Source organism: Puma concolor, chromosome D4 (genome assembly GCF_028749965.1).
Source record: "Puma concolor isolate L17-30 chromosome D4, mPumCon1.1.hap2, whole genome shotgun sequence".
NCBI lineage: Eukaryota > Metazoa > Chordata > Mammalia > Carnivora > Felidae > Puma > Puma concolor.
Genome location: NC_141679.1, coordinates 48,898,095 through 48,970,183, shown reverse-complemented (window position 1 = coordinate 48,970,183; position 72,089 = coordinate 48,898,095). Strand labels below are relative to the sequence as shown.

General features: G+C 36.0%; 1 pseudogene; it reads left to right on the top strand.

Moving 5' to 3' along the window:
- Window positions 1-17,923: 17,923 nt before the first annotated feature.
- On the top strand, window positions 17,924-56,022 carry LOC112856608 (transcription factor BTF3-like; annotated as a pseudogene).
- The last annotated feature ends 16,067 nt before the right edge of the window (window positions 56,023-72,089 follow it).

Below are 72,089 nucleotides of genomic sequence, written 5' to 3'. Positions count from 1 at the left end.
AAAATCAAAATTAAAGGTGAAACCCAATCTTCTACTTGTGAAGAAATGCACAAACTCTGGATTCAGATACTCTCTGGATACAGATATATTGCCCACTTTTTCCCAATAGGAAACCTTTTCTCAGGCTTTGATGGGTGCATCAATCCCACAATGCTTCCTGAACTGTTTCCTAGAATGTTCTCTCCCTTCTCTCCCATTTCTAAATCGAACCCATTATATAATTACTAATTCTTCAACAATTTTGTCCACTTTCTTACCAAGAGTCACCTCTCTCTTCTCCAAAGCCCAATTACATTTCATGCCTATGACAACATTTGCCAATGCATGTACCATAAAAATCTGAGGGCAAATAGAATTCCATTGTCAAGTAAGTTTAGAAACCACTACAAACTTAAGCTTTCTATTAAGGATTCACATTACCACAGAATTTTGAGAAGCTCTTCAATTTAAGAAAACAAACAAAAAACCTGATTAACTTTGCCAAAGCCAACACTTGCCTAAATTATTTGGCCACAGAACGTTTTATTTAAATAGTACCTGGGGATTCTTCTTGGAACATACATGATACATATATCTATGCTTCTAGGGTATACATTCTGAGAACATGCCCATTATCTTCCATTTTATCAGATATTATAGTGCTCTGTGCATATTTTGAAGTTATAAAGGTTTTATTAAATCCTCATCTTTCTTACAAATTTTCTTCTCAAAGGCAAATATCACACCAAAAAAATTATAATTTCAGAGAGAAAATCCAGTGACTTATGTATTTACTCAAGTTGAATCTTTATACTGCAATTTATACTCTATTAAAAATATCTTTTACTAAAGAGAAGGTGAAGCTTATAATTTTTTAGGAATACCATCACCATGGTAATGTTAGGTTCTAAAAATTATTACTAAAGTGAACGGCCTATTTGGTAATCACTCACCAGGTCTGTATAAATCCATAAACTCAGAATCAATAATATATATATGCACATATACTCATAAGTTGGTAGAATCCCAATGTGAATGTGCTATTTACATTTTGGAATTCACTATATTATTTGGCTACATGGAATCTGTGTCAAATATTTCTTGATATATACAACTGGTGCACTGAATGTAGTAAACAGATATTGAAAATCTTTACCTTTGTATTTACATACAGAACTTTTTTAAGAAGCAATACTAGCAGAAATGGAATTCAATAATAGAAAGATATTGAGATACATATAAATATCAAGGATAAACATGATAACATTAAAGGTAATGGATAAGTTAAAATTAAATCATAAATAAGTTTTGAATCATATCTCTGAAGGTTGAGGTAATATCTGTAATTGTCTAAAACAAAGTCCTCCTCCATATTTCTTATTTCCAGTCTAGGCAGTGCATAAATATTGAAAATATGGTTATATTCAGTGTGAGTACTTGATGTCATTTTTCAAAGTTAACAACTATCAGGTATTATATGGCGTACTATCAAAACAAAGAAATTACTCGAACAGAAATAAAAAAAAAAACTATATTCTGCACATCCGAGCTTCTCTTCTAATCACTATATAATTCATAAATGTATAGCTACATTTTATAGCCTTATAGCCAAGTAAAGCTTCCATTATGGAGTGAAAAATATGTATTACATTAATATCTCTATGTGTCTACTTACCTACCTTTACCTATCACTGAGAAAAAAATCACCTGCATGTAATTTATTTAAACTTGATAGTCTGGAGCCAGGGAATAGGCCGAATGGATAAAGAAATACAGGATGACACTGTATATAGTAGTGGCTTTTAATTAATAGTTTCACATTACTAATGCCTGATTGTCCCCTACTTTTGAAAACATTTTTTTTAAATCTTTATTTTTGAGACAGAGAGAGAGAGAGACAGAGAGACAGAGCATGAGCGGGGGTGAGGCAGGGAGAGAGGGAGACCCAGAATCCGAAACAGGCTCCAGGCTCTGAGCTGTCAGCACAGAGCCCAACGCGGGGCTGAAACTCACGGACGACGAGATCATGACCTGAGCCAAAGTTGGACGCTTAACCAACTGAGCCACCCAGGGGCCCCATATCCCCTACTTTTGTATAACTCTTCACAGTCTCAAAAATATTTTCATGCACATTAACTATTTGATTAGTAACTAATTACCAAATTTAGTAACTAATTAGCTAAACCAAAGTAATCAACTAGGTAGAGCAGATTATCTTCTTTTAGCTCTTTAAGCAGTGAAGGAAAGAGTGTCAAGTGGCTGGCCCAAATGCACAGACGTACTCTCTGGTAGACCTTACCCAAGATTACTTAGTTAGTTCATGACAACCAAACTATGATCCATCTACATTCTGAAAAGGACATCATGAGAAATGGAACTAAAGTAATAGTAGCTAACATTCTGAAGCGCAATGATGAATGCTTTAGTCTTCTGACCCTCAGAGCAAACATACCGGGTAGATGTAAAAATTCCATTTTCCGGACATGAAAACTAAAGCTCAGGTGTAGGGACAACTGGTTGTCAAAACGACAGAAAAACTCTAATAAAATAAAAATAGATCCTCTAAGAAGCAAACAAATATCTGCCACATAAGACATTTATTGGGAGAAACACTTAGGAGTTAAAAGGGTAAAGGGATGGGGGAAGGTAGAGAGAGAGATCAGACTGTGATGCAGTTCTGATCCCTTAGAAGGACGAGTCCCAGTCTTCTGTTCAATTTTTTAAAAGTCTGGTCAGGTCAATGGAGTGAGCCAAAGTCACAAGACGGGACCACTATCTCCCAGGAATGGGCCAGTGTTATTATCCCTGCTGCACTAATTCATAAGTATGCCCTGCACAAACGCAGTAGATGCAGACTGCCATCACTCAATTACCCTCACTGAGGCAGGAGATATGAGTGACACACTGTCATGGTCAACCCATACCCTGACCTCACACCATGCACAGAAATAATTTCATGGTGGGTTAAAGAACAAATAATGAAGAGAAAAAACTAGGAAAGTTTTAACAGATAAATATAGAAAATGTCTTTCTAGCTTTGGTGTCACAAAGACTTTCTTGACACAAAATACTAACCGTACAGGAAAATACTGGTAAATTTGACTACGTTAAAATTAAGAATTTTTGTTCCTCAATAGGTTCAGTAAATGAGTGAAATAACATGCCACACACTGAGCTAAGGTATTAGCAACATGTATTACTAATAAGATCTAGTACCTAGAACCAATTAGAATAACAACTGCTAGGAGTCTTGAATAGGACTTTTTTTTTTTTTTTTTTTTTTTTCCATTCATAAAACTTTTATTCCACTTACATGAACTTAATACACGTGTTCTTAACAATTATGCTTGGATTGTTCATGAAAATTTCATAAGACATTAAACAAAGCTAGCCGTCATCTCAAGTTATTTCCCTGTTAACTATTTTTACAGCACATGCATGTTAGGCAAGTATCAAAAAAAAAAAAAAAATCACAAAAGCAAAAAAAACCAAAAACAGAAACCAAAAAAAAAAAAACACCCTAAAAAAAGTTAAATACATGGGATTTTTGTTTTGCTGCTGTGCTTGATATACATAAAGTAATGGATATCAAGCAATTCGTTTTACTGCATCTTTACTTGTACATTTGTTCTTAGATTGCCTAAAACATTTAAATACAAATAAAATGAGTGTAGCAAAAATAATGAAAGCAAACAGCAGGTAACTTTACAAATAATGGAATGTGAACCGTTTCTGCCCTTATCCAGAGTAAATTGGGTCACAACTAAAGGATCACTTCTGTAACTGTAGTCAAAGGTGTGCACATTTGAGAATGAGTACGCCACAGATACACATGGCTCAACATGTAATATCTACGGGACGCCCATTTCTACTACAGCCCTGTAAGTGCTCCAAACCTTAAAGTACCCACATATGGCCAATAGGCATATGATAAGACAAACTGCTCTAACAATTAGGGAAATGCAGATCAAAACCATAATGTGGTAAGATTACAAACCTACCAGATCGGTGAAAAATAATGACTGGTAATAAAAATGTTGAAAGGAAAGACATGCAAAGTCCCACAGCTAATGGGAGTATAAAGTGGTACAACTATTCAGGAAAGAGTCAGGCATTAATTAACTAATGAAGTTATAGATGCACACATCAAATTACCCAGTAAATGTACTCCTAGGTGTGTATCTACATTCCAAGAGATACATGTAGGAATGTACACAGTAGTTTTTTCCTTAGGAGACACACACTGGGGTGTAGGAGGGTAAAATTGCCCATAGACAGTAGAATGCATAAATAATACATGAGCTAATTTGATCAGTTACTATCGAGTGGTATACAACATATAGAAGAAATGAAATAAGCTGTATCCTTTTTTTAAAAAAAAAATTTTTTTTAACGTTTATTCATTTTTGAGAGAGACAGAGACAGAACGTGAGTGGGTTAGGGGCAGAGAGAGAGAGGGAGACACAGAATCTGAAGCAGGCTCCAGGCTCCGAGCTGTCAGCACAGAACTGAGCCGTCAGCACAGAGCCCGATGCAGGGCTTGAACTCATGAGCGGTGAGATCATGACCTGAGCTAAAGTCGGAGGCTCAACAGACTGAGCCACCCAGGCACCCCAAAATGTTTTTATTTATTTTTGAAGGAGAGACAGACAGAGCATGAGCGGGGGAGGAGCAGAGAGAGAGGGAGACATAGAATTTGAAGCAGGCTGCAGGCTCTGAGCTGTCAGCACAGAGCCCGATGTGGGGCTCAAATTCACGAACTGTGAGATCATGACCTGAGCTGAAGTCGGACACTTAACCGACTGAGCCACCCAGGCACCCCGAAATAAAGCTGTATCTTTAACACAGACCAGTCCCCAAAACATAATATTAAGGAGAAGAAACAAGTCACAGAACAAAAAGTGAACGTGATTTTCACTGAAGCAAAGGAAAACTACACTGTATTATTAAGGGATTCGTATATACAGGGTGGACCTAAAAGAGTATCAGTGGAATTAACACAAAAAATACATTACTTCTGAGGGACAAGGGTTTGGAAGAAGGGAGCCACAAAATAGAAAGAAGGACATGCAGAGTTTTTCTAAAAGGTTAATGAATACACTACAGGGTTAGGGTATTTTTTTTCCCCAAAATGTAAATATAAATTTTATAATCCTATTTGTATGTATATTCTCATAATTCATAGTCAATAAAAGAAAGTAAATCTCAGAAAAGATGAGGAAGTTGTTCAAGGTCACACAGTTGATAAAGAATGATAAAATTAAAATGATTATGTGACCAGATTCCAAAACATGTGCTCTTTCTTCACAAATTGTCAACGACTGAGTTTTCTCATCTAAGTAATTGTTGGCCTCTTCAACAGCAGTTTTTACTTACAAAGTATATCTCGATCATTTATAAAGGAATGCCCTTGTTCCATATAGTCCATCGATGTTATACCCGCAGTTGGAAACCACATCGCACAGACCCTCAGAAGGCAGCCATCGTACTTAAGGCTTCTGTCTCCATTTTCTCTTTTCCCAACTATAAATATACCCATGTCTCTTTCATCTTACACAAATTCTCAACTACTTATTCTCTGGCTTAGGCCAATTTGATCTCCTGTTTTTTGAAGACAAACATAAGAAATTAAGGGGCAGAGAGAAAGAGCGTGAGAGTCCTGCTTTCAACAGCTCCCTCCTCCTCTTACCTTTCAAGTAGCCCACTCATAATTAACCTTCAATAATTTTGCAAACATTTATGGAGCACTGAATTATGTACCAAATGCTTGAGATTAACTTTTTCATTAAACCCTCACAGAAACAGTTTCATTAAACCTTCAAACCTATTTTACAGATGGGAGCACAGAATTTAAGGCACAGAGGCTCACGAGGTGCCTCTGTCGGTAAATGGTGAGGCCGGGGTAGAAAACAGGCAATCTGCCTTCAGAAATGTTAAACTTAACTACTGCATCCTGCTTTCCCCTCAATAAATCTAAACATGTCATCTGTTCCCACAAGATTTTCCTCCAACTGCTTCCTCCAGGCTCCATCTCTCTGGGTTAGGATTTTTTTTTTCCTATAGGATCCCATACTACCCGGCGGATATACCTGTGCTTGGATAAGGAAGCGTAACGGTTAACAGCATGAGTCCAAGAGTCAGACTATCTACAGTAAAATCCTTTCTTTGCTGTTTCATATACTTGTGAAGTTTTGAGATAAACTTACTAAATCTCTGTAAAATGGGGGTAAACATATCTCCCTCAGGACTGTGGTGAGTTTTAAACAAAATACTAGTAAAGTACTTAAGATATTGTTTAAAAACCGGGGGAAATGCTCCGTGAAATTTTTTTTCTGTTATCTTTGTCATTCAGGAACACAACAGGCTTCCTACATGTCAACTGTTACCTTTATATAGGAAGAACAAACAGGAGCGCCTGGGTGGTTCAGTCGGTTAAGCATCCTAATGGTCTCATGCTCCCTGTGCCCCTCTCCTCTCTTCCCCTCCCCAACTTATGCACGTACGGTCTGTCTCTCTCTCTAAATAATTAAATAATTAATTACATTATTTGAAAAATAAATAGGGGTTCAGTAGGTTAAAAGTCTGACTTCGGCTCAGGTCATGATCTCACAGTTCACGGGTTCAAGCCCTGCATCGGGTTCTGTGCTGACAGCTCAGCACCTGAAGCCTGCTTCAGATTCTGGGTCTCTCTCTCTCTCTCTGGCCCTCCCCGGCTTGTACTCTGTCTCTCTGTCAAAAATTAACAAACATTAAAAAAATAAAGGAAGGGGGCGCCTGGGTGGCGCAGTCGGTTAAGCGTCCGACTTCAGCCAGGTCACGATCTCGCGGTCCGTGAGTTCGAGCCCCGCGTCAGGCTCTGGGCTGATGGCTCAGAGCCTGGAGCCTGTTTCCGAGTCTGTGTCTCCCTCTCTCTCTGCCCCTCCCCCGTTCATGCTTTGTCTCTCTCTGTCCCAAAAATAAATAAACGTTGAAAAAAAAATTAAAAAAAAATAAAATAAAATAAAGGAAGGAAGAACAAACAAATATGGGTTACTAGATGGGGAGTATTCCCTTCATTCAGAATTCAGTCTTTCTCTTGCCAGATCCTGGATGGGCGGAAAAAAGCAAGCATCCCTGCTCTCCTTGTCCCTTGGAGACCCCAAGAACTCACAATTCTATACCTGCTTTCTCTTCCAGGAGGACTGAGGCAGTAAAGTGAGTTAAAGGCAAGAGAATCAAAACTGCTGCTGGTTCTCCTGTGTGGTCTAGTCCTACACTCATTTATGAATATCTCTTTATCTTTACTAACTCCACCGTTGGGGCTGAGAAGATTCTGGCAAGTAATTCCCTGGAGGCTTCTTGAATGATCTGCTGCTCTTCAAGATTCTGGAAAGTCTACTTAAGCCCTTATTGCACTGAAATGATAAAATGGTATACGTATGGCAGGGCGAATCACTAATAAAGAGAAGTCCATAAGGACCATAACAATCAAGATGGCTTTGCTGATAAAATAATTAATGCAGTGTTAAATGAACAATCCTAATGATGGGGTTCTTGAGCTAACGGCTAAGAAAGAATTCTTGAGACATTCTTTGGTTCAAAAAGGTGATTTTACTAAAGCACAGGGACGGGACCCGTGGGCAGAAAGAGTTGCACCGGGGTTGTGAGGAGTGATTGATCATATACTTTTAAGCTAGTGGGGGTGAGAGCGTGTCTAAGGAATTTGAAAGCAAGGTTTTCAGGACCTTGAGGAGCTAGCTGCTGTTCAGATAAGGTTACTTTCAGTCTTTAATAAAACAAAAACATCAAGGAAGTAAGGCAGCCATGAGTTCCTTGAGGAAGGTCATGCTCTGAATGTTTCAGGTGTCTATCAAGGGGCTGCAGGCTGTATGGAGATTTAATTGAAGGTACGTTTCTCTTGCCTCTGTTTCCCTCATCACTAACACACCCCCGTAATGTAAGGATTCCAAGAACAAGTTATTCAGATTAATATCTAAATCAGTGAACTATCTGTCATTGGGAAATTCTTATTAAAATATTTATAAACTATGTAATAAATTCTTCCCTACTTTAGAGATTATTTTCCAAATTATAACGATTTAAGGGGTCTCTTAAATTCAAACTATTCTCTATCTTATCTTTTTATATTATCCAGTCTTGAATTTTGCTTAGAAAAGCAGAAACTTATTTCCAACATATTATGCCACCTCCTAAATGCAATTTCATTTATACTAACTTTTGAATAGAGTGAACTGAAGTTTAAAAACACTAAATATTGAAGTCAGATCTACTGAAATTTGCATGAATAACACCCTTCACAGAAATTTGGATATAGATGACAATAGGCCACAACCATGTTGTCAGAATGGTTTAATACATGGAACTATGATATTTGTTAGTTGTGGAGCCTTGAGAAAATAACTGAGTCTCAGTTTTATCATTTATAAAACAACCTTTATACTCTCTATAGATATATAGTGGTGAATCAGGGAATTTAATGTGTGAAGTCACTGCCCTATTTCTTCGCTCGCAAAGGCGTTTGATAGAAGCATATTTTAACTAAAATTCTTTACTGTTTTCTGCTTCCACCCTTTACCTGGATGGATTGCAGATCCATCCTTGAGTTCGAGCTTGACCACGTGACTCGTTGCAGCTGCCGGGATGTCACCACGCGTGGCCTACGCGAAGGTTTTAAATACGCATGTGCCGTTGGGCTTCCTGTCTCCATGAGAAAAGCCGTCATTGTCTACTCAGCCTGGGCTCCAACATGGAGTGAACCTGATCGTGATACTCAGTGAGGAGCTATAGCTTGAAGCAGATCTACCTACCCAAACCGCACTGGTGCGTTGCGGAGAAGAAATAATTACTGTTGTCAGTCACTGAGTTAATCCACTAAATGTTGGGATTCTGTCTTATGCAGCACTTATGTGGCAATAGATAAATGATACTATTGCTTCACAGTGTGGTATATGTAACTTAAAAATATCTAAGGAGCACTTGGGTGGCTCAGTCAGTTAAGCGTCTGATTTTGGCTCAGGTCATGATCTCGCCGTTCGTGAGTTCGAGCCCCACGTCGGGCTCGACGTGCTGTGTGCTGACAGCTCAGAGCCTGAAGCCTGCTTTGGATTCTGTGTCTCCTTCTCTCTCTGAACCCCTTCTCTTTGTGCTTTATCTCTGTTTCTGTCTCTCTCTGTCTCTCTCAAAAATAAATTTAAAAAAATCTTAATAATCTTTAATTTCTTCATCTTTTTTGAGAGATTAATATTATCTGTTTGTAGGTTTTTTGTGAGAATGAGTCAGTATTTGTATAGCATTTAGGATGCTTTACGTAAGTTAGCCCATAGAAGCGTTAAATAAATATAACCTCTTACACTTTTGTTGTTAATAGACCTCAATTCCTGGATTTTTTTAATGTTATGTGCTTCCATCAGTTAGTCTCCATGGCGTTCTTCTCTGAAAAATAATTCAGTACAGTATGTTTGTTTCCCTCTAATGTAAATGTCTTCCAGTTAGAGAATGTACCTCTTGATCGACATAGCAGCCTCCGACTTAACAAAGGTGTTGACAACATGTTTTAGGTATGCATGGAGAAAGAATGACTCAAACACATAGCCACCACAGGAAGTGTTATCTGAGAGGAAGGCAAAGGAAGCAGCTTATGACTGGCAACTTCACTATTAGAGAGTTGTTTCCCTATTGTACATAGAATTCATGCTTTTTTCTTTTCCCCCCATTTGTAAAATTATTTATAAAGTCCCTTTAAAACATAAATCAGTAAAAGTCATATATATCTGGAAGAATAGAAAGACATAGGATATAGCTACTATGATGGTTAAGAATATGTGCCAACTTTGTGCTTAGCCCACGGTTCCCAGTTTTTCAGTCAAGCATCAGTCTAGATGTTGCTGTAAAGGTACTTTTTTAAAAAATTTTTTGATGTGTATTTGTTTTTTAAGAGATGGAGTGACAGAGTGCGAGTGGGGAAGGGGCAGAGAGAGAGAGAGAGAGAGAGAGAGAGAGAGATACAGAATCCAAAGCAGGCTCCAGGCTCTGAGCTGTCAGCACAGAGCCTGATGCAGGGCTCGAACCCATCAGCGGTGAGATCATGACCTGAGCAGAAGTCAGATGCTTAACCAATTGAGCCACCCAGGCATGCCCAGATGTGACTGACATTTAAATGAGTACAATTCACATAAAGTCGATTGTCCTCCATAATGTTGGTGGGCCTTGTCTAATCAGTTGAAGGGTTTAAGAGCAAAACCAGAGATTTCTTAAAGAAGCATTAATTCTGCCTGAAGACTTCAATACTGCAACTCCAATTTCCAGTCTTCAGATCTTGGACTTTAGTCTGCAATACCGTCTCTTCCCTGAACTTCCAAACTGCTAGTCTGCTCTACACATTTTGGACTCACAAATCCCTACAATTGTGTGATTTGAGCCAATTCCTTAACATAAAATACCCCTGGCAGATAATTAGTAAGTAAATATCCTATTGGTTCTGTTCATCTGGAGAACCCTGACTAATACAGTAGCATAGAGAGAAATCATTCTCAGGGTAAAGAGGCAATGGACACTGTATAGGAAATGGAAAGAAATCTCAATTTTCAGGGGGATATCTCCATTCAGTAATTTGGTAACTCAGTAAATATACAGTGATCTATGCAATATTATATAACGGAGATTAAGCAGAGTAAGTCATGCTCTCCAGGAGTTCATCATCTAGGGACAAAGTCAAACTGCTAATCACCCAAAGGAAAGCAATTAGGTGACAGGAATTATTGTAGTGCAGAGAAGCAGGGTAGGGGATCTGAGACATGTGTTGCAAAAAGAAGTCGAGGTGCAAATGTACCAAAAGTCAGAATTATTAGACACAGTAACAGAAGTATGACAATTGAAAGAATGAATATAACCAAAGTCTTGGAGATAAGAAACTGCACATTTTAGTCTGGAACTTTAGGCACTGCGGGTCTGCGGCTCTAGCAATGGCTGCCATAGCTGTAGAGAAAAGAAGGCAGATAAGGTCTCAGTTACAGAATAAAGACCTTCTGCATTTTGAACAATGTTTATCTTTTAGTTTTGCCTTTCATCTATGTTTCCTTGAAACCTAGCATACATCCTCGTGTCTGTGCTCGATAAATATTTCACCGTAAATAGTTGAAATGAATGAAGGAATAAAACAGATCTTAGTGGATTTGGGGGTGAATCCTCAAATGACAGAGACCAATAAAAGGGTGTGTATTGAATCAAAAGCATTTGTTAAGTATTCAAAATAGTCCAAGTCCCGAATAAAATATTTTGTGAGAGGTTGGCAGTTTGGTTGGAGTTGGAGAACACACATTAGTTGCATAACATATTTAGCTATAGATTTTTGTGTTTTTTACCTACATAGGGAATATTGGTTAGTTCTCTGTACAATGTGGGTATAGTCAGGCTTGGCTTTTTTGGTGTAATGAGAGTTCTCTGAGATACATCACTTTTACATGTTATTATGGATAGAATTAGGCCAGGTTAAACTTAGTGGGCAATTTCAGTCAAAAATCTGGTGCCCCTGGTAGACAAACATGACAAAACATACTCCATATAGAAGGGCTGATAAAGCCTCTTTCTATATGGGTATGGTCTGTATTTCACACACATCAGCATATTGATTTGCCTTCCAGAGTGTTTTATACTCCTCCTTGCCTGAACACCCTTGTCTAGACACATGTTCCCATGCCCACTCTTGAAACTTTATGCGTTATAAGGTCTGTGTAGGTTTGTTTTATAAGGTCTGGGTAGGTTATTTAATGCTTTAAAATATATAAATAAATATACTCCCGGACAAGCCAAACTTAAACATCATTCAGCATTATCATATTCCATGAACCTATTTTTATAATGTAACTTGCATGCAGAGAATGGACTGGTATTATAAAATAAACGAAATCCAGAATGTGATTTAATTCCTATCCCATCCGTATATTTCCTTTTTTTATTCTCCCTCTAACATGGTTAAGCAAGCACCTGTAGATTTACCAGTTCATTTTATCTCATAAACAGATGGAGAAATTGAGGTACAGAGTAGCCAAATCACTTCCTAATGTCAAACAGGTGTGTCTCTTCTGAGAAAGATGGGTGAAGCATATATATATGCTCCACTCACTATATATATATATATATATATATATATATATATATATATATACATATATATATATGTATATATATATGTGTGTATATATATATATATATAGAGAGAGAGAGAGAGAGAGAGATATCAAATATATTATAGGCATATATATATATATAATACATTATAGGCATATAACACAGGCCTAGCAGTTAGAGTCTATAATATCAACTAATTAACTGATGAACTATATCCTGTGCCTTAAAATCTAAGATTGCACAAGTTGCAGAAAGATTATTTCAGAACACAATAAGGGAAACTCCGAACATGAGATTTCAGAAATTTTTCTAGATTAGTACAGGGTGTACCATAAAAGGTGATAGCAATAATTCAGATACTTAAAAATAATTTTAAAACAAGATATGAGGAATCCACAAAAATAAAGAAGAGTACCCATGACTTATTTAACCACATTTACTAAAAAACAATACAAGTTCACATATAAAATTCAATGGCACTTCTATACCTTGGTTAAAAAATAAAATTGGAAAATATTTTTTTATATCAAAAATACATGAAATTCTCGAAGATAAATTTAACACAACATCCGTAAGTATACACTGAAAACTACAAAAAGAGAAATAAAAGTTCCTCTAAGTAACTGAGATGTGCGATGTATTTGAATTAGAAAACTCAATATTGTTGCTATTTTCTCTCCCAAATTTTCTACATTTTCGGGGTAATTCCAATCAAATCCATAAAGTTATTTGGTAGAATTTGACAAGCTGGTGCTGAAATGAATATTAAAAATGCCAGGGACCTAAGACAGCCAAAACAGTCATGGGGAAAAAATAGAACAAAATAAAAGGAGCCTAACTACTGGATTTTAGATTTACAAAGCCACATTAATTCAGACAGAGTAAGGATAGACATGTGCATCAGTGGAATAAAATAGAGAGCATAGAAATAAATTCACATGTACGTGGTAAATTAATTTTAACAAGGTAACAATATATTCCAATGGGAAAATGGAACTAAAAACATATATTTGGGAAAAAATAATCATTTTGCATACAAAAAAAATTAACTCAAAATGAATCATAGAAGAAAATTGGAGAGGCCAAGACTTCCTAGACAGGACAAAAAAAAAAAAAAAAAAAAGACGTACAGAAATTATAAACTAAACTTTAGACTTTATCAAAATGAAAACTTTATGCTTTTCAAAGATTTTCTGTAGAAAATGAATCACAGAGACTACAAGAAAATTATTATATATATAATATACATATTTATACTTATACTAAATATGTAAAATATATAAAGAGAATACATAAAATGAACTGCTACAATTCAAAAATAAGACAATTTAAAAATGAGTAAATAATGTGAACACATTTGAAAAGAGCATCTACAGGGGCACCTGGATGGTTCAGTTGGTTATGTGTCGTCTGAATTCAGCTCAGGTCATGATCTCCCGTTTCGTGGGTTTGAGCCCCGCTTAGGGCTCTGTGCAGACAGCTAAGAGCCTGGAGCCTGCCTCGGATTCTGGGTTTCTCTGTCTCTCTCTCTCTGCCCCTCCCCTGCTCTCGCTCTGTCTCTCTCTTTCTCTCTCTCAAAAGTAAACATACATTAAAAAAATTTTTTTAAAGAGGATCTACAAAGGCCAAGAAATACATAAAAAGTAGTCATTATCATTAATTACCATGAAAATGCAAATTAAACCAAAGTGGCATATCTTACATATCCAATAGAATGACTAAAGTTAAAAATAATTTTAGTATCAAATATTGGTGAAGAGAAGCTGGAATCCTATCTCAATGATGAGAACATAAAATATGTATAACAACTTTTTAACACATAGTGACACATTATTATAAAGCTCAACATTGACTTATCAGAAGACTAGTCCATTTCACTCCTAGGTATTTACACAAGAGAAATCAAAAGCTGTGTTCAGAAAAAGACTTATACATGAGTGGTCATAACAGCTTTATTTATAATAGCCCCAAATTGGACACAGTCCAACTCTTCTTAACAACTGGAAATAAACAAATTGTGCTAATACGGACAATGGGATACTATGAAGGAACATAAAAAATACATAAATCAACTACAAAATCACATAACAAAACAGATGAATCTCAAAATAATTATGCCTAGTGACATATGTCAGACACAGTAGAGTGTATCTTGAAAGTCTTGAATGGCTTTCTTTTCTTTCTTTCTTTCTTTCTTTCTTTCTTTCTTTCTTTCTTTCTTTCTTTCTTTCTTTTTCTTTCTTTCTTTGTGAAAGAGAGAAAGAACATGAATGAGTAGGAGAGGGGCAGAGGGAGAGGGAGAAAGAGAATCTTAAGCAGGCTGCATGCCCTGCATGGAGCCCAATGCGAGTCTAGATCTCATGACCATGAGATCATGACCTGAGCAGAAATCAAGTCAACAATTAACTCACTAAGCCACCCAGGAGCCCCATGAATGTATTTCTTTATATAAAAATCAAGAACAGGTGATACTAACCCAAGTGACAGAAAGAGGATCTGTTAGCGTTGGGAGAATTCACCACAAAACTGTGAGGGAATATTTGGGGTGATTAAAAATTTGAAAACCTGGTATATTTAATAATACATAAAGTGTATCTCAATAAATATTAGTGATTAAAAAATAACATGCTAATTTCTATTATTCTTGCTTTGTATAAAATGGTTTCCTCCCCAAAGGAGCAATGGTCTGAGGGAAGATAAAATAATCAAATACACTTGTGTAGATATTTCAGAAACTATCAAGAGGTGGTGTTTCAACTTTTCCCAGTTGTTGTCAGAGACTAAAACAGAAGCATCCTAGAGTATTTTAAAAAGGAAATAGATGTTTAGCCACTGGTTAATTATTATTAATTATTAATTTTAGGAGGATGGCAATCAATCAGTGGCTCCGACCATCTATGTATTTTCAGCACATGGAAGAAGTCAGGTTTAGAGCATCACAAAGTGACCATGTTTAATGGAGCCAGGCAAAGTGTTATTATATTTCCATGTATTAATATAAATGGGCCTATTAAATAACGATTATTTTATTTCCCATGATTATAAGTCAGCAGGTATTTGACATATTCAAAGGGAAGATTTCAACTCTATAGTTTCATCCATGAAAACATGGATGCCTTGAGGAAAACCCATAAGTGTGATATTCTGTTATTTCTATGCAGAGAAAAAGAGGCCAGAAATGAGACTGATGTCAAGTGTAAGGATTACCATAAACAATGGTGAAAAGACTTTTTTGATATTCTGAGCAATGAATCAAGAGAAATAATTAAACTTCAACAGATGAATCACTCAATATTTTAAATTCCGTAATAGAAGAGTTTGTGAAAAAATTAGAAAACTTTTCAGAATTTTAATAAATCCTGTTCTCACATCCTTAAAAGTAGACACTTAAGAAATTAAAATATTATGAATCATAAACTTCAATGGGTCAACCTAATGAAGTAAATTAATCAGTGAGAATCAGAACAAACGTTGAAATTAAGGTAAAACCTTTCTGATATCTTCAAAGCAAAATAGACACTCAAGAAATTAAAATAGTTGGTCTTCACTTCAGCTTTGAGAAATAGATGTGACTAAAATCTTTCAGCATATGCTTAATGAAAATTCAATTTTCCAGAATATTTCTCTAACCCGACCCTTGGACAAAAATATGGTAACTAAAGAGATGTTAAATTTCACTTTATCATGCGGAAAGCTTTCTCCAATTCCCCAAATAAGATGGATTTTGGTGATACAGAATCAGAAAGGAGTTTAATACCACAGAACTTGATAAATTACCAGATCATATCATCACCTCAAGTTGCAGTCAACCCAGGGCCTATACAACCAGTAAGGCACAAGATTGGTGATGACGATGACAATGACAATGACTGAAAGGTTTACATGAATTAGAAATTTTTAGTAGGAAGAGAATCGTCATTGATATTTTTATAAAGGGACTGGGCATCACAGTTTTTCTTTCCTTTCATTTCAAGTGGCATATCTAGTTGCTAATTACCCTGTCAGTAGGTGTAACTAAAGCTCATCATGGTTGTTAGATGCTGACTGCCTTCTGAGCCTCTTCTCAATGTCATGTCAAATAAAATTAGAGTGGCAATGTAGCAAAACTAATTAGGGCACACTGACCTTAGCAGTGGGCAGTTCTTATCGATCTCAGCCCACGCTTGTTACAATTTTGCAAAAATGAAAACAAAGTAGAAAAACATTTCTACTTGCTACTAGCCCTTTTTAATCACCTATTCATTCCAAGTGACATGAAATTAATGAATCTTCTATCAAAGGAGGCACTATTCAGAAAAAGGAATGAGAGGTAAATCCTTTGAGATGCACTTGTAATTACAGGTCTGTCTTAGTCAGTACAGGCTGCTATAACAAAATACCATAGACTGGGTGAATGGCTTAATCATCAAATATTTGTTTTTCACAGTTCTGGAGAATGCTTTGTGCCAGCAGATTTGTGCCAGTGGTAAGGAACCCCCTTACTAGTTTCCAGATAATCACATTCTTCCTGTATCCTCACATGGCACAGAGCCAGAGATCATCTCTCTCATGCCTCTTCATACAAGGGCACTAATCCCACTCCTAACGGCTCCTGTTATGACTTAATTACTTCCCAGGCCTCATCTCTGAATACTATCACCTTGGAGATCAGGGTGTCAACACAGGAATTTTAAGGGACACCAACATTCAGTCCATAGCAATGCCAATCTCCCATTTAAATGTGGAGGCTGTATTTTAAAAAAAATATTTTATTCAATTAAGTGAAATGATTTTATTATAAATAATCTTTAAGAAAAAGGAGCAATAGAGGGAGAGGATGGTGGAGTAGGAAGATCCTGGGCTCACCCTGTCACACAAATACAACCAGGTAACACTCACATCAGGGTAAATAACCCAGAAAATGACACAAGACTGGCAGAACAAACTGCAAGCTAAATGCAGAGAAGAGGCCACATAGAGGAGGGTAGGAAGGGCAGACACAGTCAGAACTAAATGGACCAATGGGACTGTACAAGGGATGGAGAGACACCATAGACACAGCGAGAGGAAAGGAGCAGACCTCATGTGAGGCACCCAAGGTGGAGACCTTGCACTAGGAACATGAATCCCCATAACATTTGGCTTTGAAAATCAGAGAGACTTGGCTTTGCGAATTCTTCTATTCTGTGGGATTTGGCACCTGAACTTTAAAAATCAGCAGGCTCAGTCCTGGCAGAGCCAAAAGGTGATAGGAAATTGAGTCTCAGCCTTTAAAGCTACAGCATAACAAAGCCCCAAGGAGATACAGAAGAAAGAATTTGAAAAACACCCTAGGGTATACAGGAAGGAGACTTATTGACTAATCTCAGAGCATGTACTGGAAGGGGAGGGATATTTAGGAAACTTCTCCAGGAACAAAGGAGCTGGCAGGTACCATTTCCCTCCCCCAACCCTCCAGCCTAAACACAGGGACAGACACCTACAGGAACCAGCAAAGCACCAACACTCTGTGTCTAGCTTGTGAGCAGTGTGCCCTGCCCCACACAATTCTGTGGCTCTAACCCCTCCAATACAGCAGGTCTCAGTTTTCCTAGACTGCTGCAGATCCTCTCCCACAGCATATCAGCACAGGCTTTACTGGCACCATGCACCCTGCCCCCTGCGTTCTCCTGTGGACTCCCACCCTCCAACCTGCCCTTGGTAGGAGTCTATGCAAAGCAGTACCACAAATCTGGCAGTGTGCAAGCAGCCCCAACAGGAACCGGCACCATTCCAATATAAATCCTGGTCCAGAGAAAAATAAGCACACATACAGTCAGACATTGGTCCCAGCGCTGGGATGGAGGCAGACAAGTGGTCTGAACGCAGACTCTACCCATCAACCAAAGCTTCTCAGGGAACAACACAGGTAAAACACCCTGTAGTTTGGTGCTATTGTAACTGTGGCAAATGCCTAGTCTGTCTCAACTCAAGCCCAAGGTGTCCCCAGACTGGCCCACTAATACCACAGGGGCCACTGTCCATAAGAGGCAAAGAGAGCCATTTTAGATGAATGGACTGAAGGGAAAAGCAACTCACCCACAACAGCAGGGTACCTGAATCACACATAGGAAGCACCCTTGAACTGCCAAGTTCTGGTGAACAGGGGACCTCACATAGCAGGTCATTACAAGACCTCTTCTTCATAAGGTGATTACTTTTAAGTACAAGAGATGTACCTGTCTTTTCTAACACATAGGAACAGACACAGATAGATAGACAAAATGAGGAGACAGAGGAATATGTCCCAAATGAAAGAATAGGACAAACTCACAACTAGATAACTAAATGTAACCGCATAATATGACTGATAGAGAATTTAAAGCAATGGTCATTAAGATACTCACTGGACTTAAGAAAAGTACTGTTACTGGATGACTTCACTAAGACCCTCAATAAAGAGACAGAAAACATAACAAAGAACCAAACAGAGATGAAGAACTCAGTAACTGAAATTAAAAATATATGACATGGAATAAGTAGGGGACTAGAGGATGCAGAACAGATCAGCAACCTGAAGGACAGAGCAATGGAAAGCAATCAAGCAGAACAGGACAGAAAAAAAAGAGTAAAAAAACAAAAATAGATGGAGGGAACTCAGTGATATGTACTATTATGTAAAATGTGAAATGTAACAACTTTCACATCACAGGGAGCCCAGAAGAAGAAAAGAGAGAAAAGGCAGTGGGAAAAAAATTTTTAAAGAAATAATAGCTGAAAAAATCCTGAATCTGGGGAAGAAAACAGAAATCCAAATCTGTGGATCCACAATCTCTGTGGAAGCACAAAGAGCACCCAACAAAATCAAACAAGGAGGTCCACACCAAGACACATGGTAATTAAAATGAAAAAAAAGTGATAAAGAGAAAAATTTTAAAGTAGGAAGGGAAAAGAAGACAGCTACATATAGGGAAACCTCATAAAGCTGTCAACTGATTTTTCAGCAGCAACACTGCAGGCCAGAAGGGAGTGGCATGATATACTCAAAGTGTTGAAAACAAAACAAAACGAAATTAACTTGTAGCCAAGAATACTCTATCCAGCAAGGCTACCATTCAGAATAGGAGAGATAAAGAGTTTCACAGACAAACAAAAGTTAAAAGAATTTATCACCACAAACCAGCCTTACGGGAAATGTTAAAGGGGACTCTGTGAGTGGAAAGCAAAGACCATAAGCTGGAGCAGGAGAAACAGAAAGCAAATAAATAAATAAATAATAAAATTATATCTATAAAAATGTGTCAAGGGATTCACAAAATGAAATAATGTAAAATATAACACCATACACCTAAAATATGGAGGGGAGAGGAATAAAAATCTAATGCTTTTAGAATGGATTCAGATTCAAGTGACCATCAACTTAATATAGACTGCCATATGCATAAGATGATATATATAATTTTAATGGTAACCACAAACCAAAAACTGGTAATAGATCTACAAAAAATAAGGAGAAAAGAATCCAAGTATATCACCAAAGAAAGCCAGCAAACCATGAGTAAAGAGAGCATGTGAAGAAAGGAACAGAGAAGAACTACAAGAACCACAAAACAAGTAACACATGACAATAAGTAAATGCCTATAGATACTTACTTTGAAAGTAAATGAACTAAGCACTTCAATCAAAAGATAGGGCGATGGAGTGAATAAAAAAACAAGACCCATCTATGTGTTGCCTAAAAGAAACTCATTTCAGACCTAAAAACACATGCAGATTCAAAGTGAAGTGATGGAAAAGCATTTATCATGAAAATAGAAATAAAAAGAAAGCGGAGGTGGCAATATTTATGTCATACAAAATAGATTTTAAAACAAAGACTTTAACAAGAGACGAGCAAGAACACTACATCATCATAAAGGGAACAATCTAACAAGTAGATATAACTATAAATATTTATGCACTCAACATATGAGCACCCAAATACACAAAGCAACTAATAACAAAAATAAAGGAAGTTACTGACAGTAATGCACATACCATCTCCATCATATGCGGATGATAAATCATCCAAACAGAAAATCAACAAGGAAACAATGTCATTGAATGACACATTGGGCCAGATAAACCTAACAGATATATTCACAACATACCATCCTGGGGCACTTGGGCGGCTCAGTTGGTTGAACATTCACAGCTTCAGCTCAGGTCATGATCTCACAGCTTGTGAGTTTGAACCCTGCATCTGACTCTGTGCTTATAGCTCAGAGCCTGGAGCCTGCTTCAGTTTCTGTGTGTCCCTTTGTTTCTGCCTCTCCCAACTCATTCTCATTCTCTCATTCTCTCTCTCTCTCCCTCCCTCCCTCCCTCTCTCCTTCTCCCCCTCCAAAAATAAACATTAAAAAAAGAACATATCATCCTAAAACAGAATACACATATATTTCATGTGCATATGGAATATTCTCCAAAATAAATTGTGAGACTACCAAACAAGTCTCAACAAATTCAAAAGGATTCAAGCTATACTATTCATTTTTTCTGACCCTCATGCTAAGAAACCAAAAATCAACCACAAGAAAAAGTCCAGAAAGAACACAAATACATGACAGTTAAATAACATGCTACTAAGCAATGAAGGGGTCAACCAATAAATCAAAAAGGAAATCAAAAAATATATGGAGACAAATGAAAATGAAAACAGCAGTTCAAAATGTTGGAGATGCAGCAAAAGCTGTTCTAAGAGGGAAGTTTATAGCAATGCAGGCCAACCTCAATAAGAAAAAAAAAAAATCTCAACCTACCCTTACACCTACAGGAGCTAGAAAAAGAACAAACAAAGCCCCAAACCAGTAGAAGGAAAGAAATAATAAAGATGAGAGTAGAAATAAACAAAATAGAAATAATAAGAGTAATACATATATACATACATACATACATACACAGATCAATAAAGCCAGGAACTGGTTCTTTGAAAAGATCAACATAACTGATAAACATTTAGCCAGAAGAAAACAAAACACAAACAAACAAAACAGAGAGAAGACTCAAACAAAATCAGAAATGAAAGAGAAAAAATAATCAACACCACAGAAACACATAGAGTTATAAAAGAATATCATGAAAAATTACATGTCAACAAATTGGACAATCTAGAAGAAATGTATAAATTTCTAGAAACATATAATCTACCAAAACTGAAGCATGAAGAAACAGAAATATTGAATAGATTGATTACCAGTAATTTAATTGAATTAGTATTCAAAAAACTCCCAACAAAGTCTGGGACCACACAGCTTCACCAGCGAATTTTACCTAATATTTAAAGAAGAGTTAATACCTATTCTTTTCAAACTATTCCAGAAACTAGAAGCGGATGGAAAGCTTCCAAATTCATTCTATGAGGCCAGCATTACTATGATACCAAAACTAGATAAAGACACTAGGGGAAAAAAAAAAAAAAAAAAAAAAAAGGAGGGGAACTATAGGCCAATATCTCTGATAAATATAGATACAAAAATCCTTAACAGAATATTAGCAAATCCTAACCTCAAAGTACATTAAACTAATCATTCAACACAATCAGGTGGGATTTATTCCTGGGATCCAAGGATAGTTTAATATTTGCAAATTAATCAACATGATACATCACGTCAATAAGAGAATGAATAAAAACCACATGATAATTTCAAGAGATGCAGAAAAAAACATTTGACAAGGTACATCTATTCATGATTAAAACCGTAAATAAAATAGGCCTGGAGGGAACACACCTCAACATACTAAAGGCCTTATAGGAAAAACACACCGCAAACATCATTCTCAGGAATGAAAAACTGAGAGCTTCTCCCCTAAGATTAGGAACCAAACATGGATGTTCACTTTCCACTTTTATTCAACATAGTACTAGAAGTCCTAGTCGCAGCACTCAGATAAGAAATAAAGGCATCCAAATTGGTAAGGAGAATGAGACTTTCACTATTCACAGATGACATGATAGCATATACCAAAAATTCTAAAGACTAAAAAGACTAAAGATTCTAAAGCCTGAAAAAAAAAAAAAAAAAAAAAAAACAAAAACAAAAACAAAAAACTACCAGAAGTGATAAATGAATTCAGTAAGGTCACTAGGTACAAAATCATTAGATAAAAATCTGTTTTATTTCTATACACTAATAGTGGAGTTGCAGAAAGAGAAATTTCATTTATAATTGTACCAAAAAAAATAAAATACTGAGGAATGAACTGAGCTAAGGAGGTGAAAGACCTATACTCTGAAAACTTTAAAAAAGTTAGACAACACAAAGAAATGGAAAGACATGCATGCTTATGACTGTAAGAACAAGTATTGTTAAAATGTCCATACTACACAAAGCAATGTACAGATTTAAATACAGATTAATCTATCAAATGCCAATAGCATTTTTTAATTTTTTTAAAAATGTTTTTATTTATTTTTGAGACAGAGAGACAGAGCATGAGCAGGGGAGGGGCATAGAGAGAGAGAGAGACAGACAGACAGAATCTGAAGCAGGCTCCAGGCTCCAAGCTGTCAGCACAGAGCCTGATGAGGGGCCCGAACTCACCGACTGTGAGATCATGACCTGAGCTGAGCTTGGACACCCAACCAACTGAGCCACCCAGGCACCCCCAATAGCATTTTTTACAGAACCAGAACAAAGAACCCTAAAACCTAGGGGTGCCTCGGTGGCTCAGTTTGTTAATCGTCTGACTTCGGCTCAGGTCATGATCTCACGGTTTCTGAGTTCGAGCCCCACGTAGGGCCCTGTGCCGTTAGTTCAGAGCCTGGAGCCTCCTTCAGATTCTGTGTCCTCTCTCTCTCTCTCTCTCTCTGCCCCTTCCCCAGTCGCACTCTTGTCTCTCACAAAATGAATAAATGTTAAGAAATTTTTTTTATTAATAAAAAAAAGAAGAATCCTAAAATCTGTATGGAACCACAAAAGACCCCAAATAACCAAAGCATTCTCAAAAAAGAACAAAACTGGAGGTATCACAATCCCATATATCAAGATACACTACACAGCTTGGGTAATCAAAACAGTTTGGTACTGGTACAAAAACCAACACATAGATCAGTAGAACAGAACAAAGAACCCAGAAATAAACCCATGATTATATTGTAAATTAATCTTTGACAAAGGAGGAAAGACTATGCAATGTCTCTTCAACAAATGGTGTTAGGAAAACTGGACAGCTACATGCAAAAGAATGATACTGGACCACTTTCTTATACCATACATAAAAGTACACTCAAGATGATTAAGACCTAAATGTGAGATCTGAAATAATAAAAATCCTAGAAGGGAGCACAGGCAAACAATTTCTCTGACATGAGCTTTCACAGCATGTTTCTAGGTATGTCTCCTGAGGCAAGGGAAACCGAAGCAAAAGTAACTATTGAGAGACTACGTCAAAATGAAAAGCTTCCGCACGGCAAGGTGAACAACCAAATAAACTTAAGACAATGTACTGAATGGGAGAAGATATCTGCAAATTACACATCCAATAAAGCGTTAGTATCTAAAGTATATAAAGAACATTTTAAATATCAAATACCAAGTAATCCAATTAAAAAATGGGAAGACAGGAACAGACATTTCTCCAAAGAAGATATGGAGATGGCCAACAGACACATGAAAAGATGCTCAAATCACCATCATCATCATTTGCATTTTGAAATGCAAATCAAAACCACAAGGAGATATCACCTTACACCTGTCTGTATGGCCAAAATAAACACAAGAAACAACAACTGTTGGCAAGATTGTGGAGAAAAAGGAACCCTAATGCACTATTTGTGGGAATGTAAATTGGTATAGCCACTGTGGAAACCAGTAGGGAGGTTCCTCAAAAAATACAATAGAATTATCATATAATCCAGTAATTCCACTACTGGGTATTTACCCAAAGAATACAAAACACTAATTTGAAAATATATATGCACCCCTATATTTATTGCAGCATTGTTTACAATAGCCAAATTATGGAAGCAACTTAAGTGTCCATCAATAGATGAAAGTATAAAGAAGATGTTGTATACAACACACACACACACCCACCCACCCCCACACACAATGGAATATTATATTATCCAACCATAAAAAAGAATGAAATCTTGCCATTTGCAACAATGTGGATGGGTCTAGAGAGTACACTACTAAGTGAAATAAGTCAGAAAAGACAAATACCATATGATTTTACTCGTGTGGAATTTAACAGACAAAACAAATGAACAAAGAAAAAAAGAGACAAATCAAAAAATAGACTCTTAATTACAGAGAACAAACAGACGGTTACCAGACGGGTGGTGGGTGGGGAGATGGGTGAAATAGGTGAAGGGGATTAAGAGCACACTTATAGTGATGAGCACTGAGGAATATATAGAATTGTTCAATCAGTATATTGTACATCTGAAATGAATATAACACTATATGTTAATTTTACTGGATATTTGTTTTAAAAAAGGAACAATAGAAATGACATAGGGTCAGGGCAACTGGGTGGCTCAGTCGGTTGAGCGTCTGACTTCGGCTCAGGTCATGAACTCGCAATTTGTGAGTTCAAGCCCCGTGTCGGGCTCTGTGATGACAGTTCGGAGCCTGGAGCCTGCTTCGGATTCTGTGTCTCCTTCTCTCTCTGCCCCTCCCCCACTTGTGCTCTGTCTCTATCAAAAATAAATAAAATAAAACAAAATTTTTTAAATAAAAAAAAAGAAATGATATAGGGTCATTAAATATCATAGTCATGTTAAAATGACAGAACCTTAATTTAAAGTGGTATGAAATTACATGCTTAGTTCAAGATTCAACATTCAGTACTGAATATTTTGAAAATGCACTATTTCTTAAGGTTGCCTACTAAGAGAGGAAGAAGTACAGGATTTTGCTTCAGAACAAGAATTTCCTTATTCATGTATCAATGACAAAGAATTTCATTTGTCACATGGTTTTTGAGAGACATTCCCGTGGCAGTTTCTTTACTTCATCACATTTGGGCAGTGTTAGCACTGCTATGTCTTGTGTTCTAACATTTGCTTTTCTTTTTTGCTGTATCATCAATAAAATCAGATTCCAGAGTTCACATGTTACTTCTTGACTTTCTTATATAAAGTCAAATTTCTAATAGTTTACACTTCACCCAATGGTGACTGTAAAAATATAGAAATTCATGCATAAAAATAATAAAAAGCTTAAAATATCAACTTATCATCTCTAATACATATATAAAGAAAATTTTGGCTTCAAATGTAACCAAATAATATCCTACAGTATTATAGGATACTTTCCGGACAATGCACTTTACTTTTCTGCGCTATGTAATATCAAAATAATACAGGATCATAGATTACACTTGAACACAGAGTATTCAGAAGCTGTGTTTTTTACTATGCGATAACAGCATGGAGTTCTGAGAAAAATTCATAATTATCTCTAACTCCAAATTCTCTCTACAGAATGTGCAGCGGTCCTTAGAAAATACATGTACCTCTAAACCTTATGTATTAGTAGCAGCCATGCGTTGGATGATACTCATAACTTAAAAAAGGAACAAACATGGAAGAGATTAAAGAGAAAATGTATTGCAGGCATGTGTACTCCCTATGTATCCCACATATAAAGAGAAGGCATCCTCTTTTTCACTTAATAGTGTTACTTTCTTAGTTCAGGACCTCTTTTTCTTTTCCCTGAATTTTTAAAATATAACAGTTCTCCTGCCACCAAATCATTCCCATAGCTCACAGCAATGTTATTTTGCAGTAATTCCCAAAAAGAGCTATAATCCATTTCCCTAACCATTTAATCTAGCCTTGTCTTGTGATTTGTTTTAGCCAATAGAAGAGTGGAACTGGCACCTTCTAGCCTCAGGCAGCGCTGTAGTTCTTGGCTTTCTCAGAGCCCTGCCCAGTCCCATAAAAGATATATATGCAAGCCTGATGGATGAGAAGAGAGCCCTGTAAACCATCCTCTGCTCCCCAGCCTATCTATCGTTCCAAGCAAAATCCAGTCAACTCTCAACAACAGAAGCCTCTTTGCTAAACCTGCCACTGACCCCAGATGGATGAGCAGTCCCAGAGAGTTTAGAAGAACCACTGAATTGAGCCAACCCATAGATTTAGATGTGCGAACTGAGCTACGAGAGTTGTTTTTTAAGCTAGTCAGTTTTTGTGTCGTTCACTGCGAGGAGTAGCTAATTGGTACAGGATTCCAATCAAACCCAAACTTTTTTTCCCTCAGACAAAGCCATTCCTCCCTGAGCCTCTCAACCTTATACCCCTTTCACCCTGTACTTAAATGTCAAATAATGAAGTAGTCCAATATGCAAATGCCCCGAAACGACAGACTTACCCTCACAAAATCCCAAATGCCCAGGTAGCTTATAACTTTTCAACATTTAGCACACAAGACGAGCAAGAAAGACTCAAGTCTTTCATATTTACCTCCAGAAAAAGGCCACTAGATTTAGGATGCTGAGTCCATACAACCTGAGTTGAGTTCAGTCTGGGCTTTGTTGCAATTTTATTTAATTCAGACCACTACTGACTTAAGACGATTGGAAGAAAGCAGGAGACTGCCATGAGCAGAAATTGTAATCTATGTAATGAGATTCAAGAAATATCTTTTGTTTTACAGCCTACTGACCAGCTTTTCAAATTGCTCTGAGGCCTAGCTGATACCTTTTCTTGGAGGGCCATAAGGATTTTTTGCTCCCCAGGCTTGCCCCAGCTTCTGAGCCTTTGAAAGATAGCTGGTCTTGCAGGCTTGCAATGCCTTGAACTTCATTTATCTCTCCTCTCCTGTCACAGCATTTGGAGGGTCCTACCTTACTTTTGCAGAAAGGCCCACACGTCTAGGAAAAATATCACTCAAATTTCTCTTTCCCCTCTCAGTCTTCAGCATAATACTGACTTATCTATATGACAACTCATGGGAAGGAGTAAACAGGTAAATGCAGACTCAGGCTGTGACTGGGCTCTTCAGGCTAAAAATATCTAAAGGTTCAGCTAGTTTCTCATCACCCTATGAGTCTATTTCGCCTTTTTCTAGTCCTCTACCAGGTATCAAAAGTAAGCATGCATCCCTGGGCTCCAGTGAAGTGCTCGTTACTTAGAATTTAACTCATTACCATTTCTTTTATCCTCATCTCTCAGATGGGTTAAAGCAAAAAAACAACAACTATAATTTCTGAAATCATCCAGATGGGTTTGTTCAGGCAAGAGTGACATCTCTTGCAACTTTCCACATTCTAATTAGAAACTGAAGCCTGCTGGGGTGCCTGGGTGGCTCTGTCAGATAAGTGTCTGACTCTTGGTTTCAGCTTAGGTCATGATCTCTTGGTTTTGTGAGTTTGAGCCCCACATGGGGCTCTGCAATGGCAGCGCAGAACCTGCTTGGGATTCTCTCTCTCTCTCTCTCTCTCTCTCTCTCTCTCGCTCCTTGGCTCTCTGCCTCTCCTGCACTCACACCCTCTGTCTCTCTCAAAATAAATAAACTTAAAAGAAATTGAAGCCTGTCCTCATGGATTTTTGTTTACCATTTATGATAGAGATGTTCAGTTAGCAGCTATATAGTTGGGAATCTACATATGCCTATCAACTCCTAATAATTTTGTTACTAGCCTGCTGTATAATTGTTTACACAGGGAAACTTACAAGAGTTTTTTCCAATGACTCAGTCATATTAGAAATGGAACTATTAGGCTTAAATGTCAATATTTGAGATTTGGCAATAATTTTTATTCTAATCATTCAATAAATTGACAAACTCATAGTAGCATTTTAATGCAGTCACAGTTATACTACATAATTAGAGACTATAGTATAACCAAAGAAAGTAAAGCTAAGCCCAGCAGAGTGAGATTTATCAAAGTTATGTAAGAAAAGTAGAATGTGCTTTTTAAAAAACTGTTTTAAAGAGACTAGGAATAGTAGTGAAATGGGGCCTGAAGCTCATAGGAATCTTGAACAATTGCTAGTAGATAAAAATGATCCATTAAGAACCATCTTGTGGACCCAAGCCTGAAAAATATTGTACAATGTCTATCACCTTATTATTATTGTGATATGATTCCAGCTATTGTCACCTTCATTCATTTTGGTCCAGCCACACTGGCCTTTTCCCCTATTTCTCAAGTAATCTAAGTGTGCTACTATCTTAGGATACTTTCATTGAATCTTACTTGGCCTAGAACACTTTTCCCTCAGTTATAGCTATGACTCCTCAACTCCTTTTCTCAACTCCTCAACTCCATATCCTCCTTAGGTCTTTACTCAAATGACATATTCTCTCATGACCATATCTAAAACTGCAATTGTCATCCCTTTTCCAGTAGGTTATGTAGTTATATCTTATAGTGTTTGCTTGATTTATTTTCTCCAGGGGACTTACCACCATCTAATATATAGTTTTCTGATTTATTCGTTTTAAAACTTGCCACACCCCTGACCACTGCCACCTTTCTACCACTACCAAACACACGTGACCATAACTTCTAGAAAGGCTGAATGGAATTTTTTGTTTGTTTTTTCACAGCTCCCTTACAGGATCTATAATGATGTTTGGCTTATAAATAATTGAATGTGGAGGGAAGGGAAGGGAAGGGAAGGGAAGGGAAGGGAAGGGAAGGGAAGGGAAGGGAAGGGAAGGGAAGGGAAGGGAAGGGAAGGGAAGGGAAGGGAAGGGAAGAACAGAGAAACCTGTAAGTATGGGCTCCGGGATCAGATTAGTTTGGTTAGAAATCTCAGCTCTCCTGCATTCTTGACCCCTATGAATTATGAATGTTAATTCCATAGTCTTTAATTTGAGAAGTTTTAACATCTACCTCATAAAATTCTTGTATTATTTAAATAAAACAGATATTAGAGTTACCAGAAAATGAGGATCTTGAATAATTGATAAACATTTTTATTGCATACATTTTAAAAACTGGACCAACACAATACTGAAAGAGAAAAACAAAGTTGGAAAATTGATTCTATTCAATTCACAATAAAAGTACACTACTCAAGACTCACTGTAATTTTTTTGAATGTTTATTTATTTTTGAGAGAGAGGGAGAGAGGCAGCAAGGGAGGGGCAGAGTGAAAGGCAGACAAAGGATCCAAAGTGGGCTCTGTGCTGACAGCAGAAAGCCTGATGTGGCGCTTAGACTCACGAACCATGAGATCATGACCTGAGCCAAAGTCGATGTTTAACCAACTGAGCCACCCAGGTGCCCCTAGACTTGCTATAAAGCTACAGTAATCAAACAGGGTGGTACTGTTGAATAACTAGATTAATGGAATAGAATAGGGATCCCAGAAATAGACCTTCATAAATAGTGTCAACTAATCTTTGACAAAGGAGCAAAGACAATACATTGGAGCAAAGACTGTCTTTCACAGATGGTGCTAGAACAAATGGACATCCAAATGTGAAAGAAAGAAAGAAAGAAAGAAAGAAAGAAAGAAAGAAAGAAAGAAAGAAACCTAGACACAGACCTTACATTCTTCATAAAAATTAACTCAAAATGAGTTAAAGACCTAAATGTAAAATGCACAACTCTGAAACTCCTAGAATGTTACATAGAAGAAAACTTAGATGACCTTGAATATGGCAATGACTTTTTAAATACAACAGCAAAGAGGGGCGCCTGGGTGGCTCAGTTGCTAAGCGTCCGACTTCAGCTCAGGTCATGATCTCACAGTTTGTGAGTTCGAGCCCCGCATCGAGATCTCTGCTGACAGCTCAGAGCCCAGAGCCTGCTTCAGATTCTGTGTCTCCCTCTCTCTCTGCTCCTCCCCCACTCACACTCTGTCCCTCTCTCAAAAATAAATAAACATTAAAATTTTTTTTTTTTTAAAATACAACACCAAAGACACAATCTATGAAAGAATAGCAATTCAGAGCAAAAAACAACAGTATGTATCAGAGGTTGGAAAGCTGGCAAATTATAGCCCACAGGTCAAATCTGACCTTGTCCTGTTTTTGTAACAGATGCCATATATAGCCCACAAAGCCTAAAATATATATTCCCTGGCCATTTATAGAAAATGTTTACTGACCCATAGAAAAGAAAAATAAAGCCAACCAAATATGTAATTGGAATCTCAGACAGAAAAAAATAAGATAATAGGGAAGAAGCAGTTGTGAGGCAATAATGGCTAAATGCATAAAAGAGCAGAAAAAATAATAACAAGGCAAATTTTAAAATCAGATAGGAAAAAACCTGACTACCTTCAATGGAGGAACACTTATACTGCCCATTAGTTTTGGAAACATTGGTTATTAGAAGGAAATGTATTAATTAAGCAGAGTTTGCTCCAACAGAAGTTCACCAAAGAAGAGAGTAAAAGGGTGTTGTTTAGATCGAACAGAAAGCATCTCAGACTGAAAAAGTAATGGAAGCAATAGAAATGTTAAAAAATGTTGCTAAATTGAAATAAATATGAACTTAAAAAATGCATTGTTTCTTGCAGGTTTAAAATATTCCATAGAATTGAAATTGTCAGCGATAGCACATAGGTGGAAGAGGTTAAATGGTGCTAATGAGGTCTAGGACCTCTGCATTTTAAGGAAAAAAAGATTTAAAAATGTATAATGTTATGAAAGCCTTGAGAAATCAAGTTTGCAGGTTCCAATTTCTAGGATAAATGAAAGGAATAGTAAGAGTGTACAATGTCCAAACTTACTGAGAGGTAAAGTGGAATAAATAAATAATAATCAAAAAGAGAGGAAGAAAGAAAAGCAGAGGTAGAACAGAAGGAAGCAATGAAAAGCAATATTATGACAATTTAAAACAAACATAGTAATTATATTAAATTATATTAGAATAAATTTTCTAGCAAAAGGACAATAATTATACAACTGAATAAAACCCAACTACATGCTGCTTACAAAGGATTTGAAACAGGTATATAAGTCATTTGAAAGAAAAACAATGGAAAACCATTTTTAATGGATACTCTAAAACAAAGCTCATATAGTTATATTACTCTCAAACAAAAATGGAGTATGGCAAAAAGCATTAGTAGAGACAAAGACAATCACAAAAAGTTCAACTCATCAGTAAGATTAAATATTCTAAATTTGTATATCCCTTATAACATTGTCTAAAAATGATAAAGCAAAAGTTGAATGAACTAAAAGTAAATGTGGACAAAACAAAAAATATTTTGACAAAATTTCTCAGTAATAGAAGAGAAAAAAAAACATCAGGAAGGATAAATCTAAGCAATAAGATAAATATAATGATCTAATCAAAATATAAAAAACTATGCATTAAACAAATTCGGCATATATATTCTTTTCAAATGCACATGGAGCATTTCCCAACTTCCAACATGCAGAGCTTTTAAAAACTGCCAAGAAATTTCAAAGGCTTAAACTCATGTTTTTTGACAAAAGTGGAATTAAGATAGATACCAAGAACAAAACAGCAAGAAGGAAGTCCCCAAATATTTGGAAATTAAACAATAAATGTACAAGAACTTCGGTTTCCAAGTTAGAATTAAAGGAAACCCAGCAAATTTAACCCACATAAAGCATAAGAAAACACATAAGAAAAATAAGTAAAAAAAATTTAATAAAGTATTTAATAAAACGGCTCAACAAAAGCAAAAGGTTTTTAAAAAGTAATAAAATATAGTCTATCAAACTTGATCAAGAAAAATGAGAAAGAGGGAAACCAAATAAATAATTTTATGAATATAAAGAAACATAATTATAGATTCAATGGACATTGAAAATATGATTACCATATATCATAAGTTATTTTATGACATTAAATTTAAAACTGTAGATAAAATTTCCAAACTCCTAATACACTAAAACTGATACAAGAATAAATAAAACTCAGAATTTATATTTATGAAATAATTTGAACCTGTAATCAAAACCCTCCTGACAGGAAAAACTTCAGCTTCAGTGGTTTTCAGTCTTACAAATATTATTTAAGGAATAAATAACACCAATACTACAGAATCCCTACTTTTTGCACAGTAAAGAAAGAGAACATATCCCAGTCATGGTTAATGGTAAAATATTGAACATTTTGCCTCTGAGATCAGTTTCGAGAAAAAGATATCTGATAATATCACTCCAGTGGAATGTTGCATGTGAGGTTCTAGATAGTATGATAAAACAAGATTAAAAAAAATAAAATAGCTAAGGATTGAAAAAAAGAAGGAAAATTCTCATTATATTCAGATCACTAGATTGTCTACAGATATTTGATAAATTTTAGCATCCGCAAGTAATTTAAGCAAATTGGTAGATACTACATGAAAATTAATTTCACTTATAAATATAAAATCTAAGAAAATAAAATTTTAAAGTACTATCTAATAAGAATAATTCTGTAAACATAAAATTTCCCAAACTGTGATACAGTTTCAGTTATATCTAATAAAAAAATTTAAATTACCAAGTTTTTTGTTTTGTTTTGTGAGGTGAAAGTGCAGAAATTGATGTGATTCTAAAATTTACATGGCAGTGGAGTAAGCCAGGAAACGCTAATGCTCACTAAGAATAATATAAGGGGTTTTCTCTGTAAAATATCAAACTTAATATACAGCTACAGTAATTAAGATATTATGGTATTAGTCAAAATTGAACTACGAAACCAAAATAACAGAATAGCGGACCCAAAATAGATGCACATACATATGGAAACTTGCTTTACAATAAATGGGTAAAGGCCAAACATTTCAATAAAATGTGGGTGCTTGGTCAATAAAATATCAATGTAGAGAAAGGATTCCAATCCTTAGCTTCAGATTCCACACATCCATCAATCCCTGAGAAAACTCTACATCTAATTATGAAGACCCTTTCCACAAAGCTTTTACAAGGCCATACAGAGACTATTTTTATGACTTTAGATAAGGAAAGGATTTCTTAAATTGGATAGTAAAGCCCTGGCTGTAAGAGAAAGAATAGATAAACTTATCAACTGATAAACAGAAAAAGTAAGCCATGCAGTGGAAAAGATTTGCAGTATATATACATATATACATATATATATATATATATATACATACACACACACACACACATATACACATATACATATATATGTATAACAAAGTACTTATATTCAGAATATAAAAGAAGTCATGAAGTAAGAAAAATACTGAAAACTGAATAGAAAAAATTGTGCAATAGATTTAAACAGAAAAAATATATATACATATGTCTCATAAAACTTTGAAAAAGGAACTAAACTCTTCAATAATCAGGACATGTGAATTCCCTCACTGATATGGTCAAAATGAAAATGACAAAAATTATAACTTGTTGAAAAGGTTATGGAGCAATTGGATTTTGCAAACACTGTTAACAGAGTATAGGTTGGTTAAACAATTTTGTACAATTCTATTATTGTCTATCAACTGGAATATATGCTGACTTTCTGACACAGAATCTCTATTCTTAGGTATATATGCAACAGAAATGCACATACTGGGGAACCTAGGTGGCTCAGTCGGTTAAGTGTCCCACGGTTAAGTGTCTCCCAGTTTTGGCTCAGGTCATGATCTCATGGCTTCATGGGATCCAGCCTCACATCAGGCTCTGTGCTGACAGCACAGAGCCTACTTGGAATTCTCTCTCCTTTCTCTATGCCCCTTCTCAACTCACACTGTCTTTGTCTTCTCAAAATAAATAAACTTAGAAAAAGAAAAGAAATGCACACACCAAGTGATATGTCTAAGACCATTCATGGAATTTATATTCTTAATAACAGCAACATAAATGTTCATTAGCAGAAGAGATAAAGGAGGAATAACTCAGTAAATTAAAATTATCGAATTATAGATACACACAATAACTTTGATAATTCTCTCAAGCCTTTTGTTGGATGAAATAGGTCAAACACAAAAGGCTATTTTTTTATAACATTCAAATTAGAAGTACATCAAAACTAAATAACAGAGTTTTAAGTTGGGATAGTAGTTATTTTTAAGGAAGAACATAATGAATGAGCTCTGTAGTATTATTTACATGGATTTCACTTTATGATAATTATGTTGCACAATTACGCTTTTGTACTTTTCTGTTAAGTGTCGTACTACATTTTTTTGTTGTTGTTGTTAATGTTACAAAAAAGAATGGGAAATTAGACAGGTCGGTAAGTATCAACAACAGAGATCTCTATTGCCTATTTTCTTTGGTAAAATGTATTGAATTTGATCAAGATAGGAATAAAATTCACTAGCATCTATAACAGATATCAAGAATATCACACTTTTAAGTGTTGAGAAAGATGTGGAACAATTGTGGAATTTCCTTATGTTGCAGCAAAAACTATAAAATGGTACAACTACTTAGGAAAAATTAAATATACACCTTCCTTCAGATCCAGAAATTTTACTTCTAGGTTGTTACCCAAGATAATGAAAACAATTGCTCACCAAAAAAATTGTGTTTAAAAATGTTCATAGCAACTTTATTCAAAATACCTGCAAACTTCTAACAACCCTAATATCCTTCAAAGAAGATAGTATAAACAATGGGATGAAACAGAGCAAATGTATACAAACTATTGCTACGCACACCAAAGATAAATCTCACAGCAGTATGTTGAGCAGGAAAAAAAAAAAGCCAATACAAAGGAATACACACGGTATAAATGTATATGAAGGTCTACAATAGGCAAAAATAGCCACCTTGATAGGAATCAACCTCTTGGGGATGCAAATTAATTGGATACTGAATGGGGGAACTTTCCGGAGTGAATGGAAATGTTCTATATCCTTATTAGGGTTGCTAGTTACATTTAGATATACATTTTTCAGAACTCTCTGAATTTTTATGTTCACTATAGAAATTATATGTAAATTTAGAATGAGACATTGAAATAATTAGAATAGCAACCCAGTCTCCTATCCCCAGATTTACAACCTGGCAACTGAGATATACAGAATAGAGGGCCCAAACAGAGCTGTTATAAAGTCTAAATTATGATCCTAGTTTTTAATCTTGTGATAGATAGCAGAAATAGAAAATAGAGTAAGAGGTATCGAGCCATTAATAATTCAATACTGAAAAATTCATAATAAAGGAGGAATGTAATTGTGATGCAATAGGTTATTATTGGAGATAATGGCATGAAGAAATTTGTTGAATAGAAAGTTAATCACAAATAATGTTATTTTGATATTCACATTCAAAATCTTATAAGATTTGAAAGGTGCATTATTCAAAAGCATTTGAAAAGAGAGCTTCCTGCCAATTTTATTTAAAAGCAAATAAGATGACAGACCAATAGTAGTATATATAATGATTATGAGTTAAATTTACTAATGAATAAAATCAGCAAAGACAACAGATGAAGACTCACAAACACTATTTTAAAAAATCCCAATAACTTGTGACTAACAATAAGCCTCAAAATACCAAAATGCCATAAAAGACTAAATGGGAAATGATGGCTAAGCTAATTCATAAATTTAACAGAAATTAAATATATATACCACTAATTCTGCACTAGACAAAATAAAACTAATGATTATAGAAACCAGATATTTTAATAAAAACATGATGCTTAAATAATATTAATAAACCTAAATGACTCAATTAAATCCCATAAAAATGCATAAAGCCAAAACTAATAGATATGCAAGGAGAAAATCCCCCCCCCAAAAAATCAAAAGGAATATTTCATCTAAGTTTTAACTTGTAAAAGCTATAATGCAAAGAAATAAAATAAGGATCTAGATAAAAACACAATATATGAGATTAGCTATCTACTACTCTTCACTCCAAACCATGCACTAGCTCTTAAAATGTCCATGATTTTTTTCCCTGAACTTATCTTGTAATAAAATTCAAGAAAAAAAATGTGTGATAATAATTACCAACTTATCAGCATGGTTCTCGAAATTTTACCTGATGGAGATACCTCAAAAATATCTATTTCCAGGACATATTTTTCTTCACATGTCATGAGAATTCCAAAACCATAAATTCAAAAGCATTACATAAATAGTGGAAAGCAATCTTAGAAAAATTGAATAAAAACTTGAGGAGAGGGAAAAATAGGCAAGGTGGGTTATATGCATAACGTCGTGCACCATGATAAACTTCACATAAAAGCAAACACTTGTACATCTATATAAAAATGCTCCTAAGAGATAAGGAACATTTGTTACCCATGTGAAGCAATTATGAATTTTCCAGCTTTGAAATCACAGAAGAAATCATCAAAAAACTGGGCAAAACAAAACACAAATTACTTTGGTCAAACTTTGGTCTTATAAAAAATAAAAATAGAGGGGTGCCTGGGTGGCTCAGTCCGTTAATCGTCCGACTTTGGCTCAGGTCATGATCTCACGGTCCGTGGGTTGGAGCCCCGCGTCAGGCTCTGTGCTGACAGCTCAGAGCCTGGAGCCTGTTTAAGATTCTGTGTCTCCCTCTTTCTCTGACCCTCCCCTGTTCATGCTCTCTGTCTCAAAAACAAATAAACGTTAAAAATTAATAATAATAATAATTAAAAAAATAAAAATAGAAAGGTAACAATTAAGACATGTAATAGTTCAAACATTTATCAGAAAAAAATGAGGTTTCTGGGGTGTGTGGCTCAGTGGGTTAAGTGACTGACTCTTAATAACTGCTTAGGTTATGATCTCGCGGTCATGAAGCCCACCTTCATCAGGCTCTGTGTTGAATGTGGAGCCTGCTTCAAATTCTCTCTTTCTCTCTCTCTGCCCTTCTCCCATGCTAGCACTTTCTCTCAAAATAAATAAACATTTAAAAATTTTTTTTTTAATTTTTATTTATTTTTGAGACAGAGAGAGGCAGAGCATGAACGGGGGAGGGTTACAGAGAGAGGGAGACACAGAATCCAAAGCAGGCTCCAGGCTCTGAGCTGTCAGCACAGAGCCCCATGTGGGGCTTGAACTCATGGACCACGAGATCATGACCTGAGCTGAAGTTGGATGCTTAACTGACTGAGCCACCCAGGCGCCCCAATAAACATTTTTTTAAATGAAGTTTCCAACATAAGTATATGAAAGGTTATGAGGGATTTATACAAAAAGAAATAAAATTAGTAGAATAAAACTTAGGCCACCCTTCTTTTTTGAAAGTTATCAAAGAATTGCCAAAGATCACCTGGAAGAATGAGCAAAAATTTTATAACAAACCAAACATAAATGACCACACAGAATGTTTGCCATGGCTTTCATGCCATGTCATGTTGGCATCTTCATTCAAAGCAGGTGACATTTTAATTTTGTACAGACCTTTTGGGAAGTATGAGAACTTATAACAAATTGTTTACAATGTACATGCCTTGTCTAAGTCATTCTGATTGTAGGATTTTACCCTAAGGAAAGAGTTCAATAGAATTTCAAACAGCATGCATGAAAACAATTGTTGCATCATTATCAGTGATACTAAAAAAAAAAAAAAAAAAAAAAAAAAGTCCAAATTATGAGAACACATTAAATAGAGCCTGGGTGGCTCAGTCAGTTAAGCATCCGACCTTGGCTCAGGTCATGATCTCACAGTTCGTGGGTTTGAGCCCCACATTGGGCTCTGTGTTGACAGCTCAGAGCCTGGATCCTGTTTCAGATTCTGTGTCTCTCTCTCTCTGCCCCTCTCCTGCTCGCGCTCTGTCTCTGTCTCAAAAATAAATAAACATTTAAAAAAATTTTTTTAATAAATAAACAAACAAACAAACAAACAAACAAATAAATAAATAAATAAATAAATAGAGCCTGGTACATTGAAATGGTAAGATTATCGAAAGCCGTTATAAGACTACTATGGCTGCTATTCATAATTCATAAGAGCAAAATTTTAAGGGAAAAAGATATATAATACGGTATATATACTCTGATATACTCTGATAGTGATTATATAAACAAGTATTAGGTGTATGGAAAAGAATATACACAAATGGAAATAGTGGTAGAATTATGGCTGATGCTTTCAAGTTGATATTTGAGAATTCGTCTTTAGACAAATAGACAATATGATGTTTATTTATAAGAAAAAAGTAAGGAGCCACTTTTATTGTTATATATTAATGCGAACTTACAAAGTGCATAACAATGAATAGGAAGGAAGCCATTACAACAGAAAACGTCACTGACCTTCTCCTTATGGAAGAATAAACGGGCCTTCAAGACAAAGGGGGAAGAAAAGAAGAGAAGACTATTATGTATTAACCAAGTAACTTTGCCAATACCTGCCAAAGAAATGAGATAGGAAAAAGGCACAGTCCTCACTGACCTTCCAGATACCTGTGACACAGTTTAACTTTGAGGCCTCAAATAAAAACTGCAGTCTATTGTACCTGACAGCAAGCTTTGCACTTTCATTATGCATATAATATCTAATAGATCTTTTGAAATCATTACCTGTCAAGAGGGGGAAAAGGAAGGCAGAGGAAAAACCTTGAAGAATAGAATTTGTCAAGGGTCAAAGTAAATGGCAATATACTTTAATAAGCTTTAAGCTCCACATTATCTCCGAGTGGCCTATACACTCAGTGGACTGTGGTATCATATATTGAACTGCAGAATAACTTATTTGTGGCCCAAAGTACCCTTCTGGGATAGCTTTCTATTTATTAGTTTATAAGTTGTCAAAAAAAAAAAAAAAAGTTAATGTCAAGTAACACCTAATTGAGAAGATGGATTTTTGAGCAACCAAAACCTTAAGGTGTGTTACATATTTACGATTTTTATATTATCTACATTACTGTTTTATCATATTTATAGTAACACTGAGAAGTAATGTTGTGTTTTTATCTTTTTAGCACTCAGTATCTAAATAATGTATGTATGCCAAGAATATATCCACAGAATAGACATCATAAAATTCAGATTTTATTTGCTAACAATGAGGGACACAATATTTTTCAGGTAAATGGCTCTTATCACTCCATGCCAGAAAAACAGAAACTGCCTTTTCACAAACAATCCTGGATCTAAGAACATAGAAGGTAATCATTCCCTCTTCTCCCAAACATCCCATGCATCACAACCTGGTGTCAGTGAATGACACAACAACAGGTGAGTGGGAGTCCAATTACTCAGATTCTAGTTTGGGCCGCACTGTAAAACACTTGCCAACTTCTCTAAGTGTTTGGATCTCGTTTTCTCATTGTATAAAAAAAGAGTAAATGTCAATACATAAGATGGTCTCCCAAGTTACTGCCAACCTGAGGGCCCTAATTCTGTTTGGAAGCTAGAGAAGATCTTCCCCTTTTATTTTCAATGAGGCACAGAAGAAAATCACTACCTTGGTGGCTGCTACAATATGTTAAAGCAGTTTGGCAGGTTGTTAAAGCCATGCATTTAACAAATTTTCAACATGTACGACAGGAAAACAAAGTCTTCTTCCTCCTCAAACTACAACGTCTGCTATGAAAACTGCCCTTGCTAGTAGCTTGCAATGGGCCTAAGGCCAACAGTACAGAATTTACTACCATCACTTTCCTTTAAGCTTAAAAGAGGATCAAGCGACTTTCAGGGAATCCTTCAGGTTACTCAGTCTGGCCTAACACTGTAAATTTCAGAGCACAGTTTATGGCATAGAGTGGGTTAACTGTCCTTTTGCAGAACCTTTTATGGCCACAGATACTACTTTATTAGTGCATTCAGTATTACTTCTCAAGATCCTAAACATAGCATACTGGTAATACTGACAAGCGATCCTGATATTAATTACAATTCAAGCGAATTTTATAGGAATAAAAGGCTTTATTGAGATACCTTGAAGACTTAGGCTCTGTGTGTAACACATTTTACTTCCAGGTTTCAAAGATGGACCTTAAGAACACAGGTTTTTTTTTTTTTTTTTTTTTTTTTTTTTCCAACGTTTATTTATTTTTGGGACAGAGAGAGACAGAGCATGAATGGGGGAGGGGGCAGAGAGAGAGGGAGACACAGAATCGGAAACAGGCTCCAGGCTCTGAGCCAACAGCCCAGCGCCTGACGCGGGGCTCGAACTCACGGACCGCGAGATCGTGACCTGGCTGAAGTCGGACGCTTAACCGACTGCGCCACCCAGGCGCCCCAAGAACACAGGTTTTAAGAAGAGAAGGTATTATTGTTCACTGGATTCAGGTGATAATTTTAGGTCCTACAAATGTCCAACAATTTATCTTGGCAGTTAGCTTCAACTCTAATGCATGCTGATGCTCTAATAATTCCCACAGTTGTGTGTAAATATTTTTAAATTCCTTTTATGCTAAAAATAAATAAATACCCAACTGCCATGGCAAAATGAAATAGCCTTAGACGTACCTATTAAATAAAGTTTAAAGCTAATAATTTGACTTTTAGTTAAAGAGCAATTTGACTGGATTTGGTGAAATATTTCCTTATCCTTCTATTTATTTTTCACCATCTCTGCCAGAAAGTCTCGAAATCATTACCATTTTTTGCCTTTTAATTTCTTTAATTCAAAATAAATTCAACTCATTTCAGTTTATTGATTCAGTATTAATTCAATTTGTATTTACTATGTAATGAATTCAACAGCTATATGATACATATAGAAGCTGCCAGGTAAAGAGAATTCTATTCCCTGGGAATATACAGGTTTATGGTTCCCCCTTACAATCATTGTATACATACAACATAGAATGGCAAAATAAATGGGTGAAAATATATTTCCATAATTCTGCATTATTTAATTGTGGAAATACTACAGAAATCGCCTCCCAGTATTCTGAACTGCCATCTTACCAATATTTCCTAGATTCAAGTCATTTCCATTTTTTCCCAATTTATTTACCTTTGTTTTAGATTGTATACCAGACTAACACTGTATCATTAGACAGTGACTCATATGTAATGTTATGTTCTGAGCTGACTGTCTGCCTATTCATCTCAGCAAAATGCTAAACAGCAAGCAACTCAATCAGGAAAATCAGCAGGAATTGTAAACACAATACACTAAAAGCAGGATATGCTATAGTTCCTTAGGAAATGGACTTATCTTAATGGTTGTCTTAACTTAAAAAGGAAAAAAAAATCCACATTTATAGAAAGGTAATTAGAGGTAGTTATGTATGTTTACATTTGTATGTGCATATATGTGTGTATGTATAGTTTTGTAATGAACATTATTATTTAAAATTTACAAATGGAGGGGCATCTGGGTGGCTCAGTCGGTTGGGTGTTTGACTTCGGCTCAGGTCATGATCTTGTGGTTCACGGGTTTGAGCCAAGCGTCAGGCTCTGTGCTGACAGCTGGGAGCCTGGAGTCTGCTTTCTGGATTCTGTCTCCCTCTCTCTGCCCTCGCCCAGCACTCGCTCACTCTCTCTCTCTCTCTCTCTCTCAAAAATAAATAAAACATTAATTTTTTTTAATTTACAAATGGGAAATAGTAAATAATTGGTGATGACCCCCCCCCATGGACAACCTTATTTTTAAAAACAAATTTTTTAATGTTTATTTATTTTTGAGAAACAGAGTGCAAGAGGGGGAGGGGCAGAGAAATAGGAAGACACAAAATCCGAAACAGGCTCCAGGTTCTGAGCTATCAGCACAAAGCCTGACATGACGCTCGGGCCCACCAACCGTGAGATCATGACCTGAGCTGAAGTTGGACCTTTAACTGACTGAGCCACCCAGGCACTCCAGGATTACCTTATTTTAAAGGCTAGTTGTACACCTCACAAAAGGTAATATGAAAAGCATGGATTGGACACTTCTCATTGCCTCTTATTTCAGTTTTCTTTCAAGCGCACTATGTCACTTACCATATACTTTGGATTTCACATAGGTCTAATGAAAATGTTTATAAACAATTTTTCTATTAAATCATCCAGTGTTAATTCACACTTGAGAACTACTTAATTTGGTCTTTATCCATAAAAGAAATAAGCATACAAACTATTCTCTCAAGGCAGAATGTCTCCAAAACCTAAATATTCAAAGATTTCAGTGCAGTTTTCAAAAAATACTATTCATATGATCAACATATTTCCAAATATTTATGACGAGACACCCAGCTCCTGTTGGCTTTACCTGGGGAACATCTGATTTTATTTTAGTAACCCATTTCTGTTCACGGCCTACCATTCAGAGATTAGGATGCACCCCCCAGTGGTGGTAACATGTGGAAAGCACAGAGTCATGACCAACCACCAGATGGGACATTTGGATATTGGCAAGAATTCTTTATTTTCCTGGCTACCAGCTGACAAACTCCATCTTGCATTATATATTACTGAAAAAAAGCAGAAAATAGAAGACAGTCCTGAAAACTAAGGCAGCAGACTGACCATCAGGAAGTTTTGAACTCTAAGTTGAAAGTTTATTCATTAAGTCTTATTTTTTTGTTCTCTTAGGTAGCCTTATTGTTGTTGCTACTGCTATTTAAAAAAAATTTTTTTTAATGTGTATTTAGTTTTGAGAGAGAGAGAGAACGCACATGAGTGTGGGGCAGCGGGGGGAGGTGGTGAGGGGCAGAGAGAGAGAGAGAGAGAGAGAGAGAGAGAGAGAGAGACAGAGGATCTGAAGCTGGTTCCATGTTGACAACAGAGAGTCTGATGCAGGGCTTGAACTCATGAACCATGAGATCGTGACCTGAGCTGAAGTCAGATGCTCAAAAGACTAAGCCACCCAGGTGCCTGGCTTCTGCTACTTTTACTATTATTTGGCAGCAAGGTTGAGGAGAGATAGAATGTGGGAAGTTTGGAAGACAAAGGTTTTCATCCCAAAATAGTTGATTGTTAATCTGATGGGGAAGCTGCTAATATTATATTGGCTATCATTTACCTTTATGAACCTCACATATAAAGCTGTGACCAAAACTATCTTACTTGCACAAATATTAAGGATTTGAAATATAAAAAGTGTTTATCACAGTGCAAAGCACATAGTGGGTTCTTCATGAATGGGAGCTATTCATTTCCTAATTAGTGAGTTTTAAATCCTTATTCCATATCAAGTAAGTAGAAAAGGGGTTGGTAAACTCTTAAATGACAAGATAGTAGGGGCCCTTGGATGGCTCATTTGGTTAAGCGTCTGACTTCGGCTCAGGTCATAACCTTACTGTTTATGGGTTCAAGACTCATGTCGGGCTCTGCGCTGACAGCTGGGAGCCTGGGGCCTGCTTTGGATTTTGTGTCTCCCTCTATCTCTCTGCCCCTTCCCTGCTCGTGCTCTCTGTCTCAAAAATAAATAAACAAACATTAAAAAATAAAGGGACAAGATTAGAAAATACTTCAGGCTTTGCAGGTCAACAGGAAAAAAGCAAGGATATTGTGTGGATACTTGTATAATAATTTTAAATGTAACCATTTAAAAAAAATAAAAACTATTTTTGCTTATTGGCTATTAAAAGCCAAACAAATCAAAATCAAAAGCAGAGGGTGAGGCAAATCAGAGCCACCAGCTGTCACTGCTCATCCCTGAACTGTGTGATTTCAATTGAGAAAAGAAGTAAAACAACTCAGCCCATTTTCTGTTCTTTTGGTAAAAAAATATATATATTTAGTCTCAGCTAAAATGAGGGATGATCTAGGAATTGCATATATCAGTACTATCATTACACCTTAGAATAAAAATTCTATTTTATGAAACTAACTTCAATTGTCAAATACTTCCATCATCTAAAAAATTCTAAGACATAAAGTATATAAGCCTCCATGGAAAAAAAAACTCATGAAAGGGAAGTAAGTGAAAACAATTCCATGGAGAAAAATACTCCGAAAAAATTTTCTTTGCCATTCAAAACCTAAATACGCCTTGGTAAATGGCAGAAACACTGAGATTGAAATATTCATTTTTGATATACTATAGCTAATACTGACTTGGCTACTCATTTATTATGCACTTATATGCATATATGCAGAGGATATGCCAACAAACCAACCAACCAATTGATCAGCATCAACTTAAAGTATGCATTCTTTATGATTCTTTAGAAGGTGATGAGTGCTATGTATTAAGTATTTTGAAAACTAATGAAGCAATAAAGAATGATACTGCACTGTGTGTGTGTGTGTGTGTCTATGTGTTGCACGGGACAGGGAAGTGGCAATTTTACATAGGGTAGTTAGGGAAGATCTCCCTAATACAGAAAGAAGCCGAGGGAAGTGAAAACACTAGCCCCATGGTTACCTGGGGAAAGAGTATCCTTGGCAGAGGTAAAGAAAATGGCCCTAATACTGGAAGATACCTGGCCTCGAAAAGAAACTGCATAGTGGTCATGTGACTAAGGCAGACTAAGGAAGATGGGGGAAGAGGAAGAAAGTCATAAAAGGTTGTGCCTTGGAAGCCACTATCCTGGAAGCACTGGTAAATGCTTTTATCCTCTGAGAGAACTGGGAAGCCACTGGAGGGATTATAACAGAAGAGTGGCATGATCTAAATTCCATTTTGACAAAATTCCTCAATAACGATTTGTTTCTGGGATTCTTTTTTGTATTTAATTTGACAAAGAGTGTAAGTAAATTATTTATCATAGTGAGAGGTTTTCTTCCATCTAATAGATATCATTTATTTTAGCTTTACACGTTCATTTTTTATTTTAAAATAAGAGTTTTCAATAACCAAATTATCCGTATATCCATTTACTGTGAAAGCCAATAAAGATATATTCAATAGGGCACCTGGGTGACTCAGTAGGTTGGGTGTCCAACTCTTCATTTTGTCTCATGTCATGATCTCAACCTGCTTAAAATATTCCCCCACCCCTCTCTCTCTCCTCCTCTGCTCCTCTCCCTCGCTTATGCTCATTTTCTCTTAAATAAATAAATAAATATATATATATATATATATATATATATATATTCAACATATATATATTCAATATATATTTTTTTTCAATAAATGTTAGGTTCCAGATTCTATGTGTGTCACCTACAATTAAAGGATGGTTCAGATATATTGACAAGGCCTAGAATATAATGAGAAACCATAATAAAGCACTAAGAAAACACCAGGAAAAAAACACCAGGTATAACGAAGAGTAATCCAATCCATCATCAAGCCATAACACCTGCTGTATCTTATTATCACTAATTCTACTAATAATAATGCTAATCATGATGATGACAAATTAAATGGTCAATGAAAGAGCAAATGGGTGGCTTCTCAGAAAAATAATTGCTACTAACTGTGTGGGATTCAAAGGATCTCCTTTTCCATTTATGTAAAATGAGAAGGTATACAATTCTTCTATCTGTACCTCCCCATGTCTTTAAGCATTTTTCATGTTCTTGATTCCATTTCACCAAAGTGTGTAGTTTTCTAGAGGTTTGACAGTCTTTACCTTGAAACTGAAAAGAATTCAAGAGGTTTTTTTTTTTTTTTTGAGATTTCCATGAATCATTTCTTACCAACTAGAAACAATCAAGGTGCCACAAAATTAGAATTGGTAATCAATAGTATAGAATCATGTAGTAGTGTGGCATGGATTTCCAATGAGGCATTATGAAAAAGGACACAGGATTAGATGGAAAGAAGGACTTAATTCAAATGTTAGCTCTGTGACTTGCAGTTGCTGTGGGCATGTCCGCTTTGTATCAAGTTAAATTTATTTATTGTCTTGTTTATTTCCTTTCTATCTAGGACAAAATTTTATCTCGAGGAAATTAACTGACCTGACCATAAAGGAAGTCAGAACTACTGGGACTTCAGAGCAATTGAAGCTAGATGAAGAAGTACTTGAAATATTGGGTGACGATTAACAACTGCAGCTCAGGAAGAAACAGCATGGCATTGGGCGATAAAAATCAAAAGAGTGGTATAAATGGTGAAGACTGTCTAAGGGCTCAGAGGATACTGAAACCATAACTAGAAGGAGTAACTAGTAAAAACTGCATAGAAATGGTTGATCTTGCACAAGAAAAGATATTTGAAGGAGAGGTAAGGCTTCAAGAAATGGTAACAGAAAGGCACTCCAAAGGAGTGAAATGGCTAGTGATCATAGTTGGTAAAACATAAGGCATGAATACAGAAAGGGAAGATGCCTACATTTAGCTTCAGTAGAGAGCTCAGACAGAGGGAGAAAAAGGTAATAAACTATGTGAGGAAGGTAGCTTGTAACCAAATCATAGGTATCTCAAACAGATTTTTATGATTTTAAAATTTTGTTTTGAAGCCATGAAGTATGCACCTTGCATTACAAGTTCTTGTTCTTGTCTTTATTACTTCTTTAAGGCAATTGTCCCACGTTTGATTATATCAGATTCTATACTGAGTTTTGGACACAACCAATACAATGGACAAAGAGATCAAATTTTAATGAATACAGCCATGAAAATTTTTAATGCTATTAAAACTTCCTATAATAAAAGCTCATAGCTATTTTATCCATGGTAAAGCTTTCCAAGTAAAGAGCTTTTAGCTTCAAGTTAGAATTATGGGTTACAGGTTATATAGTCCATTTTATACTTCTTCTAACTAGCCATGTGACCTTAAAAATATTGTTTAAGCTCTCAGTTAAAGTTTATTTTATAAACTTAAAAATTGAATAGTTTGGTTTAGATATCCTGAACACTCACAAATGAAGTATTTTAATTTCTATAATTTTATTTTTTTACTTTAATGTTTATGTATTTAAGAGAGAGAAAGCAAGTGAGTTGGGGGGGAGGGACAGAGAGAGAGAGAGAGAGAGAGAGAGAGAGAGAGAGAGACTCTGTGCTGTCAGTGCAGAGCCCAATGCAGAGCTCAGTTTCACAAATCATGTGATCATGACCTGAGCCAAAATCAAGAATCAGACACTTAATCAACTGAGCCACCCAGGTGCCCCTCTTATTTTAGTTTTTAAGGAAAATTTTTCATGCATGTTAGTACTAATGCCATATAGACCATGTCTAGACAACACCTTGAGAAGGTCAATCAATTTACTATGAAGTTTCTAACAAAACCATCCATTCTTATCATTCAAGCAGTTCTCAATATGAACTTCTGAGAAAGGACAGATCACAAGGAATAATGAGAAAAGCATTTATTTTATAAATCAGGTACCAGAAGTTTGAACTTCAGTCTTAAAACTCTAGTAATCTTGAATACACTAAACCTCATGAGTCTCATTTCTCTTTTCCAAATAATGTGATTTATTTTCTCTGTGCCTCTTTGCTTTTGAGGCAATGTCTTCAAACCTTTACTGACCATGCCATTTTACTTTTTGGGCAGCAGCTGAATACTGGTGGATTATATGTTCCTTTGTAGTTGACTTAACTCATCTATTTAGATTGGTTTTGGTATTTTTGAAGAAAGAATTTATCTCACCAGTGTATCACATATCACAGAAACACGGTATGTTTGATCTGGAAAGCCAGTCTATTCCTCTCATTTTACACATGAGTAAACAGTCAGAAAAATTAAATGACTTTCTCAAGATTAAACAGTTGTAATATTTCCTCACTGGTTCTACCCCAGGAGAGTATAAAGAGTCTTCTACACAGCCAGTGCATTTTAATTCCATTTCTAAAATTTTACTCAAATCAGCCCTACGGGTTCATTGTAAGTTAAAAATAAGAAAAAGACCGGGGGGGGGGGTGGCGCCTGAGTGGCTCAGTCAGTTAGGTGTCCAACTTCGGCCCGGGTCATGATCTCGCAGTTCAGTTCGTGGGTTCAAGCCCCACATCAGGCTCTGTGCTGACAGCTCGGAGCCTGTAACCTGCTTTGGGTTCTGTGTCTCCCTCTCTCTCTGCTCCTCCCCCACTTGCACTCTGTCTCTGTCACTTGAAAATAAATAAAAGTTAAAAAAAAAAAAAAAGAAAAAAATGGGAATTTGTTCTTTCTCCTGAACAGTGGGCTCTTAAGTCCAAATGTTATATTGTATTAAATAAAATATTGGTCATTTGGTAGAAAGTTTGTAGAAGTAAAAAATTAAGGCAGAAACTGTCCCTACTTACCTTTCTGTCTTAGTATGTATTATACTAAATCTGTGTCACGAGCTGAGCACAGATTAAGATCAGAAAACCTGAACACATGCAACAAAATGGGAATATGTAAAAAAAAAAAATCACAAAATATCACTTCTATGACACTAATAATGTTCTATATTTGCCTTTCTTTATATAGTCTCTTTATATAATCAGAAAGATTTCCTGAAAATAAGTTCTTTGTTTTCTGAAAGCCCATCTGCTCTTGATGTGTGCATATTATCTAATGAGACTATTATAATTTTCATCATACACCCTGGATTTATGGAAAGATGCAAGTTTCAGCTTAGTTCTTTCTTGATGTAAACTTGCTTGACCTCCTCTCAACATAGTTAGCACCTATTAGAAACTAACATCATTCTCTCTGCACACTCCCCAGACTCAGTGAGTAACAAAATAAAGTCTTTTAGCCAACTTCATATCGAAAGGGAAAAGGTGAAATCAATGGAACAATAAAAACTGCAATCTCTTTTTGTCACATTTTATGACCTCATCACCAACAAACTCCACAAGGTCATCACTCCTTGTATTAGTCTGTTAACGGTCGGGGCACAATCACTGCTACCTTTTGAACTGGAATTTTTTTTTTTTTTTTTTTTACAATATTGCTTTTTGTTTGTTTTATTGGATGTTACTATAGGTTCTCCCCTTTTGTTTAAAATGAACCTCAAGGAAGAATGCTATCACAGAATGCAATAAACCCATTCAAGAAAGATACATATGGTCCTCCAAAAATATCATTTCAGATAACTTTCTGTTGCCCAGACATATCAATTCTTTATAGTTTATAGTCAACTCAAGTATCAAACCAAAAGTAGGCAAAATTAATGCACTCAACATACAGTTGATCTCAATTCCTATTGTGACTTCTTGAGACGCAGAAGAAAAATACTTTTCTAGGTGTGAAAAATATATAGTCTATGTGATGTTAGCATGGAGATAGACACATTTTCTTTCAATAAATAACACAATTTTAAATGTAAACTGCCAAGATTGATTTGGTTGATTATAGCCTCTAGTTCCTTGTTAAAATAGCACAGCCAAGAAGGTTGTATTTTAGTCCAAAGTCAAAAGAGAAGTTGCCTATCATGGTTTTTAAAGTTTACTTAGAAGATTTTATGTATTAGAGAACTGAGTTTAATAGTAACTTCAGAAATCTGCATTAATGAAATATTGGAAAGTTAGGTAGGAACTTGCAGATATAAAGACGCTGTGAATTATGCTCACAATTGTCCTTTCTAAATTAAGCCTCAGGGCGCCTGGGTGGCTCTGTCTGTTGAGTGGCAAACTTCAGCTCATATAGAGTCTGGCGGTTCTGGAGTTTGAGCCCCACATAGGGCTCCCTGTTGTCAGTGCAGAGCCCACAATGAATCCTTTGTCTCTGCTCCTCCTCAGCTTATGCACCTGGGCTCTCTCTCAAAAAATAAAAACATTCAAAATAGAAAAATATATATTTAAAAATTAAGCATCAAGATATTTTCTGTCTTCTCAATATCTTTCAGCGAACGTTGCATTCCATCCCCTGAGTCTGTCTTCTACTTCTAATCAGAATACTGACTCTTCCCATCTGGTTGTTAAGAACAGGGACACCTTCAGCCTTTACTCAGGAATTTTCGCCTGCCCTTGACATAACCGAATCTTAGCTCTCATTCACAGTTTCTGTCTTTAAGGCAATCTTTAAATTCTTTCATCCTCTGTTTATCTTAGAGCCCAGACATCATCTGAATATTCACTTACCTCCTTGTTGCCAATTCACTATTTTTGCACCAACAGGCCCGAAGGCCTCCCATTTTGCATTGTATGGCAACCGCCTTAGCTTGTATTACGGTTCATAATTCTCCATAGTAATATCTTACCAATTCCCTTAAATCTAAGAGAAAATTGGTAAGTGGGGATAGCTTTGCTTTTCATCTTAAGCCTTCACTCTGAAATTAAGACAAATTGAACAACTCCTACAAAGCCCTAGTTGCTGTTATATGAAAATAAGCCTCACTTTATCTCTTCTTCAACTATGGGCTTTCAAGTCCAAAATGGACTTGAAATTGACTTTTCAAGTCTATTTGAATGTGACAAACTTGACTTGAAGTGGACCTGAAATGGACAAAACAGACTTTTCAAGTTAAACATCTTAAAGCTCTCATCTTTGCACAGAGCTTCCCATTTTCCCTCTGCCTTACTTCCTTAACCCCAGAACACCTGCTTCTGACTCCATCAGAATGATCTCTAGCACTCCCTTTCCTCCAGTTTCAGAAAAGAAGTGTGTTTTCTTCCTTTCTGAGCTGAACTCAGAAATGAGCTCTATATTAATTACCTATGTGACCCCAGGCAAGATACTTACGTTCTTAAATTCTCAGTCTTCTCAACTGTAACATGGGCTTATTAAGCTTCCATCAAATTAATTAATTAATGGGTGGGGGATGGGTGAAATAGGTGAAAAGGATTAAGAGAACACTTAATCTTGATGAGCAGTGAGTAATATAAGGAACTATTGAATCACTATATTATATACCTGAAATCTAATGTAACACTGTATTTTCACTACACTGGAATTAAAATTTTAAAAAATCAAAAATAATTCTGAAAAGAAAAAAAAGAGATAATAATTAATTAAATAAAAGAACATGCATGAATGTTTAGCAAATTTCCTGGCATTTCAATTATAATAAAATGCTGTAAATATTTGTTAGTCATCTCTTTTGTTGTTGTGGTCGTTCAGAGAAACAATCAGAAATGCTTGTAAAAATTCATGTACCAAGGTTGTAGGAAAGTGAATACGAAAATGTCATGCCCTGCAAATTAAGGGAAGGGCTTTATAAAGGAAACCTGAACACCAAATACAGGAAGAGCCATTATTCACTGTATTATCACCATCCCAGGAAGAGACTTGCTGTGGACAGTGAGATAGTATTTCCAATGAGGGACAAGGCCCCCTGCCACTTTACCTATTTATGGTATAAATAAAGAAGCATTCTTTGGCAAGGATAAACAGGGAGGCCTCTGACATCCAACAATGTACATGTCAATTTTAGCTGCAAGGAGAATTTTCTAAGGATTCTTCTCAGTAAGTTAGCTTTCCAGGTCCTTATGAAAATTCAGACTCAAGCTTCTCAGGGAAAAGCACAACATGATCTATAGGAAACTGAGTTTCATTCATTCATTCCTGCTGAACAGGAGGAAGCCCATTCTCCTATTTGCTGTAATGCATGGTGACTTGATATTCCAAGGCCAGTCGCTCTATAATTCTTATCGCTCTACTGAAGGAAGGTAGGTGAATACTGGAAGTGAAAATTTTCAATCAACTGGTAATAGTCTAAATAAGTTATACACATTTGGTGGAAAACTAAAGAGCCATTAAAAAGAGTTTCTTACTGAGAATTCAAATTTTGAAAAAGAAAACAAAACAATTCCGAGTAGTATCTCTAAAAATAACATAAAATATGATAGATATGAGAATCTGATATACTTGAAGTTTTGCAGAAATCATAATGAGTTTGCTTTTTAAGAAACAGTAAAAGGGGCGCCTGGGTGGCGCAGTCGGTTAAGCGTCCGACTTCAACCAGGTCACGATCTCATGGTCCGTGAGTTCGAGCCCCGCGTCGGGCTCTGGGCTGATGGCTCAGAGCCTGGAGCCTGTTTCCGATTCTGTGTCTCCCTCTCTCTGCCCCTCGCCCGTTCATGCTCTGTCTCTCTCTGTCCCAAAAATAAATAAACGTTGAAAAAAAAAATTAAAAAAAAAAAAAGAAACAGTAAAAGAGGGGTGCCTGGGTGGCTCAGTTGGTTAAGCATCTGACTCTTGATTTCTGTTCAGTTCTCAAACTCATGGTTTGTGGGATTGAGCCCCATGTTGAGCTCTGCACTGACATTGTGGAGCCTGTTTGAGATATTCTCTCTCTTTCTCTCTCTCTCTCTCAATCTCTCTCAATGTCTCTCTGTGTTCCTCCCCCATTTGTGTGCTTTCTCTCTCTCTCAAATAGACTTAAAACAAAATTTAATCAAAAAAAATAATAAAAGAGAGTAAACCTAAAAATAGAGGAGTTAACTCAACAGAAATATAATAAACAGTGGGAATCATACAAACATTATATAAAATACATGTATCAATTAAGGAAATACAGAGTGTTCTTAAAGAGAATCTAAGCACCCATGACTAGTATCATTTCGTATTCAAGGAAGTTTTAAAAAGAAGTTAAAACTTGGTAGCAAAACTAAAACTTGCGGAGGAAAAGGAATAGTCTATTAAACATCACTGTCAATCCTACAGAAATGTAAGCCTTTGTGGAATCTGATTGATTTGCACGAGAATTCTATCTCTGGTCTTAAACCCAACACTACTGAGAAAGCCGCACACACCAAAACCAAGCATCAGCAGGAGTAGCCGCAGCAACAACAATGAAAGCAGAAAAGAAAAGGCCATAAACATTAATTTAGTTCACTAGAAGCCCCATTATCATCACTGTAATCTTCAAAGTTAGATCACTCTGTGGTAGCTTCAGATTTAGTGTTAGAATCTTCTGTGAGCAAATTGAAGAAATCAGCTGCTATCATCTTCTGAGCAGGGAAATTTATTCCGTGTAATTTAATGTAAAAGAGCCTTTTATACTTGTGACCATTATACTCTTCCACATCACCAACAGCAAGATACACTGAAAAGCCAAGGGTTATTTTACAAGCTGGACTGCTTTATTGACGCTACAAGGAAACAGAGAAATTTGCAATGTAGGACACTGCATGCGGATATTTCCAGAGCATTTCCCCCCAGTTTGTATATATTGCTCCAAAACTGGACTTTTATACATCAAACTCAAACTCATGTTTATGCTGATAAGGGTCAACTCTAATGGTGGGTTAAAAAGTCTCTGAAAGAGACCTGTTTGTACTTTTAGTCTGACCTCGTATGATTTTGACTCAAATAATCTACCATTCATCAAGAAGTCTCAGAATATTTGCAATCTCTACATCAAAGCTGAGAGATTAGGAACCATTATCCCTTTATGCTTGACCTACTATTCATCATGTTTAACGGGTCCTAATGTCTCCACGGGTGCTGGATTTCTTTAGCATTAAGAAGAATTCAAGGGGAGCCTGGGTGGCTCAGTTGGTTAATTAGGCTCAGTTGATTTTGGCTCAGGTTGTGATCTCAGGACCTGTGTCCTGAGTTCCAGCCTCATGCCAGGCTATGCACTAGCAGTCTGGAGCCTGCTTGGGATTCTTGCCCACCCCCCCCCCCCCATCCCCCTCACCCCACGCCCTCTCTCTGCTCCTTTCCCACCCATGCTCATGCTCACCCTCTCTCAGAATAGATAAATAAAGTTAAAAAAAATAAAATCAACTTATAAAACATGGCCTCTAAAGTCTAATAGGGTCTGGGCTCAGCCTAAGTCAAGAGTAACTTCTGGTGCTTTTCACCTTCTTGCCTTCTAATGGAGATTTACCTATAGTGGCTCCACCACAGTTCTTAGAACTTACCAGACTTTTCTGATCAGGACCTTTCCCCCTCATCCTATCTATGCATTATGTTTGACTCAAGAAGTCTCTCCTGCCTTCCAGGATTAGGTTAGGCTTCCTCACTTGTTAGTTATAGCAACTTACATTTCTCCTCTGTAGCACTTTCCAAATTTTATTTAATTTTGCCATTAATGAATCGATTAAAACCTTATATCTCTGTTGCAACCACTGACATGCAGATTTCATGAGAATACAGGCTGTATCTTTATATTTATTTCTACTATCACCAGTGCCTAGAAAATGTCTGTACAGAAAAGGTTCTCAATAGTATTGACTGCATGAATTTTGGGGATGTCACTGACAAGTATTTGGCATATGTCAGCTAAGAACATCAACCTGGCAAGGTTATAGGAGCCAATATATGTGACCTCTGATGGAATATCAGTCCAACATATTTTAGAGGAGATGTATATGTATATATACACACTCACATTTAGGCACACAGAGGACTTTCCAGCAACTAAAATTCTTTTTTGGCCACTGAGGGGCCCAGGGTCAGTCAAATGGAGCCTGGGCAACAGTTTTGAGCACCTTAGGTTCCTAAAGATACATAACCAACTATTTCTAAAATATTCTCAGCATGCAACAGACTGGGAGGAAGCAGTAGCCTTATCAACATCTTTTCTTTCTGGACTTGGAACGAAAACTCAAAAGACATAAGCAACAAAACAAGTTAAAAAGTTAAAGCCAACACTATTGGTATTCTAGGCATTGTAAGTATACTACAATGAGGCTAACAAAGAAAATATAAAAGGTTTTACGATATGCTAAGTTCTGTGGTGACTCAATGGCACACATTAATGACATTAAAAATGACCCATTAATCTCAGGCAAACATTTAGGTAATATACTTGCTACACTAGGCAATATATACCTTTCAATTAAAAAGGGTATCTATTTTATATTTTAAAGGACAAAATAGCTGAGTTCAAGGCCAATAATGTAAGGAGAACTCTAGAATTTTAAATTTCAAAAGTGCAATTTGGTTATTTCATGTACCATAAATCAATGTCCTGTGTAATCAAAAAAGGAAAAATGAAAGTCTGTCTAAATTAATAATAGTTGAGCAGCCCATGTATATTAATCTAATCTAACAGGTTTTATTACTCTGCAGAAATTTTCTCAAGGCTTAATATCTCTTATGTAAAAAAGAAAGGATTGGGATTGATTAAAAAATATAATTGAGGAAAGTATTCATTTCAACTATAAATGAAAACTGGTAATGAATGAGCAATGAATGACCATGAGTTCTGTCATTGCTCAGTAATCATATTTAACAGAGAAATATAGTTCAGATTAAAATATGCTGAGATAGAGCTGGAGAGGAATTAAAAAAAATAAAACCTAGGTATTTTAATTTCTAATTAGGTGCCTTGAAGCGGTGAGCAATTTCACTGAGACTAAATTGCCCTTGCTACTTAAAGCCTTATAGCTAGATGATATGGTCTAACAACGCCAACAGTTACACAATTAAAGTGCCTAGGATTTTGTACATTTTAAAACATTTGAAAAAAGCTTCCAAGTACAGTATAATAATGGTCATTATATAAAAAAAGATAATATATGTTAAGAAACATATAAAAATATGGGTTTGTATATATAAATGTAGATATATATGTGGTATATATTTAAAATATATATAAATAATACAATAAAACAAAATTGCAAAAGAAAAATTAAGCAAAGAGAAAAATGTCCCAATAAAAGAATATAATTTGTTTTATGGTTAAACCACATAATGTGTACATTGATTGTTAGAAGAGAATCTCAAATGGATTGCATGTCTGTTGGCCAAGAAGAAAAGAAAAAACATATTAGGTCAATCAAAAGGGGTCAAAAATGACATCAGATATTTAGAGGAATTAGGAATATTCATGGTACTTAGTCCAGAAAAATTCCTCCTATAGGTTATCAAAGGGCACTGTCAAACAATGAACAAATCCTTACAGTGAAAATGACACAGTTGAGTTAATTAAATACTTATTATTCTGTGCTAGGCCACCTAGTAGGTGGTAGGTATTTAAAAAGTGTGCACAATAGGCGGGTGCGCACCTAATGTCAGCTGGTCTGTCCAAACCGCCTGAGAGCCACCCCTAGCCCCCCACGTGTACCCATTTCACTTCAACAAGATAAAAGAAACTATCACAAACCAGGAAAAACTCGCCAAACTGCAAGCACAATGCGCCTTGGTGGGAAAGGAAACTGCTCAGAGAAGGAAGGTGATTCATATAACAGGCGACAGCAAATGATAAAAAACTTCAGTCCACTTTAAAGACGTTAGGGGTAAACAGTAACTCGGGTACTAAAGAAGTGCATATGTTCAAAACCAGGGAAGAGTGATCCACCTTCACAAGCCTGAAGTTCAGGCATCTGGGGCAGTGAACACTTTCACCATCACAGGACAGAAATGCTACCCAGGATCTTCAATCAGCTTGGTGAAGACAGTCTGCCTAGTTTAATAAGAAGACTGGCTGAAGCCCCACCCAATCGATCTGTGGCTGGACAAGCACCACTTACTACCAGACAAGAGGAGGGGGAGGAAGTTCTAGATCCTGTGGAGAATTTTGATGAAGCTTCCAAGAATGAAGCAAATTGAACTGAGTCCACTTCTAACAAAGAGAGAACTTGATGAAGTTACTGGGAGCCACTATTTTACATTATGGCTGCTTTTTAAAATTTTTCTTCATGGATGTGGAAACATCTAGATCTCTAATATCCCAATATTTTAATATTTAATATTCTAATTTTTTAATGTTTTATTTTTTTTATATTTGAGAGAGAGAAAGACAGAGTGCAAGCAGGGGAGGGGCAAAGAGACAGAATCCGAAGCAGGCTCCGGGCTCCGAGCTGTCAGCGCAGAGCCTAATGCGGGGCTCAAACCCACAGACCGTAAGATTATGACGTGAGCTGAAGTCGGTGTTTAACCGACTGAGCCACCCAGGCGCCCTTTAATATTCAGTATTTTAATATTTTAAGCCCAAGCCCCTTGGACACTGCAGCTCTTCTCAGTTTTTGCTTACACACAATTCATCTTTTATAACTAATTAAGCTGAAGAAGCCTGGGAGTAAAGTTTGGGACAATGTTAGTAAGGTTATTTGCCTAGTAAACAAACAAAAAAATTAAACATTAAAATATAAAAAGGGAGAAAACAAAAATTATTCGGCCATTAGATTTGCATTCTGACTGGGAATGTCATAAAACAAATTTCATTGCATTTGAGAAAAGTGCTGTGCTGGGGAAGACCTTTTTGTTTTTGGAACACACTACTAGCATGGTGAGCCTCACGGAGTCTTTGCTTACAGACGTGTAAATATGCTTATAGGTCAATGGCGTCATACCAGAATACACTGCAATAGAAGCACATCTTTCCTCGTATGAAAAGGATAGGTATCTGTGCATAGTTGCCTAATGTTCTGATATAACCAAGCTATGTCATCATGAAACTGATGGCTGGCACAACCTTCAATCATTCATGTTTCAGTCAGGATAGGTCAGATTATAATGCACTAACAAAGAATCTGTACATTACAATCACTGAAAATCACATTCATTCATTCATCTTACCCATGCTATGCATCAGACATGCCTGGTGTGGTATACACTGCCATCTGGATGATCACCATGGCAGGAAGAAGGGAGCATGGCAATACATATATTGACTCTTAAGCGCTGTTCCCTTGACATAATACATCTCACCCATTTCTTTGACCTAAGCAAGCAATAAGACTACAACTAAGTTGAAGATAATGACGCTCAAGAAGGTGCTGAGAGAAACTATAAGTGAGATAATATTTTCCAATGAAGAGTTGGAACACATTAGGGCCTATGACTGAATACTTCCCGTAGATTTTAAGGAAAAAGTCAAAAAAAAAAAAATCAGTAATGATAGCAATAGAGGCCTCAAAGTTCTGAGCCAGATTGTATGGCTGCACTACTTTTGGCCTGTGACTTTTTGTTAGATAACAAAAGTCCACCTAATCTACAGAAAAGTCTCAATAAAGTACAGCAATGGAACTCCCAGGATGTCTGTTTTAATAAATGAGTGACAAAACTTATGGCAAGATAACTAAATGAGGAATCTCATAGAATGGGCCTATTAGGTATAATTCTTTTAGAAGCTGTGTAATATATACCCAACATGATGACTTCAATATAAGAATTGATTTAAAGTCCTTTTTTTTCTGGTCCTAGTTAGATAGCATGGCCAGAATTACCTCATAATCAACACAAATGAGATTTAGTCAATAAGTCAATAATACTTCTTTCACTGTGTTCAAAATTCAAGCACACATGTGTACACAGGCGTTGAACACACAAACACACACACACATACACATTTCTCAAAGAGAATGCACTTGCTATAAAGGCATATTTTCATTAAGCACGTGCTAGATGCCAAATACTGGTTACCTGCATCTCATGTGGGAATATGATTCTCACTTTTGAGCAACCCAATGACTTACACAAGACTGAATATCACGAGGTCCAACCTGGGATTTCAATTTAAGCCTAACTTTAAAGCCTCCATTTATTTCTTCATACCTAGGTTAGATCTTGGCATATTACCTCAATGGAACAACTATTAGCAAATATACTAATTAAGGTCATGTTGACAACTACTTTCAACTAAAACATCTATTAATTTATACAGAGGTCTCCTTGGTTTAAACCAACTGGTCACTCCTGCCTCTCAATGAGGGATAATATGCTTGGGTTCTACAAGTACTCCAAGTATGAATTGAAAAGATTAACATTTCTTGCCAATGGGCACTCTCTGTCCATATTTTTACACAATAATTATCAGAAGGCACAGGGTCTTAAGGTAATAAATGATCATTCCTTACAATGGATCTATAAACAGATCAGGATTAATGAACCGGCAGCTATTGGTTTTAATTAGCCCAAGTTCAACGGCACCAGAATCTTAACTGTCCAAAGATTTGGATTGTGTTAATACAGATCCCAAACAACTGCTTCTGTCAATTTAATAAAAGAAGTGGTTAGATTCTAATTTTAAAGCCAGCAGTACAAGTAACTTGGCAAAAAAGTAAATAAATAAAATAAAACAAAACCGACAACAAACTTTAATTCTTTTCTCTCTCTTCTCTTTACCTGGCTGCAGGTAATCAAATCTTTTCACCTTACATGACTGCCTTTTTAACTACTTTCAATGCTATCTCATCTATCTTGTCCCTTTATGCATCCCTTCTCTTGTATGTTTACTTTTTTAGACATGCCTGAAACTTCCTTCCTTTCTTTCTTATACTGCACAATTATAATCAATTCTCAGCTTGATTCCTGATCTTGGATGTCACCTCCTCTAGGAAACTCTCTCTTAAACTCACACTAGCTTCTAACCTCTAATAATATTTTCTGAGTATATTTTTAAAAACTTTCTCATACTGGGCTGGAGTTGTAAGCCTGTCCATTATTTTTCATAATTAGACTCTGAACCACCAAAAAAATGAATAGAACTTGCAATCAAAGTATGTCTGTTTAATAGCCCACACTTAATCAAGTATTAGCAGACTAGCACTCGGATTAAAAGTCCTCCTATCCTTCAGCAATCGTCTGTTCTTCAGCCGAGACACATAATACCTGCACCAATGAAAAAAGTTCCTCTGCTACTTGTGTGCTATTTTCCAATAGCCAGTCTGTGCTGATCCCACGCACCCATAATAACTTCTCCTCAGTTCTCAAACTTGCCCCCTAGGCTGAAGAATTAAACACCCAGATATTTAGCAGGAATCAAGAAGCGTTCCTGGAGAAGTACTTGCTCCCCTGGGGCAATTGTCCCCAAAATCACTAAGTGAGGGGCTAGATTCCATGTATTCTGAGGAAGGGAGTTTTAAAAACCAGATCAGAGATGAGTTCCAGAGAACTGAGAAGTTCTGGGTAGGAGTTTAGTGTAACGAGCAAAGCTGCACCAGATGAAAATCTTTCACCAGTGCACAGTGAGAGCTTTTTTTCAGTTCTGGACTTGACAACGTGCTATGAGTGGAAACCTTTTTTGTGTTAAGGTGAGAAGTCCCAGGGGTTAATGGAGGAAGGGTGGGAAAGGGGTGTTACATTTGGGCAACAACTGGATCCAATCCCTTAGAAAAGATGATTGGAAGTGGACCCTGAGATTCTGAGATCTGGCTCTCTTTGTGTTCCTCAAACCCCATGTCTAGCTCTTGCAATATATGGCCAACACTAAAGAAAAAGAGATTCCAGGGGCACCTGGGTGGCTCAGCCAGTTAAGCGTCTGACTTCAGCTCAGGTCATGAGCTCGTGGTCTGTGAGTTTGAGCCCTGCGTCAGGCTGTGTGCTGACAGCTCGGAGCCTGGAGCCTGCTTCAGATTTTGTGTCTCCCTCTCTTTCTGCCCCTCCCCCACTCATGCTCTGTCTCTCTCTCTCCTCTCTCTGCCTCAAAAATAAACGTTAAAAATTATTTAAAGAAGAAAAAGAAATTCCAATACACTCTTTCCTGGATTGTTGGTCCCTATCCACATTACAGTCCTCATGCTAAGGAGCTCCAATCTGCTGAGTATTTTATATTTTTACTAATGCTTTTTTGTTTGTTTTTGAATCAACATTGCCAATGCTTTGACACTTAGTCCTGTCATTTCATCTATGACCTTAATTCCCTTTCCTGGCCACAATTTGGATTTTCTAGCCTACTCTACTGCCTAACAACGGAACTCAGAACAATCCTTGGGGAACTGGCTCAGCCCGAGAGACCCTGGTAAGGAAAGTCATAACTATGTTTCTTTATTGTTGTTCTTGCTGTTTTCTTTTGGTTTTGTATTTCTTCTTTAACAGATTGAAATGTTATTGAAATGCAAATGTTAGGTAAATTCAAGTCCATACTTATTAAAACATATTGACTTCCTACCAGTTTTAGAATCTATAGTAGGCATGAAAACAAAAATAAGTTAATTTGTGACAGATCAAGGATACTAATGTGTATGTTTCTGACACCAAATCTTTTTCTCTTTCCCCATCCTTATTATACAAGATTACACCTTGAATTTCAATGGCACCCTCATATCGCAAATGTAATTTTTTGTTCACTTATTGTTATAGTCCTCAAATTAGTCTTTGTTATAGTTATTACTTAATATAATCGTATCTTTTTTTTGTATTATTCATGTGTCTACCAGTTGCTTTGTGTATTAGTCTGTTTTCTTCTAGCATTTTCTAGTTCTTTTAAATGTGGGTCTGTGAAAGGTAATTTTGCTGAATATAGATATGTAAGTTGACAGTTATTTTTCACCATAATTTTGAGGCTATTTTTCTGAATTCTTCTAGCCTCCATTGTTGCCCTTGAGAAGTCATTTATTCTTGTGGGTAATGACTCATTTCATTCTGTTTATTTTCCACAGACCTTCTCTGTTCAGTTGCACTATGTGTGTCTAGATGTATATTGTTACCAACCCAATTCACATTTCATTTTGCTTCTTCAGTGTGAATACTCATATATTTCTATTATGAAAAATTCTCTGCCACAAATTTCGTATATTGCCTCTCCCCAAATCAAAATATTCTCCATTGAAAATCCTATTCAACATTATGTTGGAACTTCTCGTTTGTCTTAGAAAATTCTCAATTTCTTAAATTTCTTAAACACTTTTCCATATATTTGTATGCTTTATATATATTTATAGACCTATAAACATGTACACACATGGACACATTTTTATATTTATATTTCGCTGTATTCTGGGGAATTTTCCTCAAGTTGATTTTCTGAAACAATGGTTCTTGCTTCAGGGACAATGTGTGGCTTAGCATACTTATTGAGTTATTATTTTAATCACTCTTTTTTTTAATAGGTTTTCTTTTGTTCTTATTTTTTAACTGGATTTTCCTTTTATCATAGTACCATTTTATTCCATTATGTATTTTATAACAGCTTAAGATATAATTCATATACCTTAAAATCTCATACCTTTTAAAGCATACAATTCAGTGTTCTTCAATATATTCATAGTTGTGCAGCCATCACCACTGAGTTTAGAATATCTTCTCACTCCAAAAAGAAACCCAATACTCATTAGCAGTATCTTCCCATTTCATCCAACTCTCAGCCCCTAGCAACCCTTAATCTACTTTCTGTCCCCATAGATTTTCCTATTGTAGACATTTTATATAATCAGAATCATAAAATACGTGATCTTTTGTGACTAGCATCTTTCACTTATCATGCTTTCAAGGTCTGTCCATGTTGTAGTATGTGTCACTACTTTATTAACTTTTACTGACCAATAATATACTAGTGTAGATAGACCACATTTTGTTTATCCACTTGTATTGATGAACATTTGAGTTGCTTCTACTTTTTGACTAGTATGAACAATGTTATTACGAATATGGAGTTGCAAATTTTTGAGTGGACAGTGTTTTCATTTCCTTTGGATATATATCTAGGAATGGAATTGCTGGGTCACATGGTAACTGTGTATCTATTTAACATTTTGAGAAACTACCAAACTGTGTGCCAAAGTATTTGCACTATTTTTCATACCCATCAGGAGTGAATGCAGGTTAAATGCCTCCACATCATTGTCTACACTTGTTATCATCTTATTTATTAACGTGCATTCCAGTAGATGCAAAGCTGTATCTCATTGTAGTTTTGACTGCGTTCTCTTAAGACTAAGGATGTTGATCATCTTTCATGTGCTAATTGGTTATTTATATATCTTCATAGAAATACTTATTCAAATCCTTTGCCCCAATCTTAATTTGTCTTTTCATTGTTGAACTAATTATTTATATCTGGATACTAGTCCCTTATTGGGGGCTAGTTATAAATATAAACTAGCGATTATAAATATTTATCTCATTTTTTGGTTTTTTTTGTTTCCTTCTATATGTTACTCTTTGGTGCACAAATGCTTTGAACTTTGATCAAGTCTAATTTACCTATTGTTTTCTTTTGTCAGTGGTGCTTTGGGGTGATATCCAAGAATTAATCACTATATGAAGATTTATCTTATGTTTTCTTCTTTTATTGGTTCAGCTCTTACGTTTAAATTATTGATATACCAATTTGACAATAAATTTCATATATAAAAAAAAATAAATAAATAAATAAATTATGCAATGAGAAAAAAAAATTATTGATATATTTGTGTTAACTTTTTTATATGTGAGATGGGGTCCACATTCATTCTTTTGTATGTGTGTATACATTTGTTTAAACAATTGTATTCCCCACAATCAAATTGTCTTGATACCCTTATAAATTATCAATTCACCACAAATATAAGAGTTTATTTCTGGACTCTATGCCATGGATATATGGAATATCAAAACTTAATATGCTATGTCTGTGTGTTGTATCTGCTTACTCACTAATAGTTGATTGTTGCTCTATTTTTTTGTAATTTCAGAATGAGTATTCACCTCTTATCTGTGATAATTCTATGTGTTCTAGGTTGAGGTTTTTATACTTTTATTTTTTCTGTCTGCCAAGTTTTCAAGGAATGTCATCAACTCATCATCAATTCCCATCTTTATTTCTCCATTTGAAGTGTACCGAGTATGCAAATCATATCAATTCAAAACTACAAAAATATTTGTGACGAGGACCACGGTTATAAATTCTCAGAAGAGTCATTTTCCTACCTAGAACCCGGTCAGGAAGACAGACTTCTATGGTGTTTTCTAGTCAGTGTAACTTTTCTAACTTTAAAAATTTTTTTTTTCAACGTTTATTTATTTTTGGGACAGAGAGAGACAGAGCATGAACGGGGGAGGGGCAGAGAGAGAGGGAGACACAGAATCGGAAACAGGCTCCAGGCTCTGAGCCATCAGCCCAGAGCCCGACGCGGGGCTCGAACTCACGGACCGCGAGATCGTGACCTGGCTGAAGTCGGACGCTTAACCGACTGCGGCACCCAGGTGCCCCGTAACTTTTCTAACTTTTAAATCCATTTCACACTGAGATTTATTCCTTTCAGTGCCCTAGCTGTAATTCAAGTTTTCCATTCCAGCACTCCTTGTGAGAGACTAAACCTCAATCTTCTACACCTACAATAAGACTTAAAAAGCAAAGCCATTTCTTACTCAGATTGGAGATCTCCACACTTATACCATCCCAGAACAGCTAATTTATGTATTAAACATTCTTACTATTTTGGTTTCCAGATGTTTTCATGTTTATGGCATATGTAGATCTTCTCTGAGCTCAATATTTGTTATTTAGCCTATATTACTAGGTGTATATAATGAGAGAGTTTTCATGTTATTTAGTCCATTGCTGTTCAATAGAAACTTTGGAATGATAAAAATTTACTTCTACAATGAAAATATGTCAAATATGTTCACCGCTGGTCACATGAGGTTTCTGAGTACTTTAAATATGAATAGCACGTCTTAGGAACTGAGTTCTAAATGTTAATTAGTTTTAATAAATTTGAATTTATTTTTTTAATGTTTGTTTATTTACACAGGGAAAGAGAGCGTGAGCAGCCAAGGGGCAGAGAGAGAGAGGGAGAGATAGAGTACCAAGCAGGTTCTGTGCTATCACTGCAGAGCCCAACACAGGGCTTGAACTCACAAACTGTGAGATCATGACCTTAGGCAAAATCAAGAGTCAAATGCTTAACCCACCTAGACACGCAGGCCCCCCCCCCAATAATTTTTTTTTAATTTAATGTTTATTTTTGAGAGAAAGACAGAGCATGAGCAGGGGAGGGTAAGAGAAAAAGGGAGACCCAGAATCCAAAGCAGGCTCCAGGCTCTGAGCTGTCAGCACAGAGCCCGAAGTAGGGCTGGAACCCACAGACCAAGATATATCATAACCTGAGCCCAAAGTCAGACGCTTAACTAACTGAACCACCCAGATGCCCCTAAATTTTAATTTAAATAGACATGAGTGGCTGGGAGCTACTGTACTGAATAGTTTTGAATACAACTGTTCTATTGAAAGGAATGAAGGCTTTACATTCACAAGTTTTTAAGTGAAATCCTTAAAACTGCAAAATCATTAAGTTTTAGAATATTATCTGAAAAAAAAGTCCAAAAGTGATGTTTTTGTTTTTAGGGGAAGAATTTAGATTCTGAACTATACTTCACACTTAAGGTCACTGAAAAATAAGAGTGTCCTTGGTATTGACCAAATCTTAGCCTGTACCATTGAGCTATAATCCCAGGGGCTGGGACTTCTTGTGGGTTGTGCCCAAACATAAAAAAATAAAAGGACATGTATCTTGTGTATACAAGAATCTCCCTCTCCATATAACTAATATAACAAATTGGAGAATGTGCCCTCTTCCCTGATTTCAGAATATGGAATTCGTTGCCTCAAGCAATCAGAAACATTCTCTGGGTTCTTAATTCTCTCTTGTACTTCTTGCTGGCTAACATGCTCTGTAGTCTAGACTCATTTTTTCACATCTTTAAGTGTGAGTTAAGAGAGTAAAAATTTGAGGGAAACATCTAAGCTAAGAAAGGTCTACCTTAGGCAAAAGGAGTTCTCCTAGGGGTTAACTTCTGTTCACAGGATTTAATATCATTTTTTATACCTAAGCACAATAGTGGTAACGAAAGGTCATTTAACATCGTTTTCTCTGCAGGGTCCCCTGAGGGAAAGTGGTTATGACAGATTTGGATTTCTGATTCTTGTTATGTGTTTGTTATCTTTACCTCTAAATATATTTCAACCTGTTTCAGAATGCCTGTAGTCAATATTTGTGTTTGGATATATAATACCCATCCTGCTATCTTTGATTGTCCATTGGACAATATCCCTTCCCCTACTTTTAGTCCATGTTATTCAGTATAGCTGCTGAACCTAGTCCCGGAGAGTGCCTATAACATAGACCAGGATATCAAAACTCAATTTCCAATTTTAGTTGGAAACTCACATATATTAGATTTCTAGCTGTAAGTATTATGTTTTATGAATTTTTGAAGGATGTAGGTAAAAGAGAATAATGCCGAGTTGAGAAATGAGAGAAATGCTGAATATTTGGAGTCCCTTATCCTGCCATTCTTAAATCCAGCTACATCCATAGACTTTTCAGTTGTATAAGCAATAAATTCCCTTTTGTGGTTAGGAAAGTTGGGTTTCTAACACCGGGAAAAAAAAATTCCTGACAAACAGAATTGTATATATTCTCCATTGTATTGCCTTTGTTCCCTTGTCAAAGATCAGTTGACTGTATTTATGTGGGCCTATTTCTGGTCTCTCTATTTAGTTCCAATGATCTATTTATCTCTTCTTTCAACAATCCCACACTATTTTTTCAACAAACTCTTGTTATTCATTTTGACTAGTCCCTCCAAAAATTACCATTTTTTCTCTTGAATTAATATTTGTCAACTTTGAAACTGAACTAGACCATAAATATGCATCCCACGAGCTCTTTCTACTTCTATAGAAAGATCAATTTGCATATATTACATATAAAAAGTCATTCTCTTATTCAGGGAGACAACACAGAACAAAACATGTAGTCTACAGATCATTTCAAGAGTCCTGAAATTCATTCTTCCTCATTGGTCTAATATACTTTTTATGAATTCTCTAAAGATGCTTCCTGTAAATTCCAAGGGCACAGAGACTCTTTAAAGTTCTGATTCACCAAGTACCAGTTAAGATTATAGGAAGCGTCATTTCATCTCACTACTCTCAAACTCTTCCTTCCTATTTTTAGTTTAAGATGTTAGGAACTGAACAAAGTAATTAATACTCTCAAAGTGTCAACTCATCCCTTTAAGAGGTATGTACTATCCTGTGTTTTAGTAACAACCTGTACAACAAATCATCTCAAAACATTAAACAACAGGTATTTATAACTGGTAATAATTCTTAGGTTGACTGGACAGGTTTTCTGATTTGGGCCAGCTTTGAGAGCACGGGATGTTTTAAGAGAACCTCACTTACATTTTTGGAAGTTGTCAGCTGGTTGGTAGGTTCATCTAGGATGGCTTATCTCTACTCTACATGATCTTTCATTCTCCAATAAGATGGTCTAGGCTTCTTTACTGTCTCAGGGTTCAATCAATGAACACAAGCTGTCTCAGGGTTCAATCAATGAATACAGGCAGATGCCAACCTGTACACATCCCATTAACACAACAATTCACAGCCAACTTGAGTTTCAAGGGATGGAGAAAAAGATTCTGTATGTTGTTGGGAATAACAACACCACATCCCAATAGGGTGTGAATTCAGGAATGCAAGGCATTTGTGATTTTATTTTTTTGCAGTTATACTTTAGCTTGACATATCACAATGCATAATAATTCACTAGTTTCTCTTTCTTATTTTCTGAACATTTATTTTTTGGACTCCTGGTAGTAATACAGTCTCAGGGAAGGTAAAACAAAGGATTTATGATAGGCATAATAGAATGGATAAAATGTGGAAGAATGAAATGGTGAGTGGTAAAATCCCAGCTTACCAAATTTCTATGATATATTTGAATCAAATACATAATAAAAATTCATAACTTGCACTTTAGTAGAAAATAACAATAATGGTGTGTATTTGTAAAGTCCTTTATAATTCCCACATTTTCACATCGGTCATATCTCACTGTTCATAGAAAAATCTCATCGCCAAAACGTGGAAAAGGCGAAGGAAAAAATCAATCAATGACTGATTAGAAGAGCACATGCGTACACCCATCTATGGCAATATTTTGATTCATGGTAAGTAACTTAGAGATAACAATGTTTTTAACATAATAAATCAATCATAAGGTATGAAATATATATCCATCATCAGGTTAGAATGGAGGGATTCTCACGTGTTATCAGTAGTTACATGAAAGGCTCAGATTAACCAATAAGTAACTAATTCTGGGACCAGAAGAATTACAAGCTATGTTTTACTAGTGTTTTTATTGAAAATGTAATTATATTATGCCGTTCTTAGGAACTTGTCTGTGTTTCAAAATGGGAATTAAAGGTTTATCCCCAAAAAGGTTGAAAATGACATCTTACGCTTTCCTTCAATATGTAATACTATTTCATATTATAAAGGCTGAGCTATAAAATTTTGTCTTCTATTATAAATTATATAAATAATTAGCACTCCACTTTACTCTCACCTTTGAGTTGTATGTTAAAGCACAAAACTAACATGTATGCAGAAATACAAGATGTCAGAAACACTTGTTTATGATGCTGTTCAGGCAATGGTATCACAGATCCCTCTCCACATCCCTTTTAATTCTAGGTAAGAAAATTAAGAATGAACCTAATTTCAAGCTACTAATGGGGTTACTACAGCCTGAGCTAAGTAGTGTACAATGCAATCAGTAAAAATTCCAGGTTATCTTGATCTTGTACAGGACTTAAAAGTTATGAGGACTTTTCACATGAACACTTCCCTTTCAATCACTAACCTTTCTTTCAAAGGCTTCTTAAAGAAGCCAGATGAACTCCTAATAACAGAAGGGTCAATCACTTTGGTTTGGAAAAGTAATCCTGAAGACAATGAGGATTTTCTCAAACTCCCATCAGAATGCACCCATTTCAGGGGTGCCTGGGTGGCTCAGTCAGTTAAGTGTCAGACTCATGATCTCATGACCTTACAGTTGGTGAGATGGAGCCCTGCATGGAGCCCTGAATCAGCTTGGAGTTCACTTGGCATTGTCTGTCTCCTTTCTCTCTCTCTCTTTCTCTCTCTCTCTCCCTCCCTCCCTCCCTCCCTCTCTCCCCCTTCCCCCATGCTCATTTGATGTGTGCACATGAGAGCATGCTTGCTCTCCCTCTCTCAAAATAGACACTAAAAAAAAAAACTTGTCATTTAAAAGTCTGACTTTCCTATGTTGTTCTCTTGACTTCTTCTATAATCTATCCTAACACCTCATATTTGGCTCTGGCTTTACTCTTATATTGCAGACTGGTTTTCAGTTCTGATGGTTGTTACCTCAACTACCCAAGCTCAGTCTAGTTTTATTTTTAGTTTACAACACATGAGCTATATCGAACTCTTTTATTCCTGCCAACTTTTCTTTGGTTATTCTTATGTTCAAATAAGATTTTTATCTTTCCTTGAAATATTGATTAACAGTTTCAAACATAGCTGACCCTGAATGAAAACGTCTTTGGGAAATCTCTTAAGGGTTTTATTATAAATTACAGAGAACATAAAAACAAAACAAGACCTCTATAGGCAAGTATCTAGGCCTATGACACAAGGCAAATATGGAAGAAGAGAAGGAACTAAAATGATAATTAATTGAATGTGTCAGTCAACTTAATTGGGCTAAAAGATGCCCAGAATCATCATTTCTGGGTATCTGTGAGGGTGTTTCTGGAAGAGATGAGCATTTGAATTGGTAAGCTGAGTAAAAAAGATCTCCCTCACCAACGAGAGTGGGCATTATCCAGTCCCTTGTGGGTCTGAATGGGGAGAAAAATAAAGGTGAAGGAAGGGCAAATTTACTCCTTTATTGAACCAGAATATGTATCTTCTCTATGTCATGTATCTTTGCCTTTGGAAATCAGTGCTCCTGGTTCTCAGAGTCAGACTAGAATTTACAACATTAACTGTCCTGCCCATGATTTTCAGGTCTTTAGACTAAGACTGAGACTTACACCACTAGTCTCCTGGATCTTAGGCTTTAGGAATGAATTACACCACTAGTTTTCCTAGTTTTCTAGCTTGCAGATAACAAACAGATCATGGAACTTCACGGCTTCCATAATAGCATGAGGCAGTTCCTGTAACTGATTAATATGTGTGTGTTTGTGTGTGTATAAATAGATATATTTGTATATTTGTATGTATTCTTATTTATATTTGTATTTATTTTGTATCTATATTTATGTCTGTATATAAATACATCTATATTTTTATACAGACACATATATATCTATATATATAAATATATATGTGTGTGTGGTGTGGTGTGTGTATACCACATCACACCACACACACCACACACACACCCTATTAGTGCTGTTTCTCTGGAGAGTCCTAACCAATATACCAAACTTCTCAGAATGCTTGAGTTGGATAGGTAGTATATTATCTCAGTTAATGCTTGTATTAGACTGATGGGTTTTCTATTATTTCTATTTTAAAGATAAGAAAGCAGATTCAAGAAGGTTAAATATTCTTGCCCAGGATTGTGTTATTAGTAAATGGTGGCTCTGACTTTGAATTCAAGTTTTTCTGACCTCATGCCTATGTTTTTATCACTGAACCATGCCATATTTATTTTGTAAGAACACATAGACTTGTAATGTCTTCTTAGACAATACATTATAGGAAAGAATCATTGAAGGATTATCTGGGCAGAAACATAGCAATAGTAAGGGGGTTGCAAAACAGATAGGTTCCAAAGAATACTAGGCCATCTCACATGAAAATCATGGAAGATCAAATGCCAACATTTATCACACAATATAATATCTCTTCTAAAAATAATTGACTTTCATTTCTAAAAAGTCCTAGAGTTATATATTACAATCACAGTCTATTAATTTTAAAAAGCTCATGAAAACCACATATTCTATAATCAGAAATTTTATTAAAATAGAATTTTGGTGAATTACAAAAATGCAAATATTTCAGAGAAAGTATTATAGCGAAAGATAGGATAAAATAGGCAGAGGGAAAAGTTAGGACCTGAGATCCCTGGGTGGGGAAAACACAGATTTTAAAACAAAGCTGGGAGCATCTGACCACAGCAAACTCCCTCAGGTTTAAGGTTCCTCTTAAGAATGTAACAGACACCACCTACTCCCCCTCACATTCCCCTTCGGAATCTGACAATCAAAATACCTAACTAAAATAAGTCAACCATAAAACTTAAGTTCTATGAGGTACAGTGTGACCATAGTCTGACTCTTCACACAATGGAATCGAACCAGTCAGGAATGGATAACCCAACACCCAAAGCCAATAAGGGTAGAACCTGAGAATGAACAAGGGGGGAAGGGAAGTAGGGGGTGACCAAAATCTTAGAAAACAAGGTCCCTTGCCAACAGTCAGGAGTATTCACTTTTGAATGCCTCCTCTCTGTAAAGAGAACTTTCATACTATTCTTTCTTTCTGATCTTACACTTACAAAACTTTTGCCTGCTGCTCATTTTATTTTGTGTCCACCTCTTCCTTCTTTGAAGCAGCAATACACCAAATCCAGGGTACTGAGGTAAAAAATACTGCAACAAAAGTGCCCTTCCTTTGTGAAGTAGACAATGGCTATTATGGGTAAGTGCTCTCACAAATTCCGTTTTATCTGAAATATGTTGATGAGAAGACCAAACCCTTAAAATCAAAGTCAGCAATTTGAAGTTCTCTTAGAAGAAAAGAGCTCCCACTATAGACAATTGAAAACTAGTAATAGGCACTTTTACTATATGTATATCTTTTCTACATGTAAAGCCTGAGACTTGGTTAACTAATGTATTTGTTCCTGAGTAAAAACCAGACTTGAACTTACATCTGTAACAGGGTAACAGCTATTAAATAGTAATTACGATCACTGTTTTATGATCAAATATAATCTTTTTTCAAGTAAGTTCTTTTTAGTTATGTCAGTCAATTATTCCTCTCAGTATCTTGTACTTATATTTCTGAAGTATGAAATGTTACATATCAGCTAATGCCACATTTTACAAAGAAAGGATCCGAAGGAGGTAGTATTTTCATAAAATTGCATTTATCACCAAGGCAGAGGTCTTATTTAAGTTTAGAAGTGATTTTTGTTTGCTATGAATTTGCAAATTTGTATTCCAATGAATAATTGTGCAAATAGCTATTAGCAAATGATTGGTACTTTGAAAGACAGATATTTAGTATATAATGGATCAATAGGCCTTGTGTATACTACCCTCAGATCTGAAAAGGAAATTTATGGAAAAAAATTATAAAGAAATACAAAGGCAAAGACATATTAAGACATTTATATTTAATAAATTATCTTTGTGTCACTTTGGTGTATATTCACAGCCTTAATCAGAACCTAATTAAACATAACTACAATTTGTAAGAAATGGAGACTGGAAGAAAGCAGCTACTTTTTAATGTTTATTTATCTTTTGAGAGAGAGAGAGAGAGAGAGAGAGAGAGAGATACAGAGCATGAGTTGGGGGGGGGTGCAGATAGAGAGGGAGAAACAGAATCTTAAGCAGACTCTAGGCTCTGAGCTGTCAGCACAGAGCCCAACGTGGGTCTCAAACCCATGAACCATGAGATCATGACCTGAGCCAAAGTCAGATGCTTAACCAACTGAGCCACCCAAGTGCCCCGGCAGCTACCATTTCTGGTAATCTCATATAGATGTCTTTTTGAATGGCTACTCCAAAATCTTGTCATTATAACATATCTTGGTTTTTACTCATATTATTTGGAAAAAATACATGTTTCCTTGAAAAAAGCGTATGTCCCAATCTACAATTTGAAAATAAATGCATTTTGCAAATGGGTATGTAATATTTATAAATATCTTCCTGATGTATTTAATGCATGTGAATGCATTTGAAATCTCAGGGTTAAAAAAAGGAACCCTACCCAATTTGAATAAGAACCATTCTGCAGTAGAGGCAGAAATGTATTTCCTAATCCTGTTTAGGGCAGAAAATTCCATTCATATCTCACTTTAATAGATTTTGGACCTCTCAGAGGGAAATCCACCCAATACAATGCCATTTTAGGGAAGGTATGCTTTAATTTAAGAAGGTATAAAAAGAATTACAGTGTTTTC